Source organism: Phycodurus eques, chromosome 17 (assembly GCF_024500275.1).
Source record: "Phycodurus eques isolate BA_2022a chromosome 17, UOR_Pequ_1.1, whole genome shotgun sequence".
In the NCBI taxonomy this organism is placed as follows: Eukaryota; Metazoa; Chordata; class Actinopteri; order Syngnathiformes; family Syngnathidae; genus Phycodurus; species Phycodurus eques.
The window spans coordinates 4,495,063-4,567,151 of NC_084541.1; the positions used below are offsets into that span (position 1 = coordinate 4,495,063).

Consider the following 72,089-nt stretch of genomic DNA (forward strand, 5'->3'; position numbering starts at 1 on the left):
ATCCCCCGGACTCACGGCTGTGGTGTCCTTGAGCAAGACAACGATACCCCGAAATGCTCCCCGGGCGCTTCAGCTGCCCCCTTCTCCAGTGTGTTCCACTAACACGTGTATGTGTTCACTGTGATGGGTTAAATGCAGAGAACAAATTTCATGTACATGCATGCATCCATCCATCCATCCATTTTCTGAGCCGCTTCTCCTCACTCGGGTCGCGGGCGTGCTGGAGCCTATCCCAGCGGTCATCGGGCAGGAGGCGGGGTACACCCTGAACTGGTTGCCAGCCAATCGCAGGGCACATACAAACAGACAACCATTCGCACTCACATGCACACCTACGGGCAATTTAGTGTCTCCAATTTATGCATGTTTTTGGGGATGTGGGAGGAAACCGGAGTGCCCGGAGAAAACCCATGCAGGCACGGGGAGAACATGCAAACTCCACACAGTCGGGGCCGGGGATTGAACCCGGGTCCTCAGAACTGTGAGGCTGACGCTCTAACCAGTCGTCCACCGTGCCGCTACATGCATGTTCATGACAATAAAAGGTGATTCTTCTTCTTCTTTATTTGTATGTACGGATTACTTTGGTTATTCCCAACATCTGGTGAAAATTTCATGTCAATAACACATTTGGAAATATATTTAGTGAGAAAAATGGTGATGCGTTAAATACTTATTTCAGTCGCTGTATACGAAACATAGATTTTCCACATCATGCTGTAAAACAAAGGGAACTTTGTTTTTTAATCCCGGGCAAAAGGGTTGGGGCAATGAGCGTCACTTGGGCTCCATCTGTCCACGTGCCTGATGCCTTCACTTACAATTCCTTTACATGAATGAGAGACACTAGAACATAAAACCTAGTAAAGTATGTGGGGTGTCTGTGAACAAATAGTAATACAATAATTCCTGATCAGTTATATATATGTGACCACCAATGTCCACCATTACAAGACTACTTATTACACAGCATCCCACTTCACTTCATACTGCCACGCAGGATTTACCAGGGCTCATAAATTCACAATGCCATCATTAAAATGATCCTGAAAACAGTTCCAACTAATGTATTTAGTTATTTGATTTATTGCATGTTTTGAAAGTAGTTACATTGTTTCTTAAAATCTAGTTTAATCCCTTATAGTCAAGTAATGGGATGCATGCTCTGTCTTCTTTTTTTCCAGTCTTTAATATTTGCTTCAGCATTTACTTTTGAGCTGTTTGCAAACAAATGCAACTTTGCAATAGCTGGTAAATATGACTAATTAATATTGCAAACTGTTTTGTGAATTAATAGTGGTTTGCTTCTTCGTCTTGAATCCTATTTTGGCGGAGGCGGCACGAACGGCAAAGTGCAAAAAATTAAAAAAAAGGTTCAGCAGCAACCTACCCACAACAGATATCGGTCCAATCCGTTATCAGCAATAATCATACATACTTTACTTATTTTGTAGCATGGAATGTTAGAAAAGGCTTGATCAAGTGATATTACTCAAATAGAGAACAATAACCAAAAACAGTAGGTAAGATAAAAACTGACCCGTTTATTATTTACCAATGGGTTGGCAGATCGGTGCAGCGTCTGCAGTGATGCAGACTTTGTATCAATCCGTTGTGGTAAAGAAGGAGCTAAGCCGAAAGGCGAAGCTCTCAATTTACCGGTCGATCTACGTTCCTACCCTCACCTATGGTCACGAGCTGTGGGTCTTAGAGATAGGGTGAGAAGCTCGGTCATCCGGGAGGATCTCAGAGTAGAGCCGCTGCTCCTTCACATCGAGAGGAGCCAGATGAGGTGGCTGGGGCATCTGATTCGGATGCCTCGTGGACGCCTCCCTTGTGAGGTGTTCCGGGCATGTCCCACCGGGGAGGAGACCCCGGGAACGACCCAGGACACGCTGGAGAGACTACGTCTTTCGGCTGGCCTGGGAACACCTCGGGATCCCCCCGGAAGAGTTGGATGAAGTGGCTGGGCAGAGGTCTGGGTGTCCCTGCTAAAGCCATTGACCCCGCGACCCGACCTCGGATAAGCGGTAGAAAATGGATGGATGTGTGTTAGCATTGAGCTAGCAATTTTTGTGAACATAAACGAAGAAAGAAAGTACGTCTGTGATGTATTTGAACACTCAGTAGGTATAATTATTTTGTTATGGGAGTTTAGTTTTACAGTGAACTTTAACTTGAGTGTCAATAAATGACTTAAAGCAAGCGACATTCACTCTTACTCCTTGCAACTATGTTAGCACCATTGCAACCTGTTGTGTGCTATGCATGCCCCCCAGGCGCTGCTGACAGTAGTGCTGGAGAAAACCTCTTCCTCGTTTTTGATGAACACTTGGGCCTACTGCGCAAATGACGTGGATGAATGAGAGTATTCACAGGACAATTGTTGGTCAAGATGGTGGTACTTGGAGAAGCTAGTATTTTTTGGGGGGTGTTTAAAGTTTGGGAAACAATGAGTAAATACACACAAGAGTGAACATATGCCTTTTAATGCTGCAGCTACGACATACTGTACCCGGTACGCCAATTCAGATCTTCCTTTAAAAATCTCAATGGATAACTGTGATTTGGCCTCCGCAACCTTGGAACTGAAGGAATCCAGTCTGTTTGGGAATCTATGTCAATGAAATAGTTACGTCTTTTAACGAGTTGACCCACAAATTCAGCCTGCACAGAAACCAGTTTTACAGATATTTGTAAGTCATGGATGTTGCCCGGGAGCACTCCCCTGGCTTTCCTAATATTCCATCTAGATTCTGACAGACTCTATATTTAATCTCATGTATTTATTGAATCATAAACCAGACAAGAGACGAGAAGTAAGAGAGTAAGTTGCTCAATACAGATAGAGAGCAAAATTGTGACCTATGTAGCAATAAACATGGTTGAGAAACATCGCAGATGTGACCTGGACATAAATACACTTTACCAGAGACAAGATTCAGGTGAGAAATAGGTTTTCTTTTTTTTTAGCTGTTCCTCTTGGTGCGGATGAGAAGGTCCCTCTGCAAATTCATTTCTAGATTCCCAACAGGTTTGCTGCCAGGAGGGTCCGTAAGAAGAGTGAGTTTGTTAAAAACTCCTCGGCCAAAGTAGTCAGCCACAACAGAGAATCCATCATGTGCGCTCTGTAACTGAAAACCACAAGAAAGAAGAGCTTACATTTTCCCCATAATATTCATGTGGTAACACAGTAAACAGCTTTTAAAAAACAGTTTCCATGAAAAAAAAATGCTTTAAAAAGTCTTGATGACTGAAAAGTTAAAATTGATACATTCCATGGATATATCCACTAGCCAAGCAAAAGCACCACAATAACACATCGGATACTTTTAACAATTAATCTATTGGATGTTCATGCACCATGTGTTGTTGTGTAGTGTTTCTTAATATAAGCTTTACACCTCAATTAAAAAAAAAAATAGAGAGGGCAAGTAAAAATAAACTGAGATAATGTGGGTGCACAAGTGTGCACACACACTCTTATAACTGGGGGTGTGGCTGTGTTTAGAATTTACCAATCAGATTCATGTTCCATTAGGCTTTTCCTGACAACATTTTAGCAACATCTTACACCACAAGCCATGGTCTGCAGAGATTTCCAACACATTATAGGGATCTCACTGTTCAAATGTATCAATCAGCAGAAGGGTATAAAAGAATTTCCAAAGCATAAAGTAAAGGTATGGGCCAAAAATATTGAATATCAAAGAAAAGTAATTTTTTTCAATAGTTTGTTTCAAAAAGTGAAACTTGTATATTCGTTCACAACACACAAAGTTAAATATTTCAAGCCTTTATTTGTTTCAATTTTGATGATTATGGGAGGAAGAAAAAAAAAAAGTTGAATATCATGACAAAGTTCAATATTGTAGGCTCCCTGTGTCCCAATCTTGTCAGCAAATTAATGCAAAGCACCTGCAGAGATTTTCCTCAGCCTTTAAATGGTCTCAGTCTGGCTTAGTAGGCTTCAGAATCATGGGCAAGACTGCTGACTTGACGTTGTGCAGAAAACCATCATTGACACCCTCCATAAGGGAGACAAAGAAAAAAAACGTCTAGAAAATTATTTGCAAATTAAGCTGGATGCTCACAGAGCACTGTATCAAAACACATTAACAGAGTGTTAAGAGGAAGGGGAAAATGTGGCTGGAAAAGGTGCACAAGTGACAGGGATGACGGCACCCTTGAGAGGATTGTCAAGCAACGTCGATTCAGAAATCTGGGGGAGCTTATAATGAGTGGACTGGGGCTGGTGTCAGTGCATCAAGAACCACCACATACAGACATCTGCATGACATGGGCTACAGCTGTAGCATTCCATGTGTCAAGCCACTCCTGAACCAAAAACAACGTCAGAAGCATCTGTGCTGGGCTAAGGAGAAAAAGTCCTGGTCTATTGCCCAGTGGTCCCAAGTCCTCTTTTCAAATTAAAGTAAATTTTGCATTTCATTTGGAAATAAAGGTCCCAGAGTCTGTAGGAAAACTGGAGAAGCACAAAGGTCAAGCTACTTGAAGTTAAGTCCAGTGTGAAGTTTCTACAGTCAAAACTGTTCTATCAGGTTGAGGGCAGGACTCTGTACAGGCTAGTCAAGTTCATCCATGGCTTTATGGATCTTGCTTTAAGCACTGGTGCAGACATGTTGGAATGTTGGCATTTGCTAAAATCATTTACGTTCATTTCTTTACCTCATGAAGGTAGACACAGCACTCCATATTGACAGAAGAAAATTGAATTGTTGAAATATTTGCAGATTCATTCAAAAAGAAAAACTGAAATATCACACAGCCATAAGTAGACCCTTTGCTGTGACACTCATATTTAACACGGGTGCTGTCCATTTCTTCAGCCTTGAGATGGTTCTACACCTTCACTGGAGTCCAGCTGTGTTTGATGATACTGACTGGACTTGATTAGGAACGCCACACACCTGTCTATATAAGACCTTACAGCTCACTGTGCATGTCATAGCAAATCAGAATCAAAGGAACCGCCTGAAGAGCTCAGTGACAGAATTTTGGCAAGGCACAGATCTGGCCATGATTACAAAAATATTTCTGCTGCAGTTAAGGTTCTTAAGAGCAAAGTGGCCTTTATAATCGATAATCTGGCTGAGCTCCAAAGATGCAGTCGGGAGATGGGAGAAAGTTCTACAAAGTCAACCATCACTGCAGCCCTCCACCGGTCAGGGATTTATGGCAGAGTGGCCCGACGGAAGCTTCTCCTCAGTGCAAGACACATGAAAGCCCGCATGGAGTTTGCGAAAAAACACCTGAAGGAATCCAAGATGGTGAGAAATAAGATTCTCTGGTCTCATGACACCAAGATAGAATTTTTGGGCCTTAATTCTAAGCGGTATGTGTGGAGAAAGCCAGGCACTGCTCATCACCTGTCCAATACAGTCCCAACAGTGAAGCATGGTGGTGGCAGCATCATGCTGTGGTGGTGTTTTTCAGCAGCAGGGACAGGACGATTGGTTGCAATCAAAGGAAAGATGAATCCCGCCAAGAACTCGCCCCAAAAGATCATTAAACAGCTGAAGCTCATTCAGAATCCTGCAGCTCGGGTTCTGACCAGAACAAAGAGGTCAGAACATATTACTCCAATTCTAAAGTCTCTGTACTCTAGAATTTGTTTTAAAGTTCTGCTACTGGTCTATAAATCACTAAATAGTTTAGGTCCTGAATACATGAAAGAAATGCTTATGGTATATAAACCCAGTAGGGCTCTGAGATCGACAGACTCGGGTCAAACAGTGGCGCACAGAGTCCATGATGAGATTCGCCCGGAGTTCCTAAAGGCTCTGGATGTTGTGGGACTGTCCTGGTGTACACGCCTCTGCAACATCGCGTGGACATCGGGGACAGTGCCTCTGGATTGGCAGACTGGGGTGGTGGTCACCCTTTTTAAGAAGGGGGACCGGAGGGTGTGTTCCAAATACATGGGGATCACACTCCTCAGCCTATCTGGTAAGGTCTATTCAGGGGTGCTGTAGAGGAGGGTCCATCGGGAAGGAATTTTGGCATTAAATGTTTGAAAAATATGACTTTAGAATATTTTTTTTTTTTTTTTTTTTTAGAAACAACTATGACCTTTTGATGGGTAACAACTGCCAAAAACTCAAATACTAATCGTAAAATACATTTTCAAAAGGAAATACAGTGGGCCATGACTTTACCATTTTTGATCAAATTATATGAAAATGACCCATACATACAAACATCAAACGATATGAAAAATGACTCATACATACATGTAGATACTGTAATTGTAATGTAACTGTAGTTTAAAAAAATAAAAATTAAATATGGCCTCATTTACAATTCACAACGCTATGTGTTATATAGCTTGTATTTATATTGTTCACTAAGTGTTATGTAGCCAACACAGCTTTTTTTTTTTTTTTTTTTGTAAATCTAAAGTCTATTGCAGTGTTACTACCTGTCTATTAAAGTGGTCATGCAGGTCCCGCTTCTGGTCCTGGGCACGTAGCATATCCATTACTTTGCGGTTCTCTGGAGCACACGTAGGGCACTCAGCCTCGTTGTCAGCATAACTTTCGAAGCAGTGTTGGTGAAAGGAGTGGCTACACAGGAAATGAACGGATGGGAGCTCCAGAGGACTGTTGCACATGTTGCACTTGGTTTTCTGGAATATCTTGGCGCTGTGGGTATTTGAGTTACAGTTAGTGGAGCAGTTTCAAAGGTTGTTTGGGAAACTTGACATGCAGAAATTGTCATTGTTGTCAATGCCACACCACACTTCAATTATTACTTGCACCTCATATTCAAAGGTAACACATGGTGATCCCAGCGCTGAATTTCCCCCCCACATAGTTATGATAGTCTTCTTGTACAAAAAAATGAATTCATTCGCTTTCTTAAAATTTCTACAAAAACCATCCACAAATAACGTGAAATAATTGCCCCCCCCCCCCCCAAAAAAAAAAATGTTCAAGGATAAAAAAAACGAAGAAATCAACTTGTACATAAGTATATAAGTATGCATAGCCTTCGCTCAGTACTTTGTTCATGCACCTTTGGCAGCAATGACAGCCTCAAATGTTGAAGCATGACACACCAACAGTATATTTGCAGGGTCCGACGTTAAGCCTTTTTAAGTGGTTGCCCGACAAGCCAAGCTGTGGTGGCCCTGTCAGCACTTGTACTGGCCCCGTATATTCATTATATAATACGTTAAGTTTTAGTGATTGTTTCGTATTTAGTGTCTTTAGACTGTATTATTTAAGCCACTTGAAGAAATTATTAGTAAAATTGCATTCATGGCGATTCTCAGTAAAATCAAGGCATTGCAATTGCACAAATGAATAATAATGCTTAAAAGAATAAATCTATAGCAAAATTATTAAAACATTTACTTCGCACTGACATTCCAACAATACTTTATCTTATGTCTTGATGTTTTGCACACCATGTGTATAATCCTCTCGGACCGTCTGCACCCCGGTCACCAGCTCTTCCAGCTCCTTCCCTCAGGTAGGCTCTACCGATCAACGCAAACTAGAACTAGTAGACATTCCAACAGCTTCTTCCCTCTTGCGATCAACTTCTTAAACACCTAACCTATAATTCCATTACAACAAGATGGCAATTTTTTTACTTGAGTTCGTTGTCACATTTCTGTGGGGCCAATTATGTATTACTCGTGCACTCACTGTAGTTGTCTCGCCATGCTGCACTATTTGCATATACTGGCCACTCATGCCATTTGCACACTGATTGAGGAGTATCTGTAACATTTGCACAACCAACATTGTCCCAGATGATCGCACTACTCGTCACTTTAAACCGCATACACTCCTTGAAGTCTCAGCGCCCTTTGCACAATGGTCATTGCACCGGACTATTGCAATATTAGTCGTTCGAACTGCTCTAAGTGCTAGAGGACTCTGCATCTTTTTGCACAATTGTTTTTTGTCAATGTCTTTATGTCCCCAAAGTGTTCTGTAAATTGACTGTTTGTTGTAGTAGAGCGGCTCCAACTACCGGAGACAAATTCCTTGTGTGTTTTGGACATACTTGGCAAATAAAGATGATTCTGATTCTGATTCTGATTTGGGGTGCTCCGATCAGGGCTTTAGGTTTTATGCTGCCGATTGCAATACCGATAATCCGTGAGTGAGATCTGCCAATCACTGCTGGATATGGATTAGCTGTAAATTTTTCAATTTATTTATGTTCAGTTTTATTGGCTATTTGATTTTTGTTTGGGTTTGCTTCGCAGCTCTTGCGCACCTGCGCAGTGTGAAGGGCGGAGGGGATGCTACACTAAGACTGGGTGATCATGGAAAAAAAAAATCAAACACGATTATTCATTTATTTAAAAATTTTATTGAACAACCAAAACACAACTTTAAATATAACTTAAAAGAACAACCAGAAAATAAATCAGTAACAAGTAAAATAATAATATAATAAAATAATAGAAAGGGGGGGGGGGACAAGAAAAATAAATAAATTCATGGCTGAAAACGTGCCAATGCTTTTAGCCATGACTGTATTGTCTTTGTCTATTATGTTGTCTGTAAAAATCCTCTCATTATTCTGGAATTTAGCAAATACAAATAATTTTGGCAATCCTAATTGACCTAAAAGAAGAAATGTTTAGTCTGATTTCATGTTACAGTCAGTAAAAAAAAAGTGCCTTTTTGTTCAGTCAATGACTGTATTTGCTGTTCCTGCTGTGTGGTACGATGCATGCATGGAGCTACTCGTTTAATGTAAAATTTAAGAAAAAGAGAGGAAGAAAGTCGCAATATAACCTTAATAAACTTTTTTTTAAACAGATTAGGAACAATATATGCCCGTGAGTATTCTTATATTACCTGTCCCTATGTGTTACTATGGCGCTTGTGTGTGACTATTTATTATTTGAAGCTAAAGACCTCCTGTGACCAAATGCTAATATTAGCTAGGGTTTTCGACTGACTGTTGGCATTAAGCTGGCGTTTTCTAAAATTATGTGTGTGTTGTATTTAAATATAAAATGAGGGCAAATATCTTTGTTGTGTGCTAGGTTTCAGTGTAAACTCCAACTGGGGTGTCAGTAAACAGCTTAAAGGTCCCATATTATGGCTATTTAGACTATTTAGACATCTATAGAGTGACTCTCTAACGTGGACTGAGTATAAAAGTGTCAAATTAATTAAAAAAAAAAAAAAACACCTTGGTTTTGTGATACGAGTGTCCAGAAAAGGCCCCTCTGACATCTAATTCTGTTTGACCCAGTTTTGTCCATATTTGGCTCATACCGCCCCTTTTCCTGTGATTGGTTGCTTCTGTGTAGAAGACCCACTTGTGAGAGCTAGTTTGTTGTGTTGACCGCGGTGGGTCAGGAACGAAGAAGTAGGTGGTGATCTTCGCTAGTGATGTAGATAAGCTTGAGAAATTCGAATGACCCGATTCCAGGCCACTCAGCTGAAAAACGTCTGGGACTCGGGAATGCGTGGCCGATTTTAATTCATACGATATGGTTACTGAGGCACCATAAAGACAATATTACATCCCAAATACTAGTCAAAATGCGGGACCTTTAAAGCATGCTCAGGGAGGGCAGAATAACATTTTAAAGGCTGCAAAGTATGACCTGCTCCAGCGTTAGCTTCGACTATCGTCTTGAGGCTAACCCGAATGCATCCCCATTTATCCAGTCAGGCCGTGTTGTCACAGTTTGCGTCATCACAACATCACAACATCCTGTTTTGGATGGAATGTTTAAGTGATAAAAGAATTTCAGACTGACACTGAAAATGCAGTTTTGGGCCATTTTTGGCATGCGAAAATTTTGGATGATTTTGAAATTTGAACTGGACTGAGCGGGCCAGTGTCTATACGTAGGTGGTGGCCCGACACAGCAGCATAGTGGCCCCTGGTCAAGAATGGGCCCTAGCTGGGCCACTCAAGGACATTCAGTGAGTTGTCTTCACGCAACTCCATTGATATATTGATATCTTGGCTGTGTGTTGTCCTGCTGAAAGATGAACTGTTGCCCCAGTCTGAGGTCAATACCACTCTGGAGTAGGTTTTCATCCAGGATGTCTCTGTATATTACTGCAATCATCTTTGCCTCGATCCTGATTTGTCTCCCAGTTCCTGCTGCTGAAAATCATTCACACAGCACGATGCTGCCATCACCACTCTTCACTCTAGGTTATTGCTCATGTAATAAGCTGTGCCTGGTTTCCTCCAAACATGACATCTGGCATGCAAACTAAAGAGTTCTCAGGGCTTTGCATTGATCGCAAGCGGACTGTTGCGGTTGTCTTCATATACGTTTTGCCTCTCTTCCGAGCAGCTTTCATCAGTTCATGCAACAAGGCTTAGAACAGCACGAGTCTGAGTTGGTGTTGAAAAACTCAATGGATGCTTCAGGTTAGAGGTACCCTCCCAAACCAAGAATGATATCATTCTTTTGGAATACAAAAAACTACAGTCGTTAGGGTGCATGGTAGAGGGGCGACTGTCTGTCCACAAGAGTCATTAGGTGAAAACTCCCTCATTTATATTCCATTCATTCAACATTTTACAATTTGATTAAATCATCATTTTACAACTGAATGGAATACTAATGAGGGCATTCCCGATTCATTGACAGACAGTGACCCCTTTGCCAGGCACCCTAACGACTGTCTTTTTTTGCATTCCAAAAGAATGATACCATTCATATTTTTGGGAAGGGGAGGGGGCTGTAATTTGGAGCATAAACAGTTGATTTTATCCACACCAACTCACGCTGTTCTAACTAAGCCTTGTTGCATGAACTGAAGAATTATGGTCTCATCAGTTTGGATAATGTTGCATCTCATGGTCTGAGAGTACTCCTGGGACCTTTGGGTAAACTCCACGCGGGCTGCCATGTTCCTTTAACTAAGGAGTGGCCACTGTACCATACAGGATTGAGTGGTGGATTGCTGCAGAAATGGTTGTTCTTCTGGAAGGTTCTCCTCTTACAACAGAGGAATGCTGGAGCTCTGGCAGAGTGGCCATCGTGTTCTTGGTTACCTCCTTTTCACACTGCACTTGGTTTTCTTGGTGCTCACTGTGAGGCAGGGGGCATGGAGGACGGCGCTTACGTGCACGCTTGCCCATATCTGGAAGTGACTGGTTAGCGACCTAAAAGTAGCATGGATGCTTTTCCCGCTGGTTGCAGTAGTGCGGTTAGCACTCTGAAGTCACTTTGTCAACCCCTCTACTATAAACAGGTGTCTGCCTATCCAAATCATGTCCAATCAACTGAATTTACCACAGCTGGAATCCTGTTTAACTGCTGTAAAAACTGATGAATAGTGGAAACCGGATGCAGCCGAGCTTAATTTTAAGCTTGATGGCAAAGGCTATGAATACTCATGTCCAAGGGGATTTATTCGTTTTGATTCTCAATAAATTTGCTTCCCCAAAAAAGTTGCTGTTAGAGAACAAATAACCGGTTGCCTAGTTGCAAGGCCTTAGCTCTGTCCCCGGTCGTCAGCGACAAAAGCTGTACTCTGCATTGTGTGGGCAGGGTGAGCAGTGTCTCAGTTGAACAAGACAGAACAGAGGGATTTCAACCATAGTGTACTCAGTAGATGTTAAGTGCGCTGTAATTCTTTTTTTTTTGTATATGTTGACCGAAGAATGTCAAGGGACATTTTATTACATCCGGCAACTCTTTTAAATTGTCAAAAAAAGAAAATTCAGAAGAGTGATGCACCGCAATTTCGGCCACTAAAATGTTTCGGCTGAAAATGGCCCTAAAATGTACTTTCGGTTTCGGACCAAAAGACTTAATGATTTCTTTCGTTGTTTTTTATTTCCAATTTTCGGCCTCGGGATCCTCGTCTTTGTTTTCGGTCAAAAATCTTTTATTTCGGTGCATCACTAATTTGGAAGTACAGTGTGTTTATTTGGACCAGTTCGCTTCACATTCTCGCTGGCATTTTTACCATCAGACCAAGATGTAAAATAAAGAAAGTCACTCTATTGACGTATTGTGTATTTACCAGCAGACACGCATTCAGTCCAGCTGTCTGCATCATGAAAAGTTCGCTAGTGGGACTTGATAATAAATTTGTTCTTAACAGTTTGTGACTGAGGCACAACGTGACCTGCCTCTTGGACAAAATTTGACTTATAGTAACTTCAAAAGATTGAATGACACTCCCAACAGAAGACACTTCAAAGCTGTTTAAACTGCACAAGACTGGAGTGTCCAGTCTTGTGCAGTTCAGCTGGCAGCCTGGATGGATATACGGACAATGTCACATCCTATATCAATTTCTGTGAAGAGGTGTGTGTACCAACAAAGTCATTTCGCACGTTTAATAACAAGAAGTCGTGTTTCACTGCCAAACATAACCAACTTCGCCAGGCTAAAGAGGACACATATCGAAGTGGGGGTACAGCCCTGTATAATTGCGCTAGAAACCAGCTGACGAAAGAAATTAACATCGCAAACAGAAATGATGCAGTAAAGTAAGAAAAACAGTTGAGCGCGAATGACTAAATCAGTCTGGCACACATTAAAATTGCTAACCAATTACAAGCGACCATCCCCCCCAAACTGAGAACAATGAAAGACTAGCCAACGACTTGAACACCATCTACTTAAGATTTGAAAAGGACACTTTCACATCCCACAACCACCCAGGCGCACCACCGACCACCATTGAACCTCTGACTCCCCCTCCTTTGTTGACCATCCACGAACAGGAGGTGAGACGTATCTTAAGACAACAAAAGATCAACAAAGCGGCAGACCCACACCTTGGGTCCTCATCCTCCCTCAAAGTCTGCGCGGACCAGCTCGCTCAAGTCTTCACACAGATCTTCAATAGATCTCTGGAACTGTGCGAAGTACCATCCTGTTTCAAACGCTCCACCATCATTCCAGTCCCCAAGAAACCTGCAATCTCGGGTCTGAATGACTACAGGCCTGTTGCCCTGACATCTGTGGTTATGAAGTCCTTTGAACGCCTCGTGCTGGACCACCTCAAGAGAGTCACAGGTCCCCTGCTGGAAACCCTGCAGTTTGCCTACCGAGCAAACAGGTTTGCAGATGATGCAGTCAACATGGGAATGCACTTAATCCGAGAACACCTCGATGGCGCGGGGACCTACTCAAGGATTTCCTGTTCATGGACTTCAGCTCTGCATTCAACACCATCATCCCCGAACTCCTCTCCTCCAAGCTTCTCCAGCTCAGCATCTCGCTTTCCACTGCCAGTGGATTTACTGCTTCCTGATGGGCAGGGCACAGCAGGTGAGGCTGGGGGACACCACCTCATCTACACGCACCACCAGCACTGGGGCGTCTCCACTGCTCTTCTCTCTCTACACGAATGACTGCAGCTCAATGCTTCCAGCTGTTAAACTCCTGAGGTTTGCAGACGACACCACAGTCATCGGCCCCATCAAAGACTGTGACGAATCTGCGTATCGACAGGAAGTGGAGCTGCTGGAGCTGTGGCCGACATAACCTGGAGCCGAACAGGCTCAAGACTGTAGAGATGATCGAGGACTTCAGGAGGCATCCTTCGCCACGGCTGCCCGTCACGCTGTCCAACTGCCCTGTGTCAACCTTCGGGTTCCTGTGAATTACAGTCTCTCAGGACCTGAAGTGGGAGATCAACATCATCCTCAGCAGAGGATGTACTTCCTGCAGCTTCTGAGGAAGCACGGCCTGCCACAGGAGTTGTTGAGGCAGTTCAACACAGCGGTCATCGAATCAGTCCTGTGTTCTTCCATCACAGTCTGGTTTGGTGATGCTACAGAAAAAGGACAAACTCCGACTGCAACGGACAATCAAAACTGCTCAAAAGCTTGTCGGTACCCCTCTGCCCACCCTTGAGGACTTGCACGCTACCAGAACTAAGACAAGAGCATGCAAAATCTTCTTGGACCCCCACATCCTGGTCACCAGGTCTTCCACCTCCTTCCCTCAGGTAGGCGCTACTGAACAATTCAAACTAAAACAAGCAGACATTCCAACAGCTTCTTCCCTCTTGCCATTAACTTCTTAAACAGTTAACTTACAACTCTTTTGCAACATGCTGCCAATTTTGTCTTGAGATTGTTGTTACAGCTTTGTCGGGCCAATTATACATTACTCATGCACTCACTATAGTAGTCTCGCCACTCTGCACTATTTGCATTCTGTTGTTGACCAATACTGGCCACTCATATGCATGAGTAGCATCTGCACCATATGCACAATTTACATTGTCCCAGAATATCGCACTACTAGTCACTTTAAACTGCATCAATTTCTTGAAGTCTCAGCGCCCTTTGCACAATGGTCCTTGCATTGTTAAAAAAATAATAATTGTACCGGCATTACCACATTACTGGTAACCTTTTATTGCTCAGTGACTGTGTTTTTTATGTCTTTATGTCTCAAAAGTATTCTCTGTCAATTGACTGTTGTCATACTAGAGCGGCTCCAACTACCAAAGACAAATTTGTTGTGTTTTTGACATACTTGGCAAATAATGATAATTCTGATTCTGAACCTGTTGTTATGCAAATCGACCAGTGCCACGGACCTGATTGTGGACGATTTTCGGGGTACTAGTGAACAGTGCAGGGAAACCTAAAACATTAACCAACCTTGTCTTGAGCTCCTGGATCTCAGAGCGGAGGTGAGCAGTTTCCTCACGATATTGGCATATTTTATGTTCGTCGTCCTCAATCTGTTGGCTCTCCCTTTGCAGCTTGTTGATCAGATAGTCTCTGATAACAGATAGGGTTGCTGTCGAGTTGTGTGCCAGCGTCTGGACTACTACAAAAACAGATGTATAGCTCTAAATTTTTTTAAATAGGTAAAAAGGATACATACAATTTGAAAAATACCAAGTAAAGGGGGCATCAGGTTGTTTTGGTCAATATGACCCAAGACCTCACTGATGTAGGCCTTGCAGTCTTCTTCTTTTCTGGCAAAGTAACCCAAGGCTTGTTCCCACAGGCAACCTTCCTGGTCTCCATAACGTTTACAAGCTTCAACGACTTTATCATACACCTCATTCTGCATGTGGTAGTGCATAATCTGTTGGTACCTGTAGGGGGGGGAAAAAAGCAAATGGTGGGCCATATTTAATTTTTTTTTATTTTGCTTCACCAGTACAACAGTTTATGAGATCCAATACAAGGACTTCTATCACATGTTATGCCCATTCAAATATTAAAATAAAACTTTTCTTCTGCACTTGCACATATTTGTGGATCAAAAAGACAAACTTGACGAGACTTTCTTTTGGAGTGAACAGTGTCATTGCTGCCATTGTTCTCTTTGTTATGCCTGTTTAAATTATTAACATAAGGGCAATCGTAATAGATGGAGTTTTTTTTTTTACAGAAAGTAAGTGACTCAGATGGTAAGTAAGGATACATGGGGGATGAAGAGAGGTAATAAAAGAGTGAAAGCAGTGTTGAACAGGTGGGTTTTCAGTAGTTTTTTTTAGGGTGGTGAGTGAGAAAGTGTGTCTGTTGGCTTCAGAGAGTGCACTCCAGAGGGTGGGGGTGACAACAGAGAAAGCTCCCTCTCTCCAGGTTTTGTACTTGGTACAGATGGGGGGAACAGGATGTTGGTATCAGGAGAGCAGAGGGTGCGGGTGGAAGTGTGACGGAGGAGTTCAGTCAGGGAAGGTGAGGCCAGATTATCGAGGGCTTTGTAGGTTGTGAGAAGGACTCTTTGGGGCATGGGGAGCCAGTGGAGTTTACAGTGGACATGAGTGATGCGGTCACGGGTCCGGGAGTGGATGAACAGACGGGCAGTGGAGTTTTGGATGCATCAGAGTTTATTGAGGGATTTTGAAGGTAAACCATTTAGGAGACTGATGTAATAATCCAGGTGGGAGGTGATGAAGCTGTGGATTTGAGTTTCAGGCTGTTTTAGAGATGTGTTTTGTGTACTGTACAAATGAGAAGGTTTAGGTTTATCCCAATTCTACCCCAAGCCTTTCCCCTTCCCCTTAGCCCTTCGTTTGTCCCTAGGAAGAGGGACGACATGTCAACACCCCTGACCTGCTGCTGGCTGTGTGGTAGGCAGACGTAACAATTGTTTACATTTCCAAGATGCCATCTTGTGTCAAATGAATATGTTTTTATTTCAATGTCTGTTTATGCAGTTTCCAAAGGTGACTAGTATTGTAAAATTGTTCATCATTGTTTCCTACCACAAGATCCATTTCTATATTTCATCTTTACCTACTCAAGAAACACATTTTTATTGAAGGAACATATTTTGGCCTAATGTCACCCAATAAATAACACCAACAACAACCATCATAAAACACATAACCAAACATTTGTAAACACAAACACACACAAGAGAAAATATCTCAAACAGAATGGAATAGAATAGAAAATAACTTTATTGTCACTGTCACAGAAACTATCAGGATTATCAGTTAGGCATCTCATTTGCAGCGTTGAGGTAAAACAGAAGGACGCAATTATCAAAAAGACACTTGTAGAACACAGTGATTTGACATTTGGAGGAATTTCCAAATTAAGATATAATGGTAATAGTGTGATTATTTACTAGGGATGTCACATGCATAATAATGCGATATCGTGAAATTAAAAGTGCCTCGATATCGTCGTGGTCTTGTCGCGGTATAAAATAATGAGCACTCCTGCTGCTGTTTTTTTTAATTTTTTAAAATTATTATTTTTTTTAAACCTGTCCTGTTCAGCTCAATGGCTTTACAGAATGGTGGATCTGTATGCCTTTGTGCTGGAACCGTTTTCCTGTGCAACAGGGCAGTTAGCAATACTCTCTCAGCTTATTTTTAATTGTTTTTTTAATTATTCTGGTGTTTATTGAAAATGCACCCGGACAGAAAAGGGTTTTAGGGGATAGAGTGGACAAGGGGACTAAGGGCGAGAACCACAGCAGAACAATATAGAGACAGTCTTGATATTTGGACACAAGTAACATTACAACCGTCATTTGTAGATTGGTGGAGGGGGGTGGGTGACACACACTCAGTGAGGACATGCAATAACTAACCAAGAGAACAAGAAAGCACAGAAAAGGGCAGGCCAGGATGTGGAAAGATTAGCAAGGCAGTGCTATTGACGAGTGGTGCGGTGGGATTCTTCTTTAGTGAGTTGATATGTTAGTATAACCTGTGTTGTTGTTAGTGATCCCAGCACAAGTAATTAAAGCCTATAGTGTGTTTATCATACTTATTAGTGAAAAGCATACCACAGGGGTGGGCACACTACGGCATGACAACATTGATTTGACCTTGTCCTGTAATGCCGAGTGGTTCCACCATGTTGTCCTGTAATGCCCAGTGGTTCCACCAGGTAGCGCAGTAGATAAAGTTTAATATAGAATGGACTACTAAATACTTTTTCACTGAAGTTGGGTCAAAGACTGTATGTCTAATTTGTTAAGAAACCATTGCGGTTTTAGAGGGATATAACATCAGCAGTCACTTTTCTACCAAGCATGCTGATTATGCTAAAAGCCAATCAACGCAGGAACTGATGGCTCCGGCTCAGCGGTTAAAATCAAGCTTGCAGGCTCAGCAAAACATCCAAGATTTAGTCACACAAGACTCTGAAACAGCGCCACGGGAGCTGCAGATGGAACTGATTGATCTCCAGTGTGATACTGTCTTAAAAGAGAAGTTCAACTCTCAAACAGGATGAGTTTTATGCATCATTAAGCACAGAAAAATTACCAAAAATCCAGAAGATGGCACAGAGGATTGTGGTGTTCGACTCTACATATGTGTGTTAACGGACTTTTAGTGTGATGAACACCAACAAAACATCCTACAGATCCCAGCTGAGTGATGTACACCTCAGATGTGTTCTGAGAATTGCCACAACAAAACTAACACAAGACTTTGATGCACTGGCAAAAAAAGGTGACAACACTGTTCCCATTAAAAGTAAATCTAAGTATTAACACTACAATACCTTTTTTTTGTTTGTTTTGTTTACTTTTTATATGCAAGCATCTGGTTCTGGCTTGGCCCGCCTGTCACATTCTAAGTTAACGTGGCCCCTGAGCCAAAACGTTTGCCCACCCCTGCCATATCACATGCATGTTCGTCAACTGGTATACGGAGTTGCTGAGCCGGCACATCGTGGAAGGGTGAGCCAACCCCACCCACAAGGGGGGTAGCCGAGTCAGCGAGCCCATCCAGCAGGGTACCCCAACTAGGGAGACACCACCCCCGGAGAGCATGGAGGCCCCACCCAACAACAGGGCCCAAAGCAGGAGCCAGAAGCCACACAAAAATAGTCATAGCCTGCAAAAGTTGCTCACAACGGGCGCTTAACATGGCCCTCCCTTGGCGCAACGGGCGCTTAACATGGCCCTCCCTTGGCACAACGGGTGCTTAACATGGCCCTCCCATGGCGCCCTCGCCAAGGGAGGGGGGAGGAAGGCGGGTCCAAAAGGGTGCCTCTACGTGACCCGACAATCGGGGGGGGCGGGGCCACGGGTCCCAGGAGTCAAGCCAAGAAAAATGTGAAACCATAATCCCTATACCGTGACTGTGTGTGGTGGGGTGGAGTGCAGTCAAATTGGAGAAACTGGTGAGGCGAGACGGTCACAGGGCAATACTGACCCGCAACCGTCACTCCCACAAAGGCCAACCAGCACCCCAAGGATCTGTGAATGTATGTAGAGCATTAAAAATCCGTGGTAGAAAGGCGCAGGCCGAAGTGCCGGGACACCTGGCCGAGTGTCCTCCCCCCACAGACAGGTGTATGATGCATTAAAACTGGAGTACCGACTGGAGGGCATCTAAAAACTCTTTACTTTCTGAAGTTAATTGACGGATGTTTAGGTTATTGAAAAAAGTTTCAATGTAATTTTTATTCGGCTTATTATGCGATGAATATAAGATACCGTAGTAGTTGTAAAATATACTATTAATATCCTGTGGTGATTGAGTAAATTTGCCATTTGAATCTTGGACAGATGCAATTAGTGTTTTTCTTTGTTACGTTGAAGTTGGTTTGCTAGAAATTTCCCCGATTTATTATTGTGCTCGAAATTAGTGTATTTTAGCTGTTGTAGAACCGACGTATGAGAAGCCGGCTATGTTTGCACTGCAGGCTACTAGGACACCAGGTTTCATCTTACCCAAGGAAACCAAGGGATCGAGTCTGCACACTGCTGCAGCTCAACGGTGTCAAGTCAGTCAACCTCCATGAAGCCCCAGGACCAAACAAATAACTGTGAGCTGCATGAGACTGGTTTGACACCTTCCAGGACTCTCACCCAAGCAACAAGTCACCTTCAGCTCCCTGGTAGGATTTCTCTTAATGGTAACCGCCTTAAAGTTACAGCACTGGTGGATTCTGGGGCCGACGATTGTTTTGTGGACTTGTCAGTCGTTGAAACACTTTTGTTTTGTATGTGGCTTTTGTTGTTGAGGGAGCAGGTGTTATGCAGAGTGAGCTTCATATTACTTTTCATGTTGAGAGTAGACTGGGGTGCTTTGGCCAGGACTCACAGACAAGCAGCGCACACATGGATTGTTCTAATGAGAGTAAGAGCGAATGGAGTGAAGTTGTGATGACAACCTCTGCAGATGTATCTCGGCAGCTGCGTAAGTCTGTGATTTTTTATGGTGGTGACGCAAGCCAGAGTAGAGTAGTTGTCAATTTAAAAGTTGTGGGGTGCTATATTCCAGTGCCATATTGGTCCAGCGATGATGGAGAGGAGAGCCCAGTGAAGCTACCCAGCAGCCGGAGGCGAGCTGACCAGGAGGTACAGCAGCCTGATCTAGAGCAGTGATTCTCAACTGGTGGGTCGGGATCCAAAAGTGGGCCGCGAACCCATTTTGGGTGGGTTGTGGACACCTAGTAAGAAATTATGAGTCATATTATGATTTGCTTTTCATTACAGTTCAGAGGCATACCAAGGACCCAAATGGAACATGTTAGTATAGTATGTGTGTGTACACAGTATAATTGCTTCACTGTTATATTGCAGCCATTTGCTAAAATAATTTAAGTAAATTTTTTTCCTCATCAAATGTACACACACCACCCCATATTGACAGAAAAAAAAGCCCCAAGGAGACGCCTCGTGGACCCTAAACTAATTAACATCTACCCTCGAAGTCTGAACTCCCAAGCATCAAAGGTCCCCAGATGTTGCCACCGGACCAGCTGTCTTTGAATAGGAACAATTGTTGGGCAAGACGACACCTGCTGGCGTCGAGAGGAACTGCAAAGTCGAAACGGGGGGATTCTTATTTGATGTTTAACCAAGGATAAATGTATGTTTTGATATTTCACGAACTCTGCATGAATTTTCCAAATGTATGACTTGATATCTGTGTCAGTGTATCAACTTTACAAGTACAATTGCGAGATTTTGAGAATTGTTTGTCTTGATTTGACTCCGAGCAGCATGAAATGTGATTTGAACCATAAGCAGTTGATTTGCCAAAACTAAAGTAGTAAACAGTCAGTCCGATATGCTTGACCTCTGAGTAAAGAGAGTAGCAAGTTGAGGTTATTTTATCTTCAAATATGATTTTAAACCCATTTTATCAAATTTGTAGACAAGATTCAAGCTGGTGGGTGTGGTCTTCTCCGTCCCTCTTTGACATGCCCCCCGGGTACTTAATTTTATCCACATAAAGTGATGTGGTTCCCCTTTACAATACAGATTAGTTTGATTTTAACGATTAAACTTAAAATTAAGCTAAAGCGGAAGTAACGCAGGTGTCGCTTCCAGTTTATTCTTTTCTCCTAAATTAATTATGTTCTTATTCAACAAATATATATATATATATATATATATATATATTAGTGCAGCTCAGTCTCCTGGTGAGGAATATGCTTTTGGTGGTATGTCACTCTCATTTCAAATGGTTATTTTTCAAACAAACCAAAAAATGCTTCATTGTTCTTAACTTGGCGGCATGGTGGGCGACTGGTTAGGACATCTGCCTCACAGTTCTGAGGACCCAGGTTCAAATCAGGCCAACCCTGTGTGGAGTTTTCATGTTCTCCCTGTGCCCGCATGGGTTTTCTGCAGGTACGCCGGTTTCCTCCCGCACCCCAAAAACATATACGGTAGGTTAATTGAAAACTCTAAATTGCCCGTAGGAGTGACTGTGAATGCATATGGTTGTTTGTCTATATGTGCCCTGCGATTGGCCGGCAACTAATTCAGAGTGTACCCCTCCTCTCGCCCAGAATCAGCTGGGATAAACACCAGCCCGTCCGCGACCTTAGTGAGGATAAGCGGTACGGAAAATGGATGGATGAATGGATGTTCTTAACTTCATTAAAAGTAGGCTGCTACTTTGCAACAATGGGAAATGTCCGTCCCAGTGTACCAACAGTCGAGAACCACTGATCTAGAGCAAGGAGTTTGAAGAGGACTGAGCACTGAGGAAGAACAGTTTCTGGATTTGTTTGTGGGACGATGCAGGAACAGAGGACGCAAAGAAAGAGAAGATAGGCTGATGGTGGTGTGAGCTGTTAGCATTCGTTTTCTCCAGCTTGGTGATAGCAGTGGCGTATGGCAAGAAGCTAGCTTGCAAGCCAGCTAACTCACAGAAGATTAACCCAGTGACAGACTCTTCACGAGGCGAGTTGGTTGAGTGTCAATAGCTTTCAAGCAGCAGTGAAAAGCTTGGGGAGAAAAGCTGGGAGGATCAAGTATACATCCACTGAGAGCTGGTGGAGCAGTGAAGATGTTGCCAAAGATTCTGGTGTGTAATTAGTTAGGTTAATAAAAAAAAACACAGATCAACGGAAGTTTGTAGTGGGGAAAAATAATTTTTATTTGTGCAGAGAAGCTTTTGTACTTGGAGGGAAAAGCAGCTAACAACCAACGCCAGGGTCCTCACACATTCCTTTTTGTAACACAAATCTATCTAATCTACTACTATTTACAACTCCAATTCCAGGGAAGTTGGGACGTTGTGTTAAACATAAATAAAAACAGAATACAATGATTTGCAAATCATGTTCAACTTATATTTAACTGAATACACTACAAAGACAAGATATTTAATGTTCAAACTGATAAACTATTGTTTTTAGCAAATAATTATTAACTTAGAAATTTATGGCTGCAACACGTTCCAAAAAAAGCTGAGACAGGGTCATGTTTACCACTGTGTTACATCACCTTTTATTTTAACAACATTCAATAAACGTTTGGGAACTGAGGACACTAATTGTTGAAGCTTTGGAGGTGGAACTCTTTCCCATTCTTGCTGGATGTACAGCTTCAGCTGTTCAATAGTTCGGGGTCTCGGTTGGCATATTTTACGCTTCATAATGCGCCACACATTTTCAATGGGAGACAGGTCTGGACTGCAGGCAGGCCAATGTAGTACTTTTACTACGAACCCACTCTGTTGTAACACGTGCAGAATGTGGTTTGGCATTGTCTTGCTGAAATAAGCAGGGGTGTCCATGAAAAAGACCTTGCTTGGATGGCAGCATATGTTTCTCCAAAACCTGGACGATGCGTCCATAACAGTCCGGATGGTTCTTTTCCAACATCCACAATTTCCAAAAACAATTTGAAATGTGGACTTGTCGGACGACAGAGCATTTTTCCACTTTGCATCAGTCCATCTAAGATGAGCTTGGGCGCAGAGAAGCCGGTGGTGTTTCCGGGTGTTGTTGATAAATGGCTTTTGCTTTGCATAGTAGAGTTTCAAGTTGCACTTACGGATGTAGCGCCGAACTATATTTACTGACAATGGTTTTCTGAAGTGTTCCTGAGCCCATGGGGTGATATCCTTTACATATTGATGTCGGTTTTTGATGCAGTGCCGCCTGAGGGATCGAAGGTGATGGGCATTCAATGTTGGTTTTCGGCCTTGCCGCTTACATGCAGTGATTTCTCCAGATTCTCTGAACCTTTTGATGATATTATGGACTGTAGATGAAATTCCTTTGTACCTTGAGGAACATTGACCTTAAACTGTTCGACTATTTTCTCACACACTTGTTCACAAAGAGGTGAACCTCGCCCCATCTTTGCTTGTGAATGACTGAGCAATTTAGGGAAGCTCCTTTTATACCCAATCATGGCACCCACCTGTTCCCAATTAGCGTGTTCACCTGTGGGATGTTCCAAACAGGTGTTTGATGAGCATTCCTCAACTTTCTCAGTCTTTTTTGCCACGTGTCCCAGCTTTTTTGGTACGTGCTGCAGCCATAAAATTCTAAGTTAATGATTATTTGCTCAAAACAATAAAGTTTATCAGTTTGAACATTAAATATCTTGTCTTTGTAGTGTATTCAATTAAATGTAGGTTGAACATGATTTGCAAATCATTGTATTCTGTTTTTTTTTATGTTTAACACAACGTCCCAACTTCATTGGAATTGGGGTTGTATGAGGATCAGGTTCGCAGCACGACTCCCCTGATCCAGGAGGACCTCTCCCACACTCTCTTCCAGGTATTCAAGAGGCCCCCCTGCTATATCACGGTTCACACATTCCGGTGTTATTATAGTTATTACTCTGTTTTTTTATACTGTTTTTAAAATATTTTTGTGTTATCAACTGCTTTTACTCTCAGTGTTATGTGTTTAATAGTGCTTTCGAAATTGACACGTTAATACCGAATTAATCCAAATGGAATACATCTATTCAAGGGTTCTGGAGAGGAGAGTCCTTCAGGAAGTCAAATCTCAGATTCAGGAGGAGCAGTGTGGTTTTCATCCCTGTGTTGAGGGGGTCTGGTTTGATGACATAAGTATCACGTCGCTAGTTTTTGCAGATGATGTGGTTCTGATGGCTTCATCAAGCCGTGATCTCCAACTCTCACTGGAACAGTTCGCAGCAGAATGTGAAGCGGTTGCGTGGAAAAGCAGCACCTCCAAATCTGAGGCCATGGTCCTTCGTGGGAAAGGGGTGTAGTGCCCTCTCTGGGTCAGGGAGGAGATCCTGCCCCAAATGGAGTTCAAGTATCTCGGGGTTTTGTTCACGAGTGAGGGAAATATGGAGCAGGAGATCGACAGGCGGATCAGTGCAGCGTCTGCGGTGATGCACTCTATAACGGTCTGTCATGGTGAAGAAGGAGCTGAGCCAAAAGGCAGAGATCTCAATTTACCGGTCGATCTACGTTCCTACCCTCACCTATGGTCACGAGCTGCAGTTCGTGACCGAAAGAACAAGATCACGATCTTTAAGTTGTCACTATTTTAAAAAAAGAAATTGTAAATAGCTGTAGTAGGCTTCAGTATGACAAATTAAAAAAAGTCATACACTTAATCTTTCTGCTAATTGTTTTTGGCAACAAAGAAAAGAGGATTGCTGTTACTAAATACCTGGAGTCACTCTCTTTAAAAACCAAAGACCAAGTCCGAAACCTTGGTGTACCTGACCTTCAACAGTCATATAAAATCAATTACTAAAACTGTCTCCTACCATCTGAAGAACATATCCAGAGTGAAGGCTTGCCTGTGCCAAGCAGACCAGGAGAAGCTCATCCATGCTTTTACCTCAAGTAGACTTCACGATTGTAATGGTCTTCTGACTGGACTCAAAAGAGCATTAAACAGCTGCAGGTCATTTAGAATACTGCAGCTCGGGTTCTGACCAGAACAAACAGAACATATTACTCCAATTCTAAAGTCTCTGTACTCGTTCCCAGTCAGCTTTAGAATCAGTTTTAAAGTTTTGCTCCTGGTCTATAAATCACTAAATAGTTTAGGTCCTGAATACATCAAATAAATGCTAATGGTATATAAACCCAGTAGGGCTCTGAGATCGACAGACTCAAGTCAAATAATGGAGCACAGAGTCCAAAGCAAACATGGCGAAGCAGCTTTTAGCGATTATGATGCACACAAATGGAATAAGTTTCCAACAGAAGTGATGTCAGACCCAAGTGTGAAAGTCCAGGTTAAAAACTCTTCCTTTGTCTCATGATATTTAGAGCATTTCCACTTTTAAATGATATTTCTTACACTGTACGCTGTTTTAATTGTACTTATATTTTGTTCTTCTTTGTTTTAAATGTTTATAAGCTGTTTCTTTCTTTGTTTTTAAGTGCTTTTAATCATGTGAAGCACAATGAGTTACCTTGTGTATGAAATGCCCTATATAAATAGATTTGCTTTGCCTTGCTTTACTCCGGCAAGGGTTGCAACGGGAAGTAATAGGTCATAAGTCATGATGAACAATGAAACATGTTATGGCTATTTTGCAACATGAACACTCACTTGCATGCATGTGTTGTATGTGCAGACTTTTACTTACAGTTTGCCCTTCTCATACAGGTAAAGGACACCCTCTTTAAAATTGTGCATTTGACAGAGGACCAGGGCTTTATCAAACACAGTATTGTCACTTCTAAGGAGTGACAAAGCTTCACCCTGCAGGATCTTTTTTCTCTGCAAACAATTCATGTTTATAAAAATGAGATCATCAATATCTGTATTCCAACTAAAATAAATCACTAAAACAAACAGTTCATAACTCTTCATATAATTGAGTGTGTTGAGCTGACCTCAGGATCCTGTTCATGTGCCCAGTCTTGCAAACGGAGCTCAAGCAGTGTGTCATAAACACCTTGAGGAGAATTGGGATCCACCTCAATCATGTGCTCCAGGTAGGCTTTGAGTTCCCAGGGGTTGTTGGCAAAAATTGGAATGAATTCCTCAGAGTTGGCCTGAAACCGAAATACAGCGGGTACGGAAAGTATTCAGACCACCTTAAATTTTCACTCTTTGTTATATTGCAATTTTAGTAAAATATTTTTATATTTTGCTAAAATCAATTTCAGTTCATTTTTCCCTCATTAATGGACACACAGCACCCCATATTGACAGAAAAAAAACGGAATTGTTGAAATTTTCGCAGATTTATTAAAAATGAAAAACTGAAATATCACACAGCCATAAGTATTCAGACCCTTTGCCATGACACTCATGTTTAACTCTGGTGCTATCCATTTCTTCTGATCAACCTTGAGATGGTTCTACACCTTCATTGGAGTCCAGCTGTGTTTGACTATACTGATTGGTCTTGATTAAGAAAGCCACACACCTGTCTATATAAGACCTTAAAGCTCACAGTGAATGTCAGAGCAAATGAGAATCATGACGTCAAAGAAACTGCCTGAAGAGCTCAGAGACAGAATTGTGGCGAGGTTACAAAAAAAATTCTTCTGCACTTAAGGTTCCTAAGAGCACAGTGGCCTCCATAATCCTTAATTGGAAGACGTTTGGGATGTTGTCCGGCCAAACTGAGCAATTGGGGGAGAAGAGCCTTGGTGAGAGAGGTAAAGAAGAACCCAAAGATCACTGTGGCTGAGCTCCAGAGATGGGAGAAAGTTCTAGAAAGTCAACCATCACTGCAGCCCTCCACCAGTCGGTGCTTTATGGCAGAGTGGCCCGACGGAAGCCTCTCCTCAGTGCAAGACACATGAAAGCCCGCATGGAGTTTGCTAAAAAATACCTGAAGGACTCCAAGATGGCGAGAAATAAGATTCTCTGGTCTGATGAGACCAAGATAGAACTTTTTGGCCTAAATTCTAAGCGGTATGTGTGGCGAAAACCAGGCACTGCTCATCACCTGTCCAATACAGTCCCAACAGTGAAGCATGGTGTGGCAGCATCATGCTGTGGGGGTGTTTTAAGCTGCAGGGACAGGACGACTGTTTGCAATCGAAGGAAAGATGAATGCTGCCAAGTACAGGGATATCCTGAACGAAAACCCTCTCCAGAGTGCTCAGGACCTCAGACTGGGCTGAAGTTTCACCTTCCAACAAGATTACCCTAAACACAAAGCTAAAATAACGAAGGACTGGCTTCAGAACAACTCTGTGACTGTTCTTGAATGGCCCAGCCTGAGCCCTGAAAATGGCTGTGCATCAACGTTCACCATCCAACCTGACAGAACTGGAGAGGCTCTGCAAGGAGGAATGGCAGAGGATCCCCAAATCCAGGTGTGAAATACTCTTTGCATCATTTCCAAAAAGACTCAAGGCTGTCTTTGCTCATAAGGGTGCCTCTACTAAATACTTATGGCCGTATGATATTTCAGTTTTTTCTTTTTTATAAATTTGCAAAAATTTCAACAATTCCTTTATTTTCTGTCAATATGGGATGCTGTGTGTACATTGAGGGGAAAAAGATTTGAAAATTATTTTTAAAAAATGGCTGCATGATTCTCATTTGCTCTGACATTCACTGTGAGCTGTAAGGTCTTATATAGACAGGTGTGGCTTTCTTAATCAAGACCAATCAGTATAATCAAACACAGCTGGACTCCAATGAAGGTGTAGAACCATCTCAAGGTTGATCAGAAGAAATGGATAGCACCAGAGTTAAATGAGTGTCATGGCAAAGGGTCTGAATACTTATGGCTGTGTGATATTTCAGTTTTTCTTTTTTAATAAATCTGCAAACATTTCAACAATTCTGTTTTTATTCTGTCAATATGTGGTGCTGTGTGTCTGTTAATGAGGGAAAAAATGAACTTAAATGATTTTAGCAAAATATAAATTTGTTTTACTATAACAAAGAGTGACAAATTTAAGGGGGTCTGAATACTTTCTGTCCCCACTGTACATAGTGCCAGTGTTTGATAAAGACTGGTGACAAAATGAAGCCGCATAAAGAAACTTTAAAATAACTTGTCAACAGATGAAGTGTGTGCTGGGTTAGATATGCGGCGATGGAACATCATATATCCATATACAGTGGACCCCCACATACTCGCAGTTCGGCACCTACGATTCAACTGTTCGTTGATTTTTTTGTTTCAATTTTGTAATTTATTTGGACCACTTAATTTTTTCTCTCTTTTTTTTTTGGGCAACTTACTGTGGGCAACAGGGACAAACGGCGAAATGCTGCAAAGACAGGATAGGAATATATTTCTGTAAGAGAAAAAAGCTGCAATCACAGAAAAGAAGCAGAAGCAAAAACTTACAAACCACAAAACAAATGCAAATGAAAAACGCTGCGAACACCAAAAACACGCAAACTCAAGACACAAGTGCATCGGACCGTGAGGCTACTAGAGGGCATGATGGACCCGTCCAAACCCTCTTGAAAGACGTCAGTGGGTTAGAAAAAAGTTTGTGAACTTTAGAAGAGGAGAATGAAAATACACGGTTTACTTTATATCGTTTTAAACACTTGGGCTTAATCTTTTACAGTATTTTGAAGTTCGCCCACTTTTTTCAGGGAATCCCATTCACGTCTTTCTAAAGGGTTTGGTGAAAGGACATCGCGCCCCCAAGTTGCCTCACAGCTGGGTGTACTTCCGGTTTGGTTGTGTGAATGTCCTGCATTCCTGTTTTACAGTTGTTTTTAAGTTTGTGTGTGTTGGTGTTTGCAGTGTTTTTCTTTTGCATTTGTTTTGTGGTTTTTAAATTTTTACTTCTGCTTCTTTTCTGTGATTGCAGCATTTTTCTCTTGCAGCGTTTTTGTGTTGCATTTTTGTTTTGTTTTTATATTTGTATAATTCCTGTGTTTGCTGCATTTGGCCGTTTGCATGGTTGGCTGTTTCCAACACGTTTACCCTTCTTTCCTCAAAAATTTGAATATCATGGAAAAGTTCATTTATTTCCATAATTCCATTGAAAAAGTTAAACTTTCATAGATTATAAATTCAGGGCCCACAATTTAAACAATTTCAAATATTTATTTGTTTATTTTTACATAATTTGGGTTTCCAGCTCCTAAAACCCACGAAATCAGGAATTCAAAAAATTTAGAACACTATGAAGAAATATGCCCAAATTTTGCAGGCCATAAATGTTTTAAACTGAGTGGCACACACGAATCATCTACTAAACTCAAAGCACCTGCACAGGTTTCCCCAGGTGTCATTAAATTCCTTCAGTTTGGTTCAATAGTCTCAGTTGGGTTCAATACGGGAAGACTGCAGACTTGACAACTGGCCAGAAGACCATCATTGATACACTCCATAGGATGGGTAAGCCACAAAAGTTCATAGCTAAGGAGGCTGGCTGTTCACAGAGTGCTGGAGAAGATGCACCAACAAAAGAGATGACCGTGGGCTTCAGCGGATTATCAAACAGAGAAGATTCAAGAATCTAGCAGAGATCGAGAAAGAGTGGAATAAGGCGGAAGTCACAGCTTCAAAAAACACCATATTAAGACGCATCTGGGAGATGGGCTACAACTGTCAGGTTCCTTGGGTCAAGCCTCTTCTGAGCCTGAGCCAACATAGGAAGAGTCTCAACTGGGCCAATGAGAAGAAGAACGAGACTGTTGGCCAGGGTTCTGAAGTCCTCTTTTCCGATGAAAGTAAAGTGTGCTTTTCATTCGGGAATCAAGGTCCAAGGGTTTGGAGGAAGATGGGTGAAGAACAGAACCCAAGCTGCTTGAGGTCCAGTGTGAAATATCCTTAGTCAGTCATTATTTGCAGTACAATGTCCAGTACAGGTGTTGGTAAACTGCTTTCTTAAATCCAAGGTCACTGCAACAGTCTACCAGAATGTTTTAGAGGACTTCATGATTCCTGCTACTGCGGATCTGTATGGAGATGCAGATTTAATCTTCCAGCAGGACTTGGCCTCTGCCCATACCACCAGAAGCACCAAAACCTGGTTTGATGCCTATGCCATCAGTGCTTGACTGGCCAGCCTACTCGCCGCATCTAAACCCCATTGAGAATCTATGGGGTATTATCAAGAGGACAATGAGGGGCACCAGACCCATAAACAATGAAGAGTTGACAGCAAGCATCAAGGAAATCTGGGCTTCCATAACTCCCAGGCAATGCTACAGGCTGATTGCGTCAATGCCATGGCGCATTCTATAATCTATGAAAGTTTAACTTTTTGAATAGAATTATGGAAATAAATAAACTTTTCCCTGATTTTCAAGCTTTTTGGAAATGGTCTGTAATACGGTGCGTCCCCACTTATTCAAGAATTTTTGGGGTTAAAAATAACTAAATAGATAAGACTTTATTATTCTAGACAGGCTAAATTTAACCATTACTCACAGACCTTCTGTTAGATATATTGTAGAAGTTATCATTTATTTGCTTAGCTTGCTTGAGTATTATGGACACTTTTTAGAAAGAAAGATGTCTCGCCTTCAAGATGACTCAGGAGGAATCATAAGAGAGAAGGACGTGGCCGGGACGTGGCAGATGTTGGTGCCATGTTTTCACCTTGAAACCCTCCCCTTAGTGTGTTGTGTCTTGTAAACTTAGAAACCTCCCTATTTTCAAATAAATGCAGGAGCGACGGCAGAGATTGTTTAGAGCGTGTTGAGAGGCTGTAATCTGAACAATCTCCCATGCGCCCTCCTCATGAGAAAAGAGACAAGCCTCTTCATTCCTTTTGTGTCTATTTATTATAATGTTGGGTAAGATAAATCCAACACCTTCACAGGAATTCATCCGGAGGAATTACAACCAACTTCCATCAAGGATCATTGGTGGAGCATGGGAGACACCCGCTGGCGTCTAAGAGTCACTGCAAGCTTTTTGGTCATGACTGCTATTTACCGTGCTAAATGTCTGTTTTGATATTTTACAAACTTTGCACGAATGTATATCATGATGCCAATGTCACTAATGACTGTTTCTTTCAGATCTGCTGCCAAATCTGTTTGTCAACCGAGTAAAGTGATTGTGTTTACCTCAGAGAACACAAAAATGTTACATAACAGACATTAAGTGTTCTTTGCCACAAAATAAGGTTGAAACACTCATTGCATAGATTAACCATGGTGTGTGAGACAATGCAAAACCTGGGAATTGATTTCTTATTTTAGACCATAGATAATTCTAGAGTTAAATTCAATATCAGAGGCATGGTTTGTCCTTCCCGTTCTTGCCTTTGGGGCAACTCCTCTTTCTTGGTACAAAAGATCGAAGCCCTTTGTTCTCTTTGGTCTTGTTTCCTGCTCTGCCGAAGACGTTGGCGCCCAGCCAAGAAGTCCCACTCCTCAGCACGAGGTGGGGGAAGCAGGCTAGGCCCGACCAAATCTTCCTTGCCGCCCCGACAATCGCTGACCACAAAGTTATTCTGGCAACTTCCCAACTACACTTTTGTGTGGGGGTGTCACCATCAAGAGGAACCCGGCAGGAAGGACTTGTGTGCGCAAGTTTTCTCTGAACACGTGGCGAACAAGATCTCCCAAGCGCTTCTGCCACTCTACCCCTGCTTTTTCTTTTTCCTCCTTTTTCTTCAAATCAACCTGTCGACGCCCATGCCCAGCCATCGGGAGGAGCAACCTGCCTGCCTATTTGTGTTATTCGCAACGTGAGTACAACTTGCTGATAACCAAGTACAAGTAATAATTGGTTTTAAACAAGCAGTCACCTCATTCCCAGTTCAAGCATCGCTCACTATATATGCAGATCCACTCATCTCACACTTACGTCATGAGTTCAGACTTCTTTACGAATGTTTATCTGTACCTTTTTGTAGTAAAGTCCTTCTGCATTGGTTCCCCAACTTCCCCTGTAGATTTAATTACATTTTCTCTAAAATTGCACTTCCTGTTCTGTACTACTTGTGTTTGAGTAAAATAGTAAAACCGCTGTAATCGAGAAGTATTTATTTCATCCAGCCTTCAGAAATACAGAGATTGAAAGTGTTTTTTCTTAATTTTTTCCTAAAATTTATAAATGAGACATGAGACATGAAAGAGACATGATGCCCTACACGAGACAAATAAGTGAATTATAACTTTTAAATTTCATTAAATTAACCTGAAAGTACAACGCCAATTCCAATGAAGTTGGGACATTGTGTTAAACAAATAAAAACAGAATACAATGATTTGCATATTATGTTCAACCTATATTTATTGAATACACTACAAAGACAAGATATTTAATGTTCAAACTGATAAATTTTCTTGTTTTTAGCAAATAATCATTAACTTGGGATTTTCTGGCTGCAACATGTTCCAAAACAGCTGAGACAGGGTCATGTTTACCACTGTGTGACATCACCTTTTCTTTTAACAACATTCAATAAACGTTTGGGAACTGAGGACACTAATTGTTGAAGCTTTGGAGGTGGAATTCTTTCCCATTCTTGCTTGAGGTACAGCTTCAGCTGTTCAACAATCCGGGGTCTCTGGTTTCGTATTTTACACTTTATAATGCGCCACACATTTTCAATGGGAGACAGGTCTGGACTGCAGGCATGCCAGTGTAGTACCCGCACTCTTTTACTACGAAGCCACGCTGTTGTAACACATCCAGAATGTGGTTTGGCATTGTCTTGCTGTAATAAGCAGGGGCGTCCATGAAAAAGAGGAACCTTGAGGAAAATTGTCCTTAAACTGTTCGACTATTTTCTCACGCACTTGTTCACAAAGAGGTGAACCTCACCCCATCTTTGCTTGTGAATGACTGAGCAATTTAGGGAAGCTCCTTTTATACCCAATCATGGCACCCAGCTGTTCCCAATTAGCCTGTTCACCTGTGGGATGTTCCAAACAGGTGTTTGATGAGCATTCCTCGACTTTCTCAGTCTTTTTTGCCACCTGTCCCATCATTTTTGGAACGTGTTGCAGCCATAAATTTCTAAGTTAATGATTATTTGCTAAAAACAATAAGGTTTATCAGTTTGAACATTAAATATCTTGTCTTTGTAGTGTATTCAATTAAATATAGATTGAACATGATTTGGAAATCATTGAATTCTGTTTTTATTCATGTTCAACACAACGTCCCATCGGCATTGGAATTGGGGTTGTAGATGCAGGCGTCTACTTCCCGACTTTTTCTTTTCCAAATTATTCACGCTTTGACCCAAAAACAATATACGCTACATTATTCATGGTCCCTATGTCCCGTGAATAGCAGGGGTCCACTGTAAAGTATTTTATTCTCTTCATGTGTTATTCTGTACCCTTAATTATCCAGTTATCTGAAGAACATGGACACTGCCCACCAACCTTGTTGAGCAGGCTCCTCTCCAAGTGGCTGTCAGTTTCACCAGTGTCCCCACTTGGGTGATAGTTGGTGCATAAGCCCTTCAAAAGCAGCGTTGTACCTTCAGGAATATGATGCATTAATGTCTTGCCGTAACGCTTCATGTTGCTTTCAGCTTGTTCAAAAGGTAGGCGTCCAATGTAGCGTAACCCTTCCTCATAGTTCTGGGTTTTGGAAGAAAATAATATGATAAGTGAGCATTTATTACCATGTGAAAACCAGTATGGACTATACACAGGAGAAATGATTTGTTTTTCAATTGACATGTACATAAACCTTTCCCAAATTATTTATTTAAGTTATTCTAGCACTAAAACCTGGAGTGTGTAGGCTTTTCATATTCACTGTATGAATGTGGATAAATAATGAAGTTGGGATGAAAATATAACAATAGTACCAACATTTGGTTGAACAATATGACCATTTACAATAATAACAATAATAATAATAATAATAATGCGTTTGATTATAACTGGACAAAGAATTAAATATTGGCAGTAATGGTTGCATTAAATAGATGTGGGGGAAAGGCACAAGTGTTTGTTATTCCCTCATTATCCTGTTAGAAGGAGCAGATAAAAGGTCTCTAGTTCATTTCAAGTGTGCTACTTGTATTTTTAATATGTTGCTGTCAACTCTCAATAAGAGATACAAAGATCTGTCATGATCAGGAAAGCAAACCATCATGAGGCTGAAAAATCAAAACAAACCCGTCAGAGAGATTGCAAAAACATTAGGCTTGGCCCAATTAACTGTTTGGAACATTCTTAAACAAAGAACGCTCCCGTGAGCTCAACGACTGTGGTGAATGACCACAGAATTCTTTCCTGAATGACCACAGAATTCTTTCCATGGTGAAGAAAAACACTTTCACAAGAACTTCCACATCAAAAAGGTAGGTGTATGCGTTTCAAAGATCAATCAAGAGAAGACGACACCAGAGTGAATACAGAGGGTTCACCACATGATGTAAACCATCGGTGAGCCTCAAAAACAGGAAGGCCAGATTAGAGAATGTCAAACATCTAAAAAAGCCTTTACAGTTGTAGAGAGATGAGACAAAGATAAGATTGTATTTTGGCAGAGCATCACCAGGGATTAAATCCAGCATATGGTGATGTCTCGACATTCCAGATTTAAGACTGCAAATGACCGCAAAGAATTCGCATTCAAGGATTATAAAGTGAAAGTTCGATTTATGATTGTTAGTTTGTCCCATTGTACCATATTGGTCACTGTAAAAGTGGGAGGCATATATACAAACTGTTGTAATTCCTACTTGGTTCACTTGATATCGATGTGAATACCCTCAAATTAAAGCTGAAAGTCTGCAGTCAAGGGATATCCCAAGAGATGTTTAGATGTCCCAATATTTATGGACCTGGCTGTATGGTCATCCATCTATGCCAGTGATGTATGTATAGGCAGAACAATAAAATGCTCTTCCATGAGATGGCAGAAGGCACAATGGACCCATGTATCCATCCACCTGTTGCCGTTCAAATAACATAATAAATCGTGCCTTCCATAGATTATTTCTAAAATGCACAGGCAGCCAGAGCAAGGCGATAAGAATAGGTGAAATGTGGTCTTGTTTGCACGTCCCTGCCAGCAGACGAGCAGCAGCATCATCATCTTCTTTCAGCTTGTCCCGCTAGGGGTGGCCACAGCATGCCATCCTTTTCAATGCAAGCCTATCTTCTGCATCCTCCTCTCAAACACCAACTGCCCTCATGTCTTCCCTCACGACATCCATCAATCTCCTCTTTGGTCTTCCTCTAGCTCTCTTGCCTGGCAGCTCAATCCTCATCAACCTTCTACCAATATACTCACTCTTTCTGACCAAACCATCGAAGTCTGATCTCTCTAACTTTGTCTCCAAAACATCGAACCTTTGCTGTTCCTCTGATCAGATCATTTCTAATCCTATCCAACCTGGGCACTCCTAGAGCAAACCTCAACATCTTCATTTCCACCAGCTCTGCTTCCTGTTGCCTCTTTAGTGCCACTGTCTCTTATTCATACATCATGGCTGGCCTCACCACTGTCTTATAAACTTTGCTCTTCATCCGAGCAGAGACTCTTCTGTCACATAGCACACCTGATACCTTTCTACACCCGTTCCAACCTCCTGGGACCTGTTTCTTCACTTCCTCACCACACTCACCATTGCTCTGGACTGTTGACCCCAAGTATGTAAAGTCCTCCGCCCATGCTATCTCTTCTCCATGGACCCTCACTTGTCCCACTCCACCCGTCTCATTCATGCACATATATTCTGTCTGACTTTGACTTATTTTCATTCCTCTCGTTTCATGTGCGTGCCTCCACCTTTCTAACCGTTCCTCCACCTGCTCCCTGCTTTCACTGCAGATGTCATCTGCAAACATCATGGTCCATGGGGATTCCAGTTTAACCTCATCTGTCAGCCTATCCATCACCACTGCAAACAGGAAGGAGCTCTGAATGATCCCTGATGCAGGCCCACCTCCACCTTAAATTCCTCTGTCACACCTACAGCACACCTCACCGTTTCGCCTCCCTGATACATGTGCTGTACTATTCTAACATACTTCTGTGCCACTCTCTGTATATTTCCATCAACATCCTTATGGCAAATAGTGCATCTGCGGTACACTTTCTAGGCATCTGTCATCAGTCTAGCCTCCAAAACTCTTTCCCATAACTTCATTGTGTGGCTCATCGAATTTATTCCTCTATAGTTCCCACAGCTCTGCAGATCACCCTTGTTCCTAAAAATGGGCACCAGCACACTTTTTCTCCATTCCTCAGGCGTCTTCTCACCTGCTAGAATTCTGTTGAACAACCTCGTCAAAAACTCCAAACCCACCTCTCCAAGATGATTCCATACATCCAGAGGTATGTCATCAGGACCAACTGCCTTTCAATTTTTCATGCTCTTTAGTAACTTTCTAACTTCATTGGAATTTGGGTTGTACATTAACATGTCACAGTTGCTTATATGTTGTTATGTTTTTGTTTTTTGTTTTTTTTACCTTGAGATCTTCCAGCTGAATTTTTAAATACCACTCATGGTGCATATGCCTCTCTGCCAAGAAAACAGCATGTCTGTGGTAGCCGGCCTGTCGAAGAACCTTAATGGCAATCTCAACATCAAAGTGAACCTCGCTTTCACTGCTCTATTGAAAATACAGTACACAGGAATATACAATTACAATATATGGTGTAGGAGTTTTCTCATTTTCTTGTAATGGAACCATAAAATGATTGCATTGCTGATTGAGACCTTTTTTCATTATTTCTGATATGTCTCCTTGTCACCTTAATGAACTCTTCCAGCTTCAAACTGTCCTTCAGTTTTGTATAACAGTTGAGCAACAGTGTGGTGTGGTCTGCATTGGCAAGTGACTGCCTGTGCAATGCTTGTAGAAATGCTGTCAGGTTATGGATCCTCTGTGCATCCAGAAATTTCCTAATGACATACGATGGCTCAAGTTTTCCAATCGTGCTGTGGGAAACATAGAAAACAAAAATGTTGGTTGTCTCCATTTCAAGAGAAACAATGAAAATTCAACATAATGATAGTTTTAGCACCCTTTTCACTGCCTGTAAAAGCATTTTTTTCCCTGTATCGTTCTGTGTAAATGCCACTGATGCAGAATGGGTGGGGTAGACTTGCTGACCAAGTCAACATGGCAATTTTCTGCTTTGGTAGGTTGTAGAGGTGAAACAATTAATTGATTAATCGATGACTACTCAATTATCAAATTAATCACCTTCTATTTTGATAATCGAATAATCGTTGATAGACATTGTTTAACTTAAAATATAATCAGAATCAACTTTATTTTGCCAAGTATGTACAAAAAACAGACAAGGAATTTGTCTCCGGTAGTTGGAGCCGCTCTAGTACGAGAACAGACAGTCAATTGACAGAGAACACTTTTGAGACATTGATAAAAACTGAGCAATAAAGGGTTGCTAGTTATCTGGTAATGCCGGTATAATTATTTTTTTTATAACTGTCCAAAAAGATGCAGAGTCCTCTAGCAGTTTGAATGATGAATATAGCAAGAGTCCGGTTCAATGACCATTGTGCAAAGGGCGCCGAGACTTCAAGGAATGCATGTATAATTAGTCCAAAATCCGCAATATTCTCACGTTTTTGTAGTCCTCCATGAATCCAGACTGATTATCTTTACGTTTAATCAAAATAAGACAGTTGCAGACATTTTGCTTTTACTTTAGAAAGCAATGTTCTTCAACATTTTCCCTATTTTCTGACATTACAGACCAAACCTGTAACTCAGGGGTGTCAAACTCAAATTCACAGTGGGCCAAGATAAAAAATTGGGACAATGTCGTGAGCCAAACTCAATATTTAATGAAAAATCACTGCGATCTGTATGTTTCCCTTCTCTCCAGAAATGTAGCGTTAAAGTTTATTGTATGACAACAAACTTAAATTTTGTTTAAACACTGAATCTGGAATAATCCATCCATCCATCCATTTTCTACCGCTTATCCGGGTCGGGTCGCGAGGGCAGTAGCTTTAGCAGGGACGCCCAGACTTCCCTCTCCCCAGCCACTTCATCCAGCTCTTCCGGAGGGATCCCGAGGCGTTCCCAGGCCAGCCAAAGGACGTAGTCTCTCCAGCGTGTCCTGGGTCGTCCCCGGGGTCTCCTCCCGGTGGCACGTGCCCGGAACACCTCACCAGGGAGGCGTCCGGGAGGCATCCAGCCACCTCATCTGGCTCCTCTCAATGGGGAGGAGCAGCGGCTCTACTCTGAGATCCTCCCGGATGACCAAGCTTCTCACCCTATCTCTAAGGGAGAGCCCGGACACCCTGCGGAGGAAACTCATTTCGGCCGCTTGTATCCGGGATCTCGTTCTTTCGGTCACGACCCACAGCTCATGACCATAGGTGAGGGTAGGAACGAAGATCGACCGGTAAATTGAGAGCTTCGCCTTTCGGCTTAGCTCCTTCTTTACCACAACGGACCGATACAAAGTCCGCATCCCTGCAGACGCTGCACCGATCCGTCTGTCGATTCTTCCCTCACTCGTGAACAAAACCCCAAGATACTTGAACTCCTCCACTTGGGGCAGGATCTCATCCCCGACCTGGAGAGGGCATGCCACCCTTTTCCGACTGAGGACCATGGTCTCAGATTTGGAGGTGCTGATTCTCATCCCAGCCGCTTCACACTCGGCTGCGAACTGCTCCAGTGAGAGTTGGAGCTCACGAGATGCAATACTGAGGCCACCAAACCCCTCTACGCCTTGGCTGCGCCTAGAAATTCTGTCCATAAAAGTTATGAACAGAATCGGCGACAAAGGGCAGCCTTGGTGGAGTCCAACCCTCACTGGGAACGAGTCCGACTTACTGCCGGATATGCGGACCAAACTCTGACTCCGGTTGTACAGGGACCGAACAGCCCATATCAGGGGGATCGGTACCCTATACTCCTGAAGCACCCTCCACAGGACTCCCTGAGGGACACGGTCGAACGCCTTCTCCAAGTCCACAAAACACATGTAGACTGGTTGGGCGAACTCCCATGCACCCTCGAGGACCCTGCCGAGGGTGTAGAGCTGGTCCACTGTTCCACGGCGAGGACGAAAACCACACTGCTCCTCCTGAATCTGAGATTCGACTTCCCGACGGACCCTCCTCTCCAGCACCCCTGAATAGACCTTACCAGGGAGGCTGAGCAGTGTGATCCCCCTGTAGTTGGAACACACCCTCCGGTCCCCCTTCTTAAAAAGGGGGACCACCACCCCAGTCTGCCAATCCAGAGGCACTGTCCCCGATGTCCACGCGATGTTGCAGAGGCGTGTCAACCAGGACAGCCCCACAACATCCAGAGCCTTTAGGAACTCCGGGCGAATCTCATCCACCCCCGGGGCCCTGCCACCGAGGAGCTTTTTAACTACCTCGGTGACCTCAAACCCAGAGATAGGAGAGCCCGCCTCAGAGAACCCACACTCTGCTTCCTCATGGGAAGGCGTGTCGGTGGAATTGAGGAGGTCTTCAAAGTATTCTCCCCACCGACTCACAACGTCCCGAGTCGAGGTCAGCAGCGCCCCATCCCCACTATACACAGTGTTGGTGGTGCACTGCTTTCCTCTCCTGAGACGTCGGATGGTGGACCAGAATTTCCTCGAAGCCGTCCGGAAGTCTTTCTCCATGGCCTCACCGAACTCCTCCCATACCCGAGTTTTTGCTTCAGCGACCACCAGAGCTGCATTCCGCTTGGCCAGCCGGTACCCATCAGCTGCCTCAGGAGTCCCACAGGCCAAAAAGGCCCAATAGGACTCCTTCTTCAGCTTGACGGCATCCCTCACTGTTGGTGTCCACCAACGGGTTCGGGGATTGCCGCCACGACAGGCACCGACCACCTTACGGCCATAGCTCCGGTCGGCCGGCTCAGCAATGGAGGCGTGGAACATGGTCCACTCGGACTCGATGTCCCCAGCCTCCCCCGGAACATGAGCAAAGTTCTGTCGGAGGTGGGAGTTGAAACTCCTTCTGACAGGGGATTCTGCCAGACGTTCCCAGCAGACCCTCACAATACGTTTGGGCCTGCCACGTCGGACCGGCATCTTCCCCCACCATCGGAGCCAACTCACCACCAGGTGGTGATCAGTTGACAGCTCCGCCACTCTCTTCACCCGAGTGTCCAAGACATGTGGCCGCAAGTCCGATGACACGACCACAAAGTCGATCATCGAACTGCGACCTAGGGTGTCCTGGTGCCAAGTGCACGTGTGGACACCCTTATGCTTGAACATGGTGTTCGTTATGGACAATCCATGACGAGCACAGAAGTCCAATAACAGAACACCGCTCGGGTTCTGATCGGGGGGGCCGTTCCTCCCAATCACGCCCTTCCAAGTCTCACTGTCATTGCCCACGTGAGCTTTGAAGTCCCCCAACAGAACAATGGAATCCCCAGCGGGAGCGCTCTCCAGCACCCCCTCCAAGGACTCCAAAAAGTGTGGGTACTCTGAACTGCTGTTTGGTGCATAGGCACAAACAACAGTCAGGACCCGTCCCCCCACCCGAAGGCGGAGGGAGGCTACCCTCTCGTCCACCGGGGTGAACCCCAACGTACAGGCGCCGAGCCGGGGGGCAATAAGTATACCCACACCTGCTCGGCGCCTCTCACCGTGGGCAACTCCAGAGTGGAAGAGAGTCCAACCCCTCTCGAGAGGACTGGTACCAGAGCCCAAGCTGTGTGTGGAGGCGAGTCCGACTATATCTAGTCGGAACTTCTCGACCTCACACACCAGCTCGGGCTCCTTCCCTGCCAGAGAGGTGACATTCCACGTTCCTAGAGCCAGCTTCTGTAGCCGGAGATCGGATCGCCAAGGTCCCCGCCTTCGGCCACCGCCCAGCTCACACTGCACCCGACCCCTATGGCCCCTCCCACAGGTGGTGAGCCCATGGGAAGGGGGACCCACGTTACCCTTTCGGGCTGTGCCCGGCCGTGCCCCATGGGTGCAGGCCCGGCCACCAGGCGCTCGCCTTCGAGCCCCACCACCAGGCCTGGCTCCAGTGGGGGGCCCCGGTGACCCGCGTCCGGGCAAGGGAAAACGAAGTCCATTGTTTGTCGTCATCATTAGGGGTCTTTGAGCCGTGCTTTGTCTGGTCCCTCACCTAGGGCCTGTTTGTCATGGGTGACCCTGCCAGGGGCATAAAGCCCCAGACAACTTAGCTCCTAGGATCACTGGGACACACAAACCCCTCCACCACGACAAGGTGACAATCTGGAATAAACAAACTTTAATATTATGATATATATATATATATATATATATATAATTGTTTTGGATTTAAATAGATAACATGAATTATTCTGTCTCTCCATCTTCTATTTATCTATCTCCAAGTACCTTTCTTTTTTATGTAAATCTTTTTTCAAAGGCCAACTACAAAACAACCCAAAAAAATAAGAATGTCCTTAAATAAAAATCCAAACTTCGAACTATTAACAGTCCCTACCTAGGAGTTGATAAAGGGCATTAAAAAATAAAAATAAACAATTCACTTATGTTATAAAGTCACTGATGGTGTAGTGGTGCACTTGCCTGACTTTGGTGCGGGCAGCGTGGGATCAGTTCCCACTCAGTGACGGTGTGAATGTGAGTGTGAATGGTTGTCCGTCTCTATATGTGCCCTGCGACTGAATGGCAACCAGTTCAGGGTGTAGTCCACCTTTCGCCTGAAGTCAGCTGGGATAGGCTCCAGCGCCCCGCAACCAACCCTAACCAGGATAAGCGGTGTTGACAATGGATGGAATTCACTTATGTTATGTTCTTTGTTACAGCCACGTTGATCCGCACACAACAAACAGGTCTGTCTTTTACTTTAGTGAACAGAGAATCTGCCTCCCACCTGTCTTGGAAGTTTTCCATCTTTTCTTTGACCATTTTTGGGAAGGGGAAGTGTAAATTTGCTCGAGGAGACTGGTTGCATAGTTGCTAACAACTGCAACAGAAAGGGAAGGTACGCTTGTCGGTCTAGACTGATGGGCCAACACACTAGCAAAGCATTCTGGGATTTGTAATATTAGTGGCACGTGTATTAGAGCTGGCCCGCCAGTATATAGCACATTTGATATGGTCTTGTGGGCCAACTATAATTACATCGTGTGCCAAATTTGGCCCCCGGGCCTGAGTTTGTCATATATGCAGTAACTGAATCATAATCAGTTTGTTGGTGCATTTACTGCATTGTCAATTTTAAATAATGTCCTGTTTTTTAATTAAGGGGTGGAAATTATTTTCTTTGTCCAAACCAAAGATTAATTCCAAAAAATAATAGAAAGATTAATCAATTATTAAAAGTTTGTAATTGCAGCTCTAATATATTGTATCAGAGCCGTAACATAGCAGTTGTGTGTAAGAGAATTATGTACTGATGGGACAGGGTGCCAAGTTTAACTGACACTGACCAGCCCTGTTGTGCTAAAAGCAGTTGTCACTGTTCAACAAGTAGACTATAGCACACGTGACACCGTATGCTGCCACTGATGGAGTCTGGCATCTAATTATCTGAATGCCAGATAGTATGTCCCAGATAACAGTTTCAATATTTGGAGATTTCTTTGTAAAAATAGACTTTCAAAACTTCTATATGGTGGAAAAAGTAAATGCGTTGGCCTGCAAAATACAGGGGCACACAAATGTGGCATTTCCACCAATCGGAAAACTTTTTTTTTTTATTTCTTGGGAATACTGTGTAAGAGAAACTCTTATTCTTGGCCCAAGGCAGCTGTGACACATGATCTAATTACCGAATGTACTGCTGAATGGCACCATCATGGTCTCCCTTAAGGTAGAGGTGATCACCATACTGTCTGAAGATCTCTGATAATCCATCACTGTCTAGATGCTGGCTTTTAGCCAAGTTTATGGCCATTACAAATAAATTCTTCTTAAACAGCATCTTTAACAAAAGACAAGATGTTGGGACAGTCAAAAATCAGCAGTGAGGTAAATAGTAAACAAGAATACAGACAAACATTCAACAATATTACCAGCACTACTCCTCCAGTACTACTACCATTACTACTAAGACACTCATCTAGCTTTACAGGTATACAGGGTTTTCACAAGACTTACTTCCAGCTTGGTCTGCGTGTCCTTCTCCTGAAGAACATAAATTTTCCCATCTCTGGTGAGGACGTAGAAGGAGCCCCATTCAGCCACAACATCAATGACATCATCAAATTGGGCACTATATGCAATGAATTTGTTGTCCAAGTCGTAGATGGTCAGAAGCTGTTTGTCTGATGGACAGCTTTCCCTGCTACCAAACCTTGTCCTGTGTAGGCATTAGCACACGAACATGGATAAAATTGGTATTAACTAAAACTGGAAAAACACTGTATACAGTAGATGCCAACTGTAGTGTCCAAAATGAAACCTTAAACGAATAAGAAACAAGATTTCAAATGCACCTTTTAAGAGAGGGAAAATTCAGGATTTTGACAAAACGTGATCATGACAATAACGTCACATAATATTACATTCAATACAGCGGCTGAATTAACTATTTAAACATCACCATTTTTCTCAAATATATTTCCAAAGCTGCTATTGACCTGAAAATTTCACCAGATGTTGGGAACAACCGAAGTAATCCATGCAGAAATAAAGTAGAACAATTAAGCTCAGAAATTAAGTTGTGTGTAAAAATGTGAAATGACACGGAAATAGTATGGAACACACCAAGTGGTATTTATTTAATACTTTGTACAAAAGCCTTTGTTTGCAATCGCAGCTTCAAGACGCTTCCTGTATGGAGAAACTAGTCACACGCATTGCTCTGGTGTGATTTTGGCCCATTCCTCCTCACAAGCAGTCTTCAAATCTTGAAGGTTCCGTGGGTTTCTTTTATGGACCTTGAGTTTCAGTTCGTTCCATAGATTTTCTATTGTATTCAAGTCAGGGGATATACTGGGTCATTCGAGCAGCTTTATATTTTTCTTTGAAACCAATTGAGAGTTTCCTTGGCAGTATGTTTTGGATCATTATCCTGCTGAAATGTCCACCCTCGTTTCATCATCCTCGTAGATGGCAGCAGATTTTTCTCAAGAATGCCTCGGTACATATGCCCATTCATCCTTCCTTCAATAATGTGAAGTTTACCAGTACCATTTGCTGAAAACCAGCCCCACACCATCATGTTCCCACCTCTGAACTTCAGTGTTGGTACAGTGTTTTAAGGGTGATGTGCAGTGCCATTTCTCCTCCAAACGTGGTGTGCATTATGGAATCCAAACAGTTGAATTTTGCTCTCATCCAACCAGACTAAATTCTCCCAGTATTTAACTGGCTTGCCCAAATGTTGTTCAGCAAACTTAAAGGAGCTAAACATGTTTTTTTGTTTGTTTTTTTCCAGCAATGGGGTCTTGCGTGGTTAGTGTGCATCCAGGCCATGACGGCGGAGTGCATTACTCACTGTTTTCTTGTGACAATAGTACCTGCGAATTCCAGGTCTTTTTGAAGCTCTCCACAGGTGGTCCTTCGCTCTTGGACAACTCTTCCGATTATTCTTGGCGCTCCTCTGTCGGAAATCTTAAGAGGAGCACCTCATTGAGGAAAATTTATGGTGGTATGATTGGCTTTCCACTGACATATTATTGCCCCAACCGTGCTCACTGGAACGTTCAGAAGTTTAGATATGCACCTGTAACCAATGCCATTATGTTTTGCAACAATTAGTTTGCAATGTTCTTGAGACAGCTCTGCTCTTAAGATGTGTCTTGATTCACACCTTGGCAATGAGACCTTTTTGTAAGACATCAATTAGGACTGAACCAGCTGATATTCATTTGCGCTCACAAGGGGCTGGATTGCAGTTTGATAATTGATAGATTTTAGGTGTCTTAGCTTTCCATGCCTTTTTGCACCTCCCTTTCTTTATGTGTTCAATACTTTTTCCCTGTGTCATTAACATTTTTACACGCCTTAATTTCTGATCTTATTTATTCTACTTTATTTGTATGTATGGATCACTTGAGTTGTTCCCAACATCTGGTGAAAATTTCACGTCAATAGCACCTTTGGAAATATATTTAATGAGAAAAATGGTGATGTGTTAAATACTTATTTCAGCCGCTGTATACAGTGCCGTGAAAATGTATTTGCCCTTCACAAATTATTTTCCCACTTTAATATTTAAGATCATCAAACAATTGTAAACATCAGACCAAGACAACCCAAGTCAATATAAAATGCAGTTTTTATAACGGCATTTTATATTTATAATAAGTGCTAAGGCCATTCTCAGCAGCAACAACTGAAATCAAGCATTATCTACAACCCCAATTCCAATGAAGTTGGGACGTTGTGTTCAAGATAAATAAAAACAGAATAAAATGATTTGCAAATCATGTTCAACCAATATTTAATTGAATACACTATAATGTTCAAACTGATAAACTTTGTTTTTTAGCACATAATCATTAATTTAGAATTTTATGGCTGCAACACGTTCCAAAAAAGCTGGGACAGGTGGCAAAAAAGACTGAGAAAGTTGAGGAACACGCATCAAACACCTGTTTGGAACATCCCACAGATGAACAGGCTAATTGGGAACAGGTGGGTGCCACGATTGGGTATAAAAGGAGCTTCCCTGAATTGCTCAGTCATTCACAAGCAAAGATGGGGCGAGGTTCACCTCTTTGTGAACAAGTGTGTGAGAAAATAGTCAAACAGTTTAAGGACAACATTCCTCAATGTACAATTGCAAGGAATTTATGGATTTCATCATCTACGGTCCGTAATATCATCAAAAGGTTGAGAGAGTCAGGAGAAATCACTGCATGTAAGCGGCAAGGCCGAAAACCAACATTGGATGTCTGTGACCTACGATCCCTCAGGCGGCACTGCATCAAAAACCAACATCAATGTGTAAAAGATATCACCACGTCCTCAGGAACACGTCAGAAAACCAATGTCAGTAAATACAGTTGGCGCTACATCCATAAGTGCAACTTGAAACTCTAATATGCAAAGCAAAAGCCATTTATCAACAACACCCAGAAAGGCCGCCGGCTTCTCTGGGCCCGAGCTAATCTAAGATGGACTGATGCAAACTGGAAAAGTGTTCTGTGGTCTCACGAGTCCAAATTTGAAATAGTTTTTGGAAAATGTGGACATCGTGTGCTCCGGGCCAAAGAGGAAAAGAACCATTCGGACTGTTATGGACGCAAAGTTCAAAAGCCAGCATCTGTGATGGTATGGGGGTGTGTTAGGGCCAATGGCATGGGTAACTTACACATCAGTGAAGGCACCATTAATGCTGAAACGTATTTACAGGTTTTGGAGAAACATATGCTGCCATCCAAGCAACGTCTTTTTCATAGACATCCCATCTTATTTCAGCAAGACAATGCCAAACCACATTCTACATGTGTTACAACAGCGTGGCTTCGTAGTAAAAGAGTGCGGGTACTAGACTGGCCTGCCTGCAGTCAGACCTGTCTCCATTGAAAATGTGTGGCACATTATGAAGCGTAAAATACGACAAGGGAGACCCCGAACTGTTGAACAGCTGAAACTGTACATCAAGCAAGAATGGGAAAGAATTCCACCTACAAAGCTTCAACAATTAGTGTCCTCAGTTCCCAAACGTTTATTGAATGTTGTTAAAAGAAAAGGTGATGTCACAAAATGGTAAACATGACCATGTACTAGCTTTTTTGGAACCTGTTGTAGCCGTAAAATTCTAAGTCAATGATTATTTGCTTAAAACAATACAGTTTATCAGTTTGAACATTAAATATATTGTCTTTCTCGTGTATTCAATTAAATATAGGTCGAACATGATTTGCAAATCATTGCATTCTGTTTTTATTTATGTTTAACACAACGTCCCAACTACATTGGAAATGGGGTTGTACAACTCGCAATGTCCTTCACATCTCTGTGGAGATATTTTGGCCCACTCTTCCTTGCAGATTTGTTTTATTTCAGCCAAAATGGAGGGCTTTCAAGCATGAATGGCATTTTTAAGGTCATGCCACATCATTTCAATTGGACTAAACTCCGGACTTTGACATCACTCCAAAAACTGTGTGTGGTTTTTTTTCCGACTTTACACCGATTGGCTTGATTGGCATCGGCCAATAATTAACATTTTATGCTGTTCAACTTTAATGTCATAATTCGTCGATCCGATCAGTTCCGCAAAATACATTTACTCTGCGTTGCCATCATGTACAGTATATTTGAATTCAAAAGCGAGTTTATTTTTAGCCTTGTCGCGTCTTTTGACATAGTACTGTAAATAGCTGACCGACAAAGTTTTTTCTATTTTTTAAACGTGTCGGCGGTGTGGGACAGACAACACGTCTGAGACAGACAACACGCAATGCTTGGATAAGACTACAAGACAAATTTGGTCTTTCACGATTGCATTATGTCAGACTACTGCAATAAAATTTTGTATTCCGATACCAGCGCATCCCGTCTTTCACGATCACTGGGCTTTATCTTGTCAACTCAAACGCGACCGGATACACGACTTACCATAGCAACAACAATGGATTGCGCGTGTATTGTGTTGGTCTAAAAAGAACAAAATGTGGAAAAACGACATGGTGGTGGTCACCGGTGCTTGGGAGAAGACGTTCATTCAAGAATTGCTTGAGGTATGTTCACATACTTTTAATACGATACGGCTCACAAACAGCCAACAAAACATTATGTAGGCTAGCAAGCTAGTGCTAGCACTAACGTTGTACGTAAACATGCCGGCGTTATGTTGACTCATGCTCTAAAGTTTCAGTGTGTGTGCAGTAATTTAAATACAATAAAATCATTTAATTACAGTAAATTAGCACCCATTATTTCTGTCATGTTGTAATATTGGTTTGACCTTACTGATTAAAATACATGACCTGAGAAGAGAGTATTTTTGAAGATACTCAGTATACAGTACACAAGTACATACAGTAAATGAACAAGTCATTTAAATAAACATTGCTCCATCTTGTGATCGGATCGGTTATCGTTTTGTTTTTTTAACTTGGTGATCAGTGATCGGCCACAAAAATCCTTATCGTGTAAAGCCTAGTTTATTTTAAGCTATTCAGAAGTTAACTTGCTGGTGTGTTTGGGATTGTTGTACTGCTGCAGGAATGACCCAAGTCTCCTTCAGCTGGAGGTCACCAACTCAAGGCCAAACATTCTCTTTCTGGATTTTTTGATAAAGAGCAGAATTCATAGTTTCATCAATTACAACAAATCATCCAGAATCTGAATGGGCTAATCAGCCTCAGACCACCACAATACCACCACGTTTGACAGTTGGTTTGATGTTCTTTTTCTGAAATGCTGTTAGATTTATGCTTTAGAAAAGGCTTCGTAACCTTTTCCAGACTGATAGATGTCAACTACTTTCTCCACTATTGGTGAATTTCTTTGGATCGTGGCATTTTGTTGCAACTTTTGAAGATGTTTTGGCTTACTTAATTTTGTCAGACAGGTTCTATTCAAATGATTACTTTATTGAACAGGTCTGGAGGTAATCAGGCTTGAGTGTGGTCAGTGAAAATGAAATCAACTTTACAAAAAATGTGATTATACAGTTAATTCATGATTGAACAAAGGTGGTGGACAATTACTTTCCCCCCACTGGCCCAGATAGCTTTGAATATTTTTCCCCTTAATTAATAAAATCACCTTTTAAAAACTCTATGATATGTTTACTTGACGTTAATCTTTTTTGAGTGAGCCAAGTTGCGGTGGCCCTGCCAGAACATCTACTGGCCTCGTATATTCATGATATTATACGTTAAGTTTGAGTGATTATTTTATATTTAGTGTATTTACACTGCAATATTTAAGCCCCTTTAAGAAATTATTAGCCCAATTGCATCCATGGCGATGACTCTGTACTAACCTCACTAAAATCAAGGCACTGCAATTGCACAAATAAATAATAATCTTTTAAAGAATAAATCAGTTCCAAAATTATTACAATATTTACTTAGCATTGACTTTCTATCATTCTTGTTTGTTAATGTTGTGCACACTATGTATAATTAGGGGTGCTCCGATCAGTGTATGATGCTGCCAATTCCGGTACCGATAATCCATGAGTGAGATCTGACGATACCAATCATATGGATTAGCTGTAAATTTTTCTATTTATTTACAGTTAGTGCTATTGGCTATATGATCTGACGTGTTTGTTTGGGTTTGCTTCGCAGCTCTTGTGCGCCTCTGCAGTGTGAAGGGGGAGGGGACGCTACACTCTGGCTGTGCAATTATGGAATAAAATAATAATCACGACCATTTTGATTGATATTGAATGCATGGTTAATATACATGATTATTCATTTATTTCAGAAATGTATTTAAGCAACTACCAAAACTCAACACTAAATAGAACTTAAACGAATAACCAGAAAATAAATTAGTTACAAGTAAAATAATATTAAAATAATAGAAGAAAGAAAACTAAACATATTCATTGCTCAAACGTGCCAATGCTTTTAGTCATGACTGTATTGTCTATTGTAGTTGTCGAAAAAAAATTATCTAATTATTCTGGCATTTAGCCAATAGTCATAATTTTGGTCATCCTAACTGACCTAAAACAGGAAATATTTAGTCTGATTTCATGTCAAAGTCAGGACAAAAGCATCTTTTTATACAGTCACTGACTGTATCTACCATTCCTGCTGTGTGCGCCTTGGACTCCTCAGGGCAGTGTGGTATGATGCATGCATGGAGCTATTTATTTTCTGTAAGTTAAAATATAAATAAAATAAACATTTTTAAAAATAAAAATAGTACAAGAAGAAAGCAGCAATAATGTTAAAAAAGTCATTTCTCACAGATTAGGACGAATATATGCCTGTGAGTATTGTTAAATTACCTTTCTGTATGTGCTACTATGACGACTGTGTGTGAATATTTATTTGAATGTAAATCCCTCCTGTGACCAAATGCTAATACTAGCTACCCATTAATAGTTTCCACTGACTGTTATCATTAATCTGAAAAAAACAATTGTGTGTCTTGTATTTAAATATAAAATGAGGGCGATCACTTTTGTTGTTCGCTTAGTTTTACAGTAAACTCCAACTGGGGGGAGGTCAATAACCAGCCTAAAGTACGCTTAGGGAGGGCAGATTAACATTCTATAGGTTGCAAAGTACAAGCTGCTGTATGTGGCTAGCGCCGTTAGTTTCGGCGACCGTGTTGAAGCTACCCCGAATGTGTGCCCGTGTATCCAGTCAGGCGGTGCTGGTCGCAGTTTCTCCTTATGTCATCACCACATCCTGTGTTGGACAGGATGTCTCGGTGATAAAAAAAAAAATTCAGATGAAGACTGAGAATGCAGTTTTGGGCCGGCAAAAATTTTTGTGATTTAGAAATTTGTCCTGGCTTGAGCGGGCCAGTGTCTATATATAGGTGGTGGACTGGCACAGCAGCGTAGTGGCCCCGGGGCACCGATGGTGTCGGATTCTGTTGGGTTATCTTTTTCTGATATTTACATATTTGATGATCGTTAAACATTAACGTGGGGAAACAATGCACAAAAATAAGAATTTGAGAAGGGGGTAAATACCTTTCATGGACTGTTCACTCAACTGGACCAGACTAAACTCGACTAGTTTCAATGAATTTCAAATGTAATCGAGCACTTAGGGCCATACAGACCCTTTCCAAAAAAATAGAATATCATAGAAACATTTATTTATTTCCATAATTCCATTCAAAAAGTTCAACTGTCATTAATTATAGATTTAGGGTCCACAATTTAAACAATTTCAAGTATTTATTTGTACATAATTTGAGCTTCCAGCTCATAAAACCCATGAAATCAGGAACTCCAAAACCTTTTTGAGTTCCTAAAAAAATAGAATTTTGTGAAGAAATTATTTTCTTCTCAGTTTTTGGAGAAAAGAAAAAAAGAAATTAGGGTCACATTAAATCAATCAAAATACTACTAATACTAATACTTTCAAAACAATACGTTCATCTTCAATACTTGGTTGGGAATCCCTTTGCTTTAATCACTGCCTTGATGCGCCGTGCCATTGAGGCAATCAGCCTGTGGCATTGCCTGGGAGCTATGGAAGCCCAGATTTCCTTGATGCTTGCTGTCATTTTTCTTTGTTTTTGGGTCTGGTGACCCTCATTTTCCTCTTGATAATACCCCTTAGATTCTCAATGGGGTTTAGATCCGGCGAGTTGGCGTGCCATTCAAGCACCGTGATGGCATGGGCATCAAACCGGGTTTTGATGGGCAGGGGCCAGGACCTGCTGGAAGATGAAATCTGCATCTCCATACAGATCTTCAGCAGAAGGAATCATGAAGTCCTCTAAAACATTCTGGTAGACTGTTGCGGTGACCTTGGATTTAAGAAAGCAGAGTTTACCAACACCTGCACTGGACATTGCACCCCAAATCATGACTGGACCTCAAGCAGCTTGCATCTTCCTCCAAAACCTTGAACCCCGAATGAAAGGCACACTTTACTTTCATCGGAAAAGAGGACCTTGGACCACTGGCCAACAGTCCAGTCATACTTCTCCTCGGCCCAGTTGAGATGCTTCCTACAGTACGTTGGCTCAGGCTCAGAAGTGGCTTGACTCGAGGAACCCGACAGTTGGAGCCCATCTACCGGATGGGTCTGAATGTGGTGGTTTTTGAAGCTGTGATTCCCGCATCATTCCACTCTTTCTGGATTGCTGCTAGATTCTTGAATCTTCTGTTTGATAATCCACTGAAACCCACGGTCACATCTTTTCTTGCTGCATCTTCTCCTCCCGTATTTTGCCCTTCCGTTGATATGCTTGGACACAGCACTGTGTGAACAGCCAGCCTCCTTAGCTATGAACTTTTGTGGTTTACCCATGCTATGGAGGTTACCCATGATGGTCTTCTGGCCAGTTGCCAACTCTGCAGTCTTCCTCAAATTAAACCTTAACTGACAACAGCTGAACCAAACTGAACCAATTTAATGACATCTGGGGAAACCTGTGCAGGTGCTTTGAGTTTAGTAGTTGATTAGTGTCTGACACTCAGTTTAAAACATTTATGGCCTGACAGATTTTGGGCTGATTTCTTCACAGTATTAACAGTTTTTGAATTCTTGATTTCGTGGATTTCGCCCAAATTATATAAAAATAAACAAATGCAGTGGGTACGAAAAGTATTCAGACCCCCTTAATTTTTCACTCTTTGTTATACTGCAGCCATTTGCTAAAATCATTTAAGTTCATTTTTTTCCTCATTGATGTACACAGAGCACGCCGTATTGGGAGGAAAAAAAATGAATTATTGATTTTTCTTTTCAGAATTATTAAAAAAGAAAATATGAAATATCACACTCATAAGTATTCAGTTCAGTATTTAGTAGAAGCACCCTTTTGAGCTAATACAGCCATGAGTCTTTTTGGGAATGATGCAACAAGGATTTGGGGATCCTCTGCCATTCCTCCTTGCAGATCCTCTCCAGTTTTGTCGGATTGGATGGTGACTGTTGATGGACAGCAATTTTCAGGTCTCTCCAGAGATGCTCAATTCGGTTTACGTCAGGGCTCTGGCTGGGCCATTCAAGAACAGTCACAGAGTTGTTCTGAAGCCACTCCTTCGTTATTTTAACTGTGTGCTTCGGGTCGTCTTGTTGGAAGGTGAACCTTCTGTCCAGTCTGAGGTCCTGAGCACTCTGGAGAAGGTTTTCATCCAGGATATCCCTGTACTTGGCCGCATTCACCTTTCCTTCGATTGCATCCAGCCGTCCTGTCCCTGCAGCTGAAAAACACCTCCACAGCATGATGCTGCCACCACCATGCTTCACTGTTGGGACTGTATTGGACAGGTGATGAGCAGTGCCTGGTTTTCTCCACACATACCGCTTAGAATTAAGACCAAAAAGTTCTATATTGGTCTCATCAGACCAGAGAATCTTATTTCTCACCATCTTGGGAGTCCTTCAGGTGTTTTTTAGCAAACTCCATGCGGGCTTTCATGTGTCTTGCACTGAGGAGAGGCTTCCGTCGGGCCACTCTGCCATAAAGCCTGGTGGAGGGCTGCAGTGATGGTTGACTTTCTAGAACGTTCTCCCATCTCCCGACTGCATCTCTGGAGCTCAGCCACAGTGATCTTTGGGCTCTTCTTTACCTCTTCCATTTAAGGATTAAGGAGGCCACTGCGCTCTAGGAACCTTAAGTGCAGCAGAAATATTTTTTTCTAACCTTAGCCAGATCTGTGCCTTGCCACAATTCTGTCTCTAAGCTCTTTTGCTCTGACATGCACTGTGAGCTGTAAGGTCTTATACAGACAGGTGTGTGGCTTTACTAATCAAGCCCAATCACTATAATCAAACATAGCTGGACTCCAATGAAGGTGTAGAACCATCTCAACGATGATCAGAAGAAATGGACAGCACCTGAGTTAAATATATGAGTGTCACAGCAAAGGGTCTGAATACTTATTTATGGCTGTGTGATATTTGCGTTTTTTTTTGTTTTTTTTTTAATAAATCTGCAAATATTTCAACAATTTAATTTTTTTCTGTCAATATGGGGTGCTGTGTGTACATTAATGAGGGAAAAATATTAACTTAAATGATTTCAGCAGATGGCTGCAATATAACAAAGAGTGAAAAATTTAAGGGGGGCTGAAATACCCATACCCACTGTAAATACTTGAAATTGTTTAAATTGTGAGCCCTGAATCTATAATCTATGAAATTTAACTTTTGAATGGAATTATTGAAATAAATAAACTTTTCCATGATATTATAATTTTTTGGAAAGGGTCCGTATTTTACACGCCTGGCTTGCGCGCCCTGAAGGTGCGCCGATCCTCCCGACGACGTATAGTGACTCCAAACTTCAAGTGTCATATAATGTTTCACTTTCACACGGCGCTGTACATATGACAGCCTCTGAGAGTGCGGCGAAAGCAAAGTAATTAAGTTGATGGCAGAATATGCGCATGTACCAATTTAACAGTAAACGCCCACATTCCAAGGTGGCACAAGGGATTGTATATGACATACTTAAGTGGAAGGGAGAATCTGCGCAGCCAGAAAAGCGCGGAGCTGTATCCGTTTTCTGACGCAAGCACATAGGAGAATATGCCCTTTAGAGTGCACGTGAAGACAAACCCAACCTTTTCAGGAAGCTTGGAATTAATCATGGCACTCAATATTATTCTTTCATTTATATCATTTGCATTCTTACTTGCTGGGGGACTCTGTATTCATGGTGAGTGTTCTTACTTTGTATTCCAAGTAATTAAGAAAAGATATCCACGATGCCAGCGGGCCAAAAGCTTGGTTCCATCAAAGGCAAAGCAGGGACCTCGTTCGTCAGGCTGATACAGATACACACATTCATCACCAGCCACAATAAACTGAGAATCTTGTGAGGGATCTGTAAGGGATGAGCAGCGAAGAGCACACCCATGTGTATCCAGCTCTACTTTTGGATACTCTTTGACAGACAGGCTGTAGCACTAAACAAGGGAGAGAAGGTGGTGGATATAGAAATTACTGGGGCAGTAATATTGTCATAAACAGTATTTCATGGTTGACAAACAATACCACAACTAAACCCAGTATTCATATATTCTGGTAGCTCTTACATGGACTTTCTCAAGAGTGGCAACATACAGATGTGTGACCTTAGCAACTTGACGGAAGGCGAGGCCTGTGACTGGGCTGGTTCCCTCATGCAGAATAAGAGTTTTACTGTGACGATCCCGAGTTATGTCACCTTTGGTCAGAACCACACTGCCATCTGTGAAGCCTGTCAAGAGACACACAATGCCTTTTAACCTGCGTCAAGTAAATGCTGAGATTCACAGTGAAACACCAGAAAGCAAAGAAACATTTCTTCCCCACATACCAATAGCCATAAAGTTGAGGTTCTCGTGTACACTGAGGCAAGAAACCTCCGCTGGTTTGTTGCCTGGAATTGCAGGGAAAATTCTTGTGCAGAGGGGACTTCCACTGTCTCTTTTGTCCAAGTTCCAGACCTTTACCTGATAAACAATTAGAATTAGTGGTTGTCCAGCCCTGGCTGTAATACTCAGGCCTCAGTTGAAAACAGTAAGCCGGTACTTACTAGAGGGTTGATTCCATGTTCATCCTGTCCCACTGTTACAAGAATACTGTGTTGTTTCAGTTGGTAGATATGCGTTACTCGTAACTTATAAGCCTGAAAGGTTGTCAGCTGCAAGAGCCGCATCAAAAGCCAGATGTTGCCACTTATATGTAATATGGGCTAAGGAAAAAATACACAAAAGCAGTCCATGCCTAGTTATCTTGTTAATTGCATAAAATGTAGTCCAATGTAGCATTTTTTTTAATGCCGCATCGGTTTTAAATAAATGTCTCCTGTACAGAAAAACAATGCTTAATGTCTTATTTTGAAAAAGTTATTGATGGGTAGTGCCTGCTGCACACTGCGCGATGCGGTCAAACTCGATTGGACCGGACTATTGCATAAAAATAAGAGATGCCGATGCAACTCGGACATTGAGTGCTTGGCTATATGGATGCCCTGAACAGCGACACTGTATAGGCGTTTGATGTTGTATATACAGTATAGTGTATTTTATCAATTTTTTTTAAACAAAAAAAAACCAAACAGATTAATAGTTAATGAAGAAGCGGGTTGCTAAAGAGAGGATGTGGGCTAGTATAAATGTGAGTGTGTATATTTTAAAGGAGTCTCGTCAACTCCATTCATTTGAATGTACCCAGCAAGGTACGTACCGTTCTCGCATTTTAGTCACATGCTTTGCTTTTTCATCCACAGGCTCATTATACTTTATGAATATAGTGAGGAATTGAAGAAAAACACAATACTGGATGGTTTATATACCCTATATATGGCTTGGGGCGGCGCAGCGGCCATTCCGTGTCTCGCTTGGCTCAAACCCAGAAATGCATTTTCAGCGTGAGTGAAATCTTATGTGAATTTGGATCAGCTGTAAACTGTGACGTTACGACAGTGATTCAAATTATGAATGGCATCAAAACCAGTGGCAGACTGACTGGTCATTCATGAAAACAGTTGCAAAACCACACACACTGCGCGACAGTTCAGTCAGGTTCAGCCACGTCGCTCTATGCGTTGTTAGGCATTCATAGTAAAGGTAATCTGGATTGACAGCACAAATGGTGGTGGCCCATTAATGTACATTCTCTTTAAAGCCGTCAAGATGTAAACAGCGTCATAAAAATCATGCGAGTTGTGCTGCCCTTCAAACTCTGCAGATACAAGTGCCAGACATGCAAACACCAAAAGGCATGACAAAGATGACCAAAAAAAAAAAATAATGTAGGGGGGGGGTATGGGGGATCCCCCCGGCCCCCCAGATAATTATTTTTAATTTTAACATAAATTAAGCAATCTGGAAGATTCTGAAGAGTACAGATAAAGCAAAATAAACAAATTATTCACGCAGAAAAATATTATACACCGTCCAAGTACATTAAAGATTAAAATTAAATTTGCCTCATTTCTTTGCTTTTTTTGTTATGGCCTCCAATTTGAGCCAGGCCCATCTCCACCTGCACCTGATGCCTGCTTTAAGCTGTGCCACATAAATAGCATCCTCCTCTTTCAGTATTGACATTCTGGAAAATAATTGACTAAAATCATTGTCTGTTTCACTTCACCAACTTCAAAGGCTCATCCTAAATGCATCCTCCAGGAAAATATTAAGTACAATGTTTTTCTGTTTTTATTGGGCATTTCAGAATTTTAAGTTAGTTCATTCTGTGTTGTGACATAATCCATAACATCGCTCTGTCGCTTAATACATTTAACATTAACATCTGTAAACTAATTAAATAATTGTAAGCGCGTTTCCTAATTAATACAAAATGTACTAGCGGATCAACTCGTCGCCCATGTTACGTGTGCTTCGCGGTTCCGCTGGGACCACAACCAGGGCCACGACCCGCAGCACCTCAACGTGAAACTACAAAAGACCAGTGCAAAAAAATACGACACGGGCTGATCTGATGAGCAAAATTTTTTGCTTAAACGTAAGAGTAGCAACAGAGGATGTCCACTCCAGAGGTGGGTAGTGTAGCCGAACATTGTACTCAAGTAAGAGTACTGTTACTTGAAAATAATGTGACTCAAAAAAAAGTAAAATTAGTCTTCCAAGAAATTACTTGAGTAAGTGTAAAAAGTACACAGTGAAATAATTCCTCAAGTACTGAGTAAAAAGTGAGTAACCTCTGATTTTTTTAACCACAGCATGAACATCAATAAAAAATAAAATTACAAAATAAAACATGAATGTGCAAATTCTGATGTTGCTGTGTGTGTGTGAGTGTGTGTGTGTATGCACATTTAAAACTACAACAAAACACCTGCAATGTACTGCACGGTGTTTTCTAAAGTTATAAGTGAGCTGAAATATCCACGTTTGGGCAGAAAGTGCCAGACAAATACTACAATACATGAAAGCTATTGTTTTTGTTCATCTAAATATGAACAAGAGTAGCCCTCCTTTGCCTTCATGGTAACGAAGACCTTCACAACATGCTGTCTTATCTCGTGTTAATACCTATGCCCGGGAAGCCCAATGGAAGACGCAGTGTGTGGTCATGTGACTTTCTTGTGTCGTTTGATTGGTGAACTTGACTTTAACGTCACTAGCGCTTAATTTGGATGACGCAAAAGCGCCCAATGCGGAAGTCGTAGTCTCGCGCACGTAATAGTTGACAAATAAGCAATAATTGATAAATAAAAGTAGCGAGCAACATTTAGATCATTGTAACGGAATAAAAGTACTGTTACTTACTTACTTAACAGTAGAAGCGGCAAAAGTGTTTTTTCTGGTCTCGTCAACTCCTGTGACTTATCCAAAGCAGGTCCAGAGAACATAGGCGGAACCTCAGGACAACGCGCTCGCACATTAGTCCGCCACGGAGTAATATTCACAATTACATCTGTGTGTGGATGGTGGATGTGTGGAATGGATCTAGCTGCCAGTGTTCAAGGAGTACAAAACAGCCTACGGCGACACTCCCCCCGCCGTGGAAAAACTCATCAGTTCGATACGAATTACGTAAATGGCCTATTCTGAGTTCAAAATGGCGAATTTCGCCAAAAGGGGACTGACTTGTATGAATGAAGTGAATATCTGATGCTAACTACTCATTAAACTCAATCTTGTCTTTATATAATCGTAATATCGGGAAAGACATGCAATAGTTGACACAAATTCATTCATATCTCAGAAATAACACCATTCATTTTGCAGTCTGCTATTTCGTGAATGCAAAATGGCTGCCTCAGGTCACAGATCCCTCTGGTGTATTGCAACAACATAAGGAGGCGCTCTCAAGTGGCATTACGGGTTAAGAAGGACAGTTTGTAAAACAACCCAAAAAAAGGAACTCTCAAGACACTAAGATGCATTTGTTAATTTTCATTGAAAAGGTATATTTGCCAATAGAGGGAACAAAATCCTATACATCCCAAAATGTAACCTTCAGAAAACATGTTTCAAATCATGTAATTTTATTTTGGACCACTCACAGTAAATACATTTTGGTATTAAAAATTTAAGAAATAGTATTTTCGAATTTTTTTGGATGACCTTTTGATGGATAACAATTGCCAATAATTCAAATACTCATCTGTAAAATTAATTTATTTTCAAAAGGAAATTCAGTGCACCATGTCGTTACCGTTATTGATCAAATTATATTGAAATGACCCACAGAGTCCAATTATTCTACATCAGTAGCCATACAAATAGAGAAAAAGGAGAAACACACCGTATTATATAATGACATGCTGATCAATAATAATAAACCCAGTATGTATTTTGCATGAAAAACTGTTCAAAAGGATTGTATGTAGACGAAACATTCGGCAAGCAACTCTGTAAATTTAGTCGAGGGTGAAGAGCTACTGAAGGATTTTTCTGCATAGAAAAGGAAAGGTGACACACCCAAATAAGTCCACCACTTGGTCAGATTTTGTCTAATTGGTACGACATATGAAATAACTTTGGCTTGTCACCTTGCTTTGATAGCGATATGAATATGCATCGTGGAAGGTGCACCACAACTCGTTTCTTTTTCGCTGTCGAGTTACGCTTAAACAGCTAGCCAAGCATAACATTAGCTGAGCAGGCTAACTGCTAAAGGATATCTCCAAGAACAATATGGCCACGTCCGGAGTCGCAAGCCGATATTCCATTTGGAAGAACAAATGTTTTCCCACTATCCAAAGGATCCTTGACTGTTTCTTTGTCAAAAAATGTAAATTTTCTCCATTGTAAAAATGCTGCCATCGTGTTGACGTTCGCGCTTTACGGTCACGGACGGTGCTCACGTGACAGCTCATCACGTGAGTAAACCGGAAGCGTTGATAGCGTCATATTAATAAGACTGTCCGGGTAACTGACGTGCCTACCGTGGTGGCCATGTTGGCAGGGGCGACGTTGCATCAAAAGCAATGCATGGACATTGAAACTAAGTTGTAAAACATCTATCCATCCATCCATTTTCTGAGCCGCTTCTCCTCACTAGGGTCGCGGGCGTGCTGGAGCCTATCCCAGCTATCATCAGGCAGGAGTTCTCCCCGTGCCTGCTTGGGTTTTCACTGCGGTTTCCTCCCACATCCCAAAAACATGCATGAATTGGAGACTCTAATTTGCCCGTAGGTGTGAATGTGAGTGTGAATGGTTGTTTGTTTGTATGTGCCCTGCGATTGGCTGGCAACCAGTTCAGGGTGTACCCCGCCTCCTGCCCGATGATAGCTGGGATAGGCTCCAGCACGCCCGTGACCCTAGTGAGGAGAAGCGGCTCAGAAAATGGATGGATGGAAAATGTGACGACAGTAATTTACTACTGGCTAATCATAAAAAGAGTTGTTGAAGTTCATAAAGGCACCAGAGACAGCTATGGGATCCTTCAAACCAGGAAAAAGGGTCCTGTAATATTCAGTAGACAATGTCCAGCTATCATTGTCACGTGGCTGTAATTGTTGCTGATGTGTGTGTGTGTTGCAAGTGGGCCAAAGTGATAGTTCTAACTTGCAATATTGTTGGTAGACGAGTCCGTGTGTCCAGCTGTAATGTGAATATCATGTGTGATTTGGGTTTTGAGCACATTTGGGAAAGTGTATAAGTTCGAGCTAGTGACGTATGGTAATTAGCAAATGAGTACTGTAGCTATTTACGTAACTATTGGTTGTACAGCAATTGCAAATGACAAACATATTTTGAGTTAGTACATTAAGCACAGGTGTTTTTATAGCAAGTGACGGAGGAACATGAAGTTTCATGCCTCAAATGCAGTAGAGCTATCGTCGTCACATGTGGCCATAATTGCTACTGATGTGTGTGTGTTGCAGTAAAGGAGATTACTTCTATTAAAAAAAAAACGCACGCTTGGATTTATTTGTGTCCATGTGTGCGACACTGTAAATCCAATAGGGCTCTGAGATCTACAGACTCAGTTCAAATAGTGGAGCACAGAGTCCAAGGCAAACATGGTGAAGCAGCGTTTACTGTAGTTATTATGCTGCACACAAATGGAATAAGTTGCCAACAGAAGTTTCTTTGTTTTTAAATGCTTTTAATCATGTAAAGCACATTGAGTTACCTTGTGTATGAAATGCGCTATATGAATAAATTTGCTTTCTTTTGCTTTGCTGAAGCCAGATTCCACGGTTGACTGTCTCTACGAACTGTGTCAGATCTCGCTTACCGCAGGCTCCCCTGCACCTTCGGAACCAAGGGAGTCCTGAGCGGCTCTCCGTTTAAAGGGTTAATTTAAGTAAAGCACATTGAGTTACTTTGTGTATGAAATGCGCTATATAAATAAATTTGCTTCCTTTTCTTTGCTGAAGCCAGATTCCACGGTTGACTGTCTCTATGAACTGTGTCAGATCTTGCTTACCCCAGGCTCCACTGCACTTTCGAAACTAAGGGAGTCCTGAGCGGCTCTCCGTTTAAAGGGTTAATTTAAGGTTAATTGCTATTCAAGCAATTTTTCCAGTCAAAATTAATTTTACAGGCAAATTCAATTGTTAAACAAGAGTTAAGACTTAGCATCTATCAAGATTAAAACTATTACTTTTTATAACGGCGGCACGATGGAACATCTATCAAGATTAAAACTATGAGTTTTTATTACGGTGAACAACTGGTTAGCATGTCTGCCTCACAGTTCTGAGGACCAGGGTTCAAATCCGGCCTGGCCTGTGTGGAGTTTACATGTTCTCCTCGTGCCTGCGTGTTTTTATTCCCCGGTACTCCGGTATCCTCCCACATCCCAAAAACATGTACAGTAGATTAATTGAAGACACTCAATTGCCCGTAGGTGTGAATGGTTGTTTGTTTATATGTGCCCTGCGACTGGCTGGCAACCAGTTCTGGGTGTACCCCACCTCTCGCCTGCAGTCAGCAGGGATATGATCCAGCACCCGCGCGACCCTCGTGAGGATAAGCAGTACGCAAGATGAATGAATGACTTTTTATGACTATTGACAAAGAAGAAGAATCTTTTTTTAATGTCATGAACATGCATGCATGCTCACATAATTTGTTCTCTGCATTTAACCCATTACAGTGAACACATACACATGTTAGTGTAACACACTGCAGCAGGGGGAAGCTGAAGCGCCCGGGGAGCATTTCGGTGTATCAGTGTCTTGCTCAAGGAATGCAGCCCTATGGGGGGCACAAGCCAGTGCAAACTGTAGGCCGGTCCCAAGCCCGGATAAATGCAGAGGGTTGCGTCAGGAAGGGCATGCGGCTTAAAATTTTGCCAAACAAATATGAGCGTTCATCCAAAGAATTCCATACCGGATCGGTCGTGGCCCTGGTTAACAATGTCCGCCACCGGCACTGTCAACCTGCAGGGCGCCGTGAGAAATTAAGCTACTGTGGGTCGAAGTTGAAGTTGAAGAAGAAGAGGTGGAAAGCGGGTTCTTTGGCAGAAAGAGAAGAGGAAAGCACAGAGCCCAGAACTGAATGTGGGGACTTTGAATGTTGGGACAATGACAGGAACATCTCGGGAGTTGGTTCACATGATGATTAGGAGAAAGGTTGATATATTGTGTGTCCAGGAGACCAGGTGGAAAGGCAGTAAGGCTAGAAATTTAGGAGCAGGGTTTAAATTATTTTACCATGGTATAGATGGGAAGAGAAATCGAGTAGGGGTTATTTTAAAAGTAGGGTTAGCTAAGAATGTCTTGGAGGTGAAAAGAGTATCAGATCGAGTGATGAGGCTGAAACTTGAAATTGAGGGTGTTATGTATAATGTGATTAGTGGCTATGCCCCACAGGTAGGATGTGACCTAGAGGTGAAAGAGAAATTCTGGAAGGAGCTCGACAAAGTCGTTCTGAGCATCCCAGACAGAGAGAGAGTCGTGATTGGTGCAGATTGTAATGGACATGTTGGTGAAGGAAATAGGGGTGATGAAGAAGTGATTGGTAAGTACGGCATCCAGGAAAGGAACTTAGAGGGACAGATGGTGGTAGACTTTGCAAAAAAAGCTGTAGTGAACACCTTTTTACAGAAGAGGTAGGAACATAGGGTGACCTACAAGAAGGGAGGTAGAAGCACGCAGGTGGATTACATCTTGTGCAGACGATCTAATCTGAAGGAGGTTCCCGACTGTAAGGTAGTGGTAGGGGAGAGTATGGCTAGACAGCATAGGATGGTGATGTGTATGATGACTCTGGTGGTGGGGAGGAAGATTAGGAAGACAAAGGCAGAGCAGAGAATCATGTGGTGGATGCTGAGAAAGGACGAGTGTTGTGCAGCTTTTCGGGAAGAGGTGACAGGAGCTTCCAGAAGACTGGACCACTACAGCCAAGGTGATCAGAGAGACAGGCAGGAGAGTATTGGTGTATCTTCTGTCAGGAAAGGAGAGAAGGAGACTTGGTGGTGGAACCTCACAGTATAGGTAATCCATCCATCCATCCATTTTCTGAGCCGCTTCTCCTCACTAGAGTCGAGGGCGTGCTGGAGCCTATCCCAGCTGTCATCGGGCAGGAGGCAGGTTACACCCTGAACTGGTTGCCAGCCAATCGCAGGGCACATACAAACAAACAACCATTCGCACTCACAGTCACACCTACGGGCAATTTAGAGTCTCCAATTAATGCATGTTTTTGAGATGTGGGAGGAAACCGGAGTACCCGGAGAAAACCCACACAGGCATGGGGAGAACGTGCAAACTCCACACAGGCGGGGCCGGGGATTGAACCCGGGTTCTCAGAACTGTGAGGCTGACGCTCTAACCAGTCGGCCACCGTGCCATTACAGGTAATCATACAAGGAAAAAGGTTAGCTAAGAAGAAGCGGGACACTGAGAGGACCGATGAGAGGAGAAAGGAATACATTGAGATGCGACATAGGGCAAAGGGAAAGGTGGCAAAGTGCAAACAAGAGACATATGATGACATGGATGCCAGGTTGGACACTGAAGAAAGAGAAATGGGATCTATACAGGTTGGTCAGACAGAGGGATAGAGCTGGGAAGGATGTCCACCAGGTTAGGGTGATTAAGGATAGACATGGAAAAGTGTTGACTGGTGCCACTGGTGTGCTGGATAGATGGAAAGAATACTTTGAGGAGTTGATGAATGAAGAAAATGAGAGAGAAGGAAGTGTGGTGGACCAGGAAGTGGCAATTATTAGTAAAGGGAAAGTTAGAAAGGGGATTAAAAATGGAAAGGCATTTGGTCCTGATGACATTCCTGTGGAAGTATGGAAGGATCTAGGAGAGGTGGCTGTGGAGTTTTTGACCAGCTTGTTCAATAGAATTCTAGCGGGTGAGAAGATGCCTGAAAAAGGGCGAAAAAGTGTGCTCGTACCCCTTTTTAAGTGATGTGCAGAGCTGTGGGAAGTATAGAGGAATAAAGTTGATGAGCCACAGAACAAAGTTATGGGAAAGAGTAGTTGAGGCTAGACTCGACAGAAGTCCTGAGTATTTGCGAGGAATGGTATGGTTTCATGCCTAGAAAGAGTACCACAGATGCATTATTTGCCTTGAGGATGTTGATGGAAAAGTACAGAGAAGGTCAGAAGGAGCTACATTGTGTCTAAGTAGGGACAGGACGACTGGTTGCAATCGAAGGAAAGATGAATGCGGCTAAGTACAGGGATATCCTAGACGAAAACCTTCTCCACAGTGCTCAGGACCTCAGACTGGGCCGAATGTTCAGCTTCTAACAAGACAATGACGCTAAGCACACAGGTAAAATAACAAAGGAGTGGCTTCAGAACAACTCTGTGTCTGTTCTTGAATGGCCCAGCCTCAGCCCTGTCTTAGACCCAATTGAGCATCTCTGGAAACACCTGAAAATGGCTGTCCACCAACATTCACCATCCAACCTGATAGAACTGGAGAGGATCTGCAAGGAGGAATGGCAGAGGATCAACAAATCCAGGTGTAAAAAACTTTCACTTGCATCATTCCTAAAAAGACTCAAAAGGGTGCTTCTACGAAATACTCAGCAAAGGGTCTGAATACGTATGGCTGCGTGATATTTCAGTTTTTCTTTTTTAATAAATCTGCAAAAATTTCAACAATTCTGTTTTTTTCTGTCAATATGGGATGCTGTGTGTACATTCATGAGGAAATAAAATGAACTTAAATAATTTTAGTAAATGGCTGCAATATAACAAAGAGTGAAAAATGTAAGGGTGTCTGAATACTTTCTGTACCAACTGTATGTTAGTATAACCTGTGTTGTTGTTAGTGATCCCAGCACAAGTAATTAAAGCCAATAGTGTGTCTATCAAACGTATTAGTGAGTGAACACTATGTCACATGCATGTTAGCCAACTCGTGTACGGAGTTGATGAGCCGGCACATCGAGGAAAGCTGAGCCCACCCCGAGTCAGGCCCGTCCAGCAGGGGACCCAACCAGGGGGACGCCACCCACCCCCCAGGACCCAGGGAGGTCCCGAGCCCGACCAAAGCGCGCCGACCAGTCTCAAAGGGAGGGGCACAGGCAACTGACCACCACCCCCCACGCCCAACACCCTCTCACCCCCCACCCAGCCTTTCTGAGTAACTAGTGACCAGAAGTGCTGTAAGGGTGTACAATGCCAAAGAGCTTGCAGATAAGTGTCTGGAGCATTTTCAGTACAATGAGTGCATATGTTTGATTTTTAATAGCCCAATTTATGCATACTCTATTGCGGAACATGTGCTCTATGGAGTACTTTGAACTGGCTAAGATGTCGATATGCAGACTCGTCACCGTCCTTGATGAGGCCAATGACTGTGGTGTCATCTGCAAACTTCAGGAGTTTAACAGTCGGGTGCGCTAGGTGCAGTCGTTCGTGTAGAGAGAGAAGAGCAGCGGAGAGAGGACACAACTTTGGGGCGCCCCAGTGCTGATGCTGCGTGTGGATGAGATGGCCTCCTCCAGCTTGACCTGCTGTGTCCTGCCCGTCAGAAAGCTGTAAATCCACTGGCAGATGGCAGGTGAGACGCTGAGCTGGAGAAGCTTGGATGAAAGAAGTTCAGGGATGATGGTGTTGAACGCTGAGCTGAAGTCCACGAACAGGATCCTCGCGTAGGTCCCTGCACTGTCTAGGATGAAGTGCACTCCCATGTTGACTGCATCATCCGCAGACCTGTTCGCTCGGTAGGCAAACTGCAGGGGGTCCAGCAGGGGACCTGTGACACTCTTGAGGTGGTCCAGCACCAGACGTTCAAAGGACTTCATGACCACAGATGTCAAAGCGACAGGCCTGTAGTCATTTAGACCCAAGATTGCATGTTTCTTGGGGACTGTAATTATGGTGGAGCGTTTGAAACAGGATGGTACTTCGCACAGTTCCAGAGATATATTGAAGATCTGTGTGAAGACTGGAGCGAGCTGGTCCGCGCAGACTTTGAGGCAGGATGGGGACACATGGTCTGGGCCTGCCGCTTTGTTTATCTTTTGTTGTTTGAAGATGCGTCTCACATCCTGTCCATGGATGGTTAACGCAGAAGTCAGAGGTGTGATTGTGGTCGGAGTGGGGCCGGGTGGGTGTGGGGTGTGAAACTGTCCTTTTCAAATCTGCAGTAGAAGGTATTCAAGTTGTTGGCTAGTGTGCTATTGTTCTCAGCTTGGAGGGATCGTCGCTTGTAATTAGTCAGCGATTGGAATGCATGCCAGACTGATTTAGAGTCGTTAGCGCTAAACTGTTTTTCCAACTTTGCTGCATAGTTCCTCTTTGCAATGTTAATTTCTTTAGTCAGTTGGTTTCTAGCTCGATTATACAGGGCCCTGTCCCCACTCTGATATGCGTCCTCCTTAGCTTGGCGAAGCTGCTTAAGTTTAGCAGTGAACAACGGCTTGTTTAGCGTAGTGTAGCAGTGGTCTAAAATGTTATTTTCCCTGGTAGGCCAGTCGATGTGCTGCTTGTATTTAGGGAGTTTGTGGTTGAGTTTAGCTTTGTTAAAGTCCCCGAGAATAATGAGGGGTAAATCCGGGTGTTTTTTTTCAATTTCGTTGATTTCTTCGGCGAGCGTTAGCACTGCGGTGTTCGTGTTAGCTTGAGGAGGAATACAGGCGCCAGCGAGAATGAATGATGCGAACTCACGCGGCGAGTAGAATGGCTTACAGTTCAAAAACAGCAAGTCCAAATGCGGGCTGCAGTGTGTGCTGAGCTACGTGACGTCCGTACCCCATTTTTCGTTGATATGGAAGCATATCCCACCGCCCTTTGTTTTCCCCGATGATTCCATGTCGCGGTCCGCTCGATGAATATGGAAGCTGGGAAGCATGACGGCGCCATGGGGTACATCGTCGCAAAGCCAGGTCTCCGTGAAGCACATGGCGGCGGTACGGCCGAAGTCTTTGCTGGTCTTTAACAGAAGATGAAGCTCATCCATTTTGTTGGGTAGGGAGTGTACATTCGCGAGGTGGATCGACGGGAACGCCAATCTGTGTCCTCTCTTGCGGAGTTTCACCTGAATGCCGGCACATTGCCGTTTCCGTCTCCATGCGCCGAAATCCGCAAACGCCGACCCGGTAAGTAACTTGGGGAAAAAACTGAGCGGATTTGCGAAAGTTGGTGACAAAAAGTCCAGAGTCACCTCCTTGATGGTTAGCAAGTCTCCCCTTGTGTAAGTGAGTCATGTAAGGTCTCCAAAGACGGACGAAAAACACACAAAAAAAAACAATACTAGAGCGCGCGTTACCGACCACACTGGTAGGCGCCATCTTGGTTTCATTTGTTAGGTTGTAGTTTAACACCATGTCCCCTGAGTTTTTGTCGACCACGTGATAAGTCATAACATAACACATCGAAGTAATGAGAACAGCACTCATCTCTTAAACCTTCAAGGACGCCTTCCATACATCTTTGAAAGGCTGCTGGGGTGTTGGTAAGGCCAAATGGGAGACTGTTCCACTCATATAATCCCCAAGGTGTGCTAAAGGAATTTGGGTGTTTAGAGTCCTCGTTGACGAAGCCTTGGTGATAGTTATCAAGCAGGTCTTGAATGCGTAGGAGTGGATGACGATCAGGGATAGTTTTGCGGTTTCACGCCCGAAAGCCAACACCCAACCGTAATGTCATGTCCTTTTTTTCTCTCACAGACTACTGTGAGGAGTATGGTGAAGTGGATTTCCTAGTCCAGCCGTGATCAAGGAGCTTTTGTACATATTCTTTCACTTCCTTATACAAGGGTTTTGGAATGGAGTTTTAGGATTTTTGAACTGGTACATTGTAGGTGAGATTGATTTTGAGTTCCAGACCTGGGGTACATCGATATCTGAGTCCCTTTTTGCAAAAACATCCGACTCTTCAAACAACATGTCTCATACAGTCTTTTGCTGATCCCCGTTCAGATGTGACAAATCAACAGGTGGATGCCATTTTTGTTAGTGTCATGTGTAAGTTTGGTTGGTAGGTTGGGAGGGAGGGAGGGAGGGAGATAGATAGATAGATAGATAGATAGATAGATAGATAGATAGATAGATAGATAGATAGATAGATAGATAGATAGAGCAGTTCTACACAGCGGTCATCGAATCAGTCCTGTGTTCTTCCATCACAGTCTAGTTTGGTGCTGCTACTAAAAAGGACAAACTCCGACTGCAACGCACAATCAAAACTGCTGAAAAGATTGTCGGTACCCCCCTACCTACCCTTGAGGACTTGTACGCTGCCAAAACTTAGACAAGCGCGTGCAAAATCCTCTTGGACCCTCCATATCATGGTCACCAGCTCTTCCAGCTCCTTCCCTCAGGTAGGTGCTACCAATCCATGCAAACTAAAACTAGCAGACATTGAAACACCTTCTTCCCTCTTGCCATCAAGTTCTTAAACAGCTAACTTACAATTCCATTGCAATATGCTGCCAATTTTTTTGTCTTGCGTTTGTTGTCACATTTCTGTCAGGCCAATTATACATTACTCGTGCACTCAATGTGGTAGTCTCGCCACACTGCACTATTTGCATATCTGTTGTTGACCAATACAGGCCATTCATGCCAGAGTAGCATCTGCACCATTTGCACACTGACTGAGGAGTATCTGCAACATTTGGACAATCGACATTGTCCCAGACTATCGCACTACTAGTTACTTTAAACTGTATACATTCCTTGAAGTCTCGGCGCCCTTTGCACAATGGTCATTGCACCGGACTCTTGCTATATTGGTCATTCAAACTGATCTAAGTGCTAGAGGACTATGCATCTTTTTGCACAATTGTCAAAAAAAAAAATTATAATAATTTTACCGGCATTACCAGATAACTAGCAACCCTTTATTGCTCAGTGACTGTTTTTCTCAATGTCTTTATGTCTCAAAAGTGTTCTCTGTTAGTTTACTGTCTGTTGTCCGTGTGTGTTTTTTGGACATACTTGGCAACATAAAGATGATTCTGATTCTGATACTGATGAAATCAAACAAGTTTGCAATAAGATTACTATACAGTCCATTACGATGCAGCTTTAAAAGACTAAATGCATCATTTACCAACAAACTAATGTATGAGTTATTATCCTAGCGGGGAGAGCTAGTTATGCATAGGTCTGTAAGTCTAAAGTAAGACTACTGTAGCGTATATTGGTTTGGATAAAAGTGTAATTAATTTGAAAAAAGGGTCGGAAAGACGTTTAGTCTGCATCTACTGCCGTAGTAATTCAACGAATGTTAGAATGTTCTAATCAAAGCTATCTTTGTCTCATATAGGGCACCATGTCTCTTTTTATATTTGCAAATTTTAGGGAAAGTGACGAAAACCCTCTATAATCTCTGTTCTCTAAAAGGTTTGCTACAATAATGTTAAATATATTGTAGAAGTTATCATTTATTTGCTTAGCTTGCATTCGTATTATGGACGATTTTGATAAAGGAAGATGTCTCGCCTTCAAGAAGATGACTCAGCAGGAATCATCAGAGAGAAGGACGTGGCCGGGACGTGGCAGGTGTTGGTCCCATGTTTTCACCTTGAAACCCTACCCTTAGTGTGTTGTGTCTTGTAGCTTAGTACATTATGTCTTGTAAACTTAGAATTCCTTTTGTGTCTATTTTTTATAATGTTGGGTAAAATAAATCCAACATTAAATTGGTCCTTCGAGCCGGATGTCAATACACCCGAGGATTCCAGTTGTGGAGCCGACATCCAGTTAAGAGACCGTGGCCACGGCAATTGAGACCCTTTCCGGGGCTGGTCTTCGTTCTCCTCAACTGGGATCTGAAGGTTGACGACAATCCACAGGATTGAAGACGACTTTGGTGAGTTAAATTTAAAAAAGAATTTTTTTTTTAGGAAAAAGGATTAAAGAGTGAGTGAATTGCGCGACGAAGAAGTCTGCGACAGAATAAACCTTGTGTAATACTAGTCACTGGCAAGTGGTAGAGGGACGGCGGAGTCCGACAAATTCCGCGAGGACGGCGGAGTCCTGTACGTACTTAAATTCCGTTAAAGAAACTAGGAAAGTTTCGTGGCGTCGTAGTTAAATTCAGTATAGGACGGCGGAGTCCTCTAACGAGCTGTTGACAGAGGTAGTTAAATTCCGTAGAGGACGGCGGAGTCCTCTGACGAGCCAGTGTGAATGAAAACTGTTTGAATAAGAGTGTAAATGGGAAATGGGAAACCACTAGGTTTTTCATTCCATACCAAAACAGTGGGAAAGTAAACGGTGAACTTTTGTGGATGCAAAGGCAAGAATTCTCCACTCGAAAGAGTTGAAGTGAGAATTACCACAGAAAGTAAATTTGAATCACCGTCCTACTGAAAAGAAACAGTGTTCTAGACTACCCTAGGTAGTATTACACTGAACCAAATTCTTTCAAATGGAGAAAGAAAAAAAAAAAAGAAAAAAAAAAACAGGATCCTGACAAAATTTAATATTTTGAGACAGGGATAACTGAACACGGCTTTAATGGTGGGTTAAATACACAAAAAATAGCCGCGTTGCAGGAATCAAATTATATGAAATAAAAGAGAATACGGACAAACTACTGATGAAGGGAAACACATGCATCCTGTTTGATTAGACCAAATGATCCTCACTGAAATTGATGAAGAAATTAAAAAAAAAAGTTCAAAAAAATTTTTTTTATGTAGGCCTTATTAAAGGGGCGTTACCAGTACAAATTAGACCCAAAACAGAATATAGACCAGGGATTCGTCAATATCCATTAAAACCAGATGCACATGAAGGAATCAAACCGGTAATTGAAGCACTAATTAAGGCAGGAGTTATAGTGGAGTGTCCAGAATCACCATATAACACACCCATTTTTCCCTGTAAAAAAGGCCCCACCTTCAGTGGGTTGGAGACTTACAGGCAGTAAATACTGCAGTAATACAGAGAGCAGCATGCGTACCAGATCCACACACATTGTTAAATTCATTAAGACCAGACGCTACTGTGTTTACAGTAGTGGACATAAGTAATGCATTCTTTTCTGTACCAATAGAAAAGAACAGTCAATTTTGGTTTGCATTTACATTTGAGGGCAAAAAATATACATTTACTAGATTACTGCAAGGTTACTGTGAAAGTCCAACCATTTATTCACAAGTTATGACAACACGCATGTCTTCTGGCATCTCCAGATGGAGAGACATGCAAAGATTCATTGGCCTTACTGCATCATCTAGCAGAAGAGGGACATAAAGTTAACAAAAGTAAATTGCAATGATGTAAAAGGCAAGTCAAATATCTAGGCCATAATGTAAGTGTAGGAGGAAGGACTATATTAGAAGACAGGAAAGCTATAGTCTTAAAAAATCCTAAACCACAGACGAAGAAACATATAATAATCATTTTTAGGTCTGACAAATTATTGTAGAGCATGGATTCCAAACTATGCAGAAATTGTTGCACCATTGTCAAAATTAATGTATGAACCCAACCTTAAAATGACATCACCTGTTTAATGGAGTACAGAGGCAGAAAAGACCTGTGACATTAAACAACATTTGGTGTCCAGTGCTGCGCTAGGCCTTCCAAATTTAATGATAAAACAGTCATTCAAATGGTAGATTGTAAAAACTATTACATGACCTCCGTACTTACACAACACTACGGTGATAAGCTAAGAGCATGGGCTTATTTTTCGACTAAATTGGACAGCGTGACGTGTGCATTACCGCATTGTGTCAGAGCAGTTGTGGCAGCCTTGATGGCAGTAGAAGAGCAGTTCCACAATTGTGTTATTCCATCCATTAACTCTTAAGGTCCCACATACAGTGTCTGCTCTCCTATTGCAAATAAATATAGCGTTTTTATCACCTGCAAGACATTTATCTTGCATGGCCATCTTGCTGTCACAACCACATCTGACTGTTGAGTGATGCACAACCTTAAATCCAGCCACACTAATACCCTTACCTGATGAAGGCACGCAGCATGATTGTCAGCAATTGGCTGAACAAACTGCTGAATTAGTTGCATTAACCGAGGCATACAAACTAATGACAAATAAAGATGGTGCAATCTATACTGATAGCCAATATGAGTATTCCACAACAAGAATGCAATTATTGGGAAAAACAAAGTGCAAAACTACAAAATGAAAAAAAACATTAGCAGAGAAAAAAAAAAACTATTCAAATGGGCTGCTATATTGAGCCATGCTGTGTCACATGTCTCAACCGGAGGGATGGTGGCAGATAGATCGACACTTTACAGCCCTAAAAAATAGCAGAAAGAAACACGTGGGTTCATTTAACACACTGTAAAAGAGTCATTTCAGCTGAGTCCTCAAATAGGGAAGGTGAGCAAAAGTCTGATAACGGAGCGGGAGCAGAGGTGTAGATTCTGAAAACGCTTGCTGGTCAGTGAAGAAAAAAGACACCAACCCTTTTAGTGAGAACTCAGCAGAAAGGCACACCCACGTTGGTTACGAGATTTGATAAGTTGTTACGTAGCAACTTTGGCTACTATGGTGTTGGTTTTGTTTATGTGGTACATGGGACGTCCCACCCTAAATGATACAACCAATTTTTTAGATAGAAAATCACCTACCAACTGGACCAATATGACAAACCCAATAATGGAAAAATTTGAATCATTAACTCTTATCAAAAGGAGTACAGCTGATGATCAGAACTGTGGGAATGGCCTCCAAACGCGGCTAACCGGTTTAATATTTTGTGCCCCCCAAAATCAAACTGCTTTAATCATAATTCCATATGCAGCTCTCACCAATGATGCTCAAAAGAATGGGCAGAATTGGGGATTTGGATA

General features: G+C 42.4%; 1 protein-coding gene across 2 annotated transcripts; it reads right to left on the bottom strand.

Annotated features, from left to right (window-relative positions):
* Nucleotides 1–2,312: 2,312 nt before the first annotated feature.
* On the bottom strand, nt 2,313–58,746 carry vps11 (VPS11 core subunit of CORVET and HOPS complexes). Of its 2 annotated transcripts, none has more exons than XM_061701960.1 (16): nt 58,558–58,746; nt 54,500–54,644; nt 54,281–54,416; nt 54,018–54,181; nt 53,653–53,888; nt 42,518–42,719; nt 42,190–42,341; nt 36,209–36,395; nt 35,923–36,066; nt 32,869–33,069; nt 25,470–25,631; nt 25,220–25,353; nt 14,848–15,050; nt 14,605–14,773; nt 6,443–6,665; nt 2,313–3,134 (listed from the first exon to the last, which is right to left on the bottom strand). In XM_061701960.1, the coding sequence occupies exons 1-16, from the start codon at nt 58,701–58,703 to the stop codon at nt 2,970–2,972; spliced, it is 2,769 nt and encodes a 922-aa protein (XP_061557944.1). In that variant the 5' UTR covers nt 58,704–58,746; the 3' UTR covers nt 2,313–2,969. The 2 variants fall into 2 exon arrangements, with proteins under 2 accessions (XP_061557944.1, XP_061557943.1); XM_061701959.1 differs by having other exon boundaries at nt 2,314–3,134; nt 14,605–14,776.
* Between the last annotated feature and the right edge of the window lie 13,343 nt (nt 58,747–72,089).

Bases quoted from the DNA above. Each gene is read 5' to 3' on its own strand.
- vps11 (XM_061701959.1), bottom strand. From the start codon at position 58,703: ATGGCAGCATTTTTACAATGGAGAAAATTTACATTTTTTGACAAAGAA. The intron at 15,051-25,219 runs GTAAGTAAAAGT...CCCCCCCTACAG, and splicing joins CTGTATGAGAAGGGCAAACT to GTACCAACAGATTATGCACT. The intron at 3,135-6,442 runs GTAGTAACACTG...TGTGGTTTTCAG, and splicing joins ATGACCACTTTAATAGACAG to TTACAGAGCGCACATGATGG.